Source organism: Daucus carota, chromosome 2 (genome assembly GCF_001625215.2).
Source record: "Daucus carota subsp. sativus chromosome 2, DH1 v3.0, whole genome shotgun sequence".
Lineage (NCBI taxonomy): Eukaryota > Viridiplantae > Streptophyta > Magnoliopsida > Apiales > Apiaceae > Daucus > Daucus carota.
Genome location: NC_030382.2, coordinates 47,145,663 through 47,206,610, shown reverse-complemented (window position 1 = coordinate 47,206,610; position 60,948 = coordinate 47,145,663). Strand labels below are relative to the sequence as shown.

Genomic DNA, 60,948 nt, shown 5'->3' with positions numbered 1-60,948 from the left:
AGTGGGTGTTTGTGTACAGCTTATAAGCCCAGTTTCTGGTTTATAAGTTAGAAGCACTTATTCGTACCGTTTGTGTAAAAGGTCAAGAAACACTTATAAAATGTTAGGAATATTAGTTTTTGTTTTAGGACTTAAACTTATTTCCCAAACACTTTAATCACTTATAAGTCTTAGTTTGCTTCTAACTTCTACTCCATTTTTTTCATTTTAAGCAAGAAGCACTTATTTTAAATTTACCCAAACAGCCTCTTAAAATTTCTGGACAACTTTCAAATGAGAGAGCTGTTATGATTATTTATATCTTATTGATAGTCTTTTTATTGATCTAGGACAACTCTTAAGTCTTAACCGTTCTTCCTAACTGAAATTGTCTAATAAATTGAAAAAATGTTTGACATTCGAACACGGAGTGCGGATAGTGGACCGTTGAGGTTTATTTTAAAGATTATAAATATATTTATATATGTAATGGAAATTTTTTTGATTTAAGCAAAAACTCTTATATCTCAATTTAATAGATTTTTGAGACCGCAAAACCCCATTTCATGATTACTCTATTTATCGACCCTGTCATGAATAATTATGAAAATATTTTTTAACTGACGATTTCCGTGTTTTTATAAAAGAATGAATAATTATAAAAACATCTTTTAACTGAATACGATTTCTGTGTTTTTATAAAAAAATGTAATTGCAATCTATGCAATGAACTAATCAGACAAGACATAATGTGTTTGGAGCTTTCAGTTGTCCAACATTCCGAGTTAAGCAAAAAGGCTAAGTGATCAATTTCCCTCGCACATTCCCATTGAATCTGTTGAAGTTCTCGACAGTAGATCAAGGGAATAGGACCGAAACAAACAGTCACATAATTTGTGTTCGGAGCTATCAATTGTCCATTATTCCGAGTTAAACAACAGATTAGGAGAATAAGATGAAAACGAAGAACGCTGTTCATTTTATCCTCGGAATAAAATCAAACAATCAATCATTTCAATCCTATTTTCGCCTGTCAGCAGCTTTTCAATCAACCCATCTCTTGAATTTTTGCGTTTTTATACTTTCAGGATAGATTTGACGAAGCAGAAATAATGGAGACTCCAATTAGCCGTGTTGGTTGTTTTTAATTGATTTAATGATATTAATAATGAATCGCATGCGTGTTCGTTTTTCAATATCCACATCACTAACAACTTATTATATAAATAAATATAAATTTTTAATATTTTTTCATAATTGTATTTATGATTATACATATGATTGCTAACAGTTGCAGAATGATTAACCTCCATATTTTTGTAATTTTTATCCATTGAAAATGATATTTTTACAATTTTTATTTGAAAGTTTGTATTTTTACAAAACATTTTAAAATTTATAATATTTTGGTAGAAAATTCTATTCCCGTGCATTTATGAAAAACTCCAAAATTTAAATATTCATTCTGGCTCGTGTTATATGATTTATTAACGTAAAACATTTTTCTGATAAAATAAGAATAAGCAAAGAGTGACAGAGAAAATATGTATCTGGTTTGGGAAATAGTAAGTAATTCAAATTCTACATATTTAAAATTACAAATGAAAAAACTTGCGCAACAAAAAACTTACTGAAATAAGAGCAACCAATATAAACAAGCAGTCCTCCCAAATCTTGCCACTTCTTCTGTCAATCTATCTATCCATCTTCCCCAAAACCCTCAAAAACCCTAACTCGAAACCCTAATCAATGGCCGGCTCCGACGTCTCCGACGGCCCCGTCCTCAGCCTAATCAACAAACGCCTCCGCGCCCTGCGCAAGAAACTCAACCGCATCACCCAAATGGAAGACTCCATTTCCAACGGCAAGTCTCTCAACAAAGAACAAGAAGAAGTCTTCCGTTCCAAGCCCTCCGTAATTTCCGCCATCGATGAACTCGAGAAGCTCAAACAGCCTCTTTCGATCGCCGTCGCCGAAGAAATCGATCTGGCGGTTAGAGTCAAGAGTGAGAATGTGGCGGAAAAGGCGGAGGAAGGGGCGAAGAGTGGGGACGAGTTTTCGGTTGTTGAAAAGGTGTTGGAGTTGTTGTATTTCGGGAGTATGTTTGATGTGAGGAGTGAGAGTGATTTTACGAGGACGGTGTTGACCAAGACGCATGAGAGGAATTGTTGTTTGAGTTACGATTATGTTTCGGATGATGAGAGTGAGTTGTTGGCGGAGAGGGATTTGGATTTGATTTCCAAAGTTGGGAGCTTGTTGGTTTCGAGGCCGGTGGATACCAGTTTGTCGCATAAGAATGCGTTGGAGAAGTGTGTGGAGCGGGCTAAGCTTTGGATTGAGAGTTCGGAGCAGACGGTTGAGGGGGAGGAGAATGTGACTTGTATGTGTTAATGTTATGTTTTGTTTAGTTGGTGCTGATTTGGTTTTATAATGTTGTGTCTGTGATGAAATGTGTTGTTTTTGCAGATTCTGTATTGAAGGAAAAGCTTGCGAAGATAATGAGTTCTCCGTACTTTACCACATTGCCAGAAATGAAAGCGCCTGTGGAGGTGGCTGCTGCTGGAAACTATGGGTCTTTTCAGGCTCAAGAGGATGTTCGGTATCAACAAAAGGTGAAAACTTGACTATGTTTCTCCAATTGAACTTATTTTCTTGGTTATTGTTATTATCTATGTTATTACCCTTGCAATGCATGTGCATTGAGATGAAATATTGGCAGAATTTGGTTGTGATTTACGAAATTGCAAATGTATCAGTTTTAGTATTGGAGTTGTTTATAGGTAGTAGCTTAACTGGAATATAGTTGCATTGAGATAAAAAATTGGTAGTTCTTTGCGTCTTGCTGATACAATAATTTGAATAAAAGAGTTTGCTGTTTGTAGTAAGCATAGTGACTAGTAGAGGTTTTTCTTTTGTATTGAGCTAGAGAGGGTTTGGTGTTTATGATATGTGATGTAATTTTAGAGATATACTTAAAAAAGACAAACCACCTTTGCCTTCCCTGGCCAAAAATTTGTGTTGATGGTTTCGGGTCTTTTGCATACAGGAAGTAGACGAGGATCCTATTGTCTGTTTTTTTAGCTTAAGTAGTTCAGGCTTTTTTAAGTAATTTATGAGATAGGCACTTCCTAGCCATGACCAAATATTTCCTACACTACCTTGCCTCGACATCTGGTCTACTGCTCCCGGTGCCACAAGGCCCACAACCAGCTTGTTAATATGTTTTCTTGTTCAAATACACTGGATCCATCAACCACAAGATAATCTTTGAAATATGCAAATGCTGATGTAGTCTTGTCTGGTCATGATCCGGTAATAATCACTAAACCTATTATTTGTGATGAAGGTTTATTCTAAAGCCATTTCAAGCCCTTTTAATGAAAGAGATAAATCATGCTAGCATTATGCAAACCTCAAATTTTTGCCAGAGGATTAGAGAAAACTGGTTTGCTGCTTGGTCACTTGCAAATTATGTGCAGCAATTTTGCAAGCCATATCTATTTTTAATGCTAAGGTTGTCGCTATGTGCATCTTATCTTGTGCAACCATGCATATGGTGCTTATTTCTGGAGCCTTTATTGGTTTACTACCTTCCAGTTACTGCTGATGGAGGCAACAAGAGCAATATCATGATTTTAGATATTCTTTCTAATCTGAGGTCTCAGGCTGAGGCTTTATACTCGTGAATTTGGACGGACCCTATATATTCTCATCTTTGTCTTCCCTTCCTCTCTTTTGTAGAGTTTGTAGTTTGTTCTTCTTTTAATTCTCCTCAGAGTTTTCCAGCACTAATTTGTCTTGTTTGACAGCAATAGATAATAATATTATAACTTGGTGACAATTTTTTTTTCATGTTCATGTCATTTTTTTCAAGTATTCAATCTGGACATGTAGACTGGTTTAACTTACCAAATTCCCATTTCCTCGTCTGTCAATGTTCACAGGATGATGATTTACCAAAAATTGAAGGGAATGAATCTTCTGATAATCAGGCTGGTCCTGTTGACGAATTGCAGAACGTATGATTGTTGTTTGGGCATTAATTTGTATGGAATAGAACTAAAGACGTGCGGTGCTTGATGACATAATATGTTCACGCTTTTGCTTTTGCAGGGTGAATACAAGGTTGAGAACTCTACAGAGCTACCAGCTGATTCAGAGTCGGTCAAACCACAGCCTGATAGGGAACTAACATTTGGAGATGTGGAAGCAAAGGAGCAACAGTATAACCGGAGGCATTTCCAGAACCAAAGGGGTGGACGTGGCCCAGGTGGTCGTAGGGGATATCCCAATGGGCGCGGAGGTCGGAATGGTAACAGCAGGGGAGGTGGGCCATACCAGAATGGTCGCAACCAGTACTATGATCAGCCTGGAAATTACTATCCTAGAAACAACTATTATAGCAATAGAGGCAGGGGAGGTGGTAGGGGTGCTGCCGGGAACAATCATGGCTCTGCAGTTCCAACTGAGTCATGACCTCGTTACTAGCTCTCTGGTGGATGGGGAAGATGATTTGCTTTTGCTTGAGACATGGATTGAATCTGGGTTGTTGTAAGACGAGTGGTACACTCAGGACCCTGTTTTGTTGTTCAATTCAATCAATAGAGGACTTGTTGGTAAAATTCTTTTCTAGCAATGACTTTATTGAACTGCAATGATGGTATCTTAACTTGGTTATAAAATGTGTAGCATGAGGTTTTAATTAAAATGGTGCAAGTATTTTATCTTTGGCATGGGTAAAATATTGTGGAATGAGGTTAAATGTACCCACCCCCATTTAGATTAAAAAAGGGTCTTGTCACCCCCCTCCTCCCCCCTTCTAGAATCTAGATTAAGGGATAAGGGTCCGGAGTGCTCCCCTGCTCCTCCTTTAAACACTTTCGTGGTGGATGTGGTGTGACAGGCATCACCTTTTAGCCATTGGTTCTGCATGCAAGATATTTGATTCCGGCACGTATCAGATTCCTAACTAGCTGAAATAGACAGCAAATTTAGACACTTAAATTGCTAGATTCAGTTTGGATGCGATGCAATTAAACGTTTCCTGGTTGATTTTAAGGTTTATTTGTTGTTACAAGCTTTGAGTGCTTCACTTCAACGACAAAATCACAAAAAATAAAAACATACGAAGCAAGCAGTAACAGTGTTTTTCGGAACCTTAATCAAGTCAATAATTTTCAGGTGCCTTCTTCTGTATATTTGGGCGTCCTCATTTTTGTGTTTGTCTGATAGATTAAAATGATGCGTGTTAATTCCACCCGAAAAAGTGAATATGCTGCATCTAAATTATAAATTGCAAAGCACATGAAAGTACTCACATGTAGAAATTGCAAGTGGAGAACTTTCTGTCCACTTCCTGAAAGTCTGAAACGTCATATTATAGAGAGCCCCCGTATTGTTAAAGAAAAAAAATGTCGAGCTACGTGATTTTATTTCATATATCCTTCTGATAAAATTTATTATTCATATGATAAAATTTGGTTCACAAAGAAACTTGCTACCTTAAACGACATACATGCTTGGTATGCTTGGTATCGTGAATTTACTTTGATATATGAAATGAAATGACTTAAATTACGAGGCAGATGTCAGTATATTTTAGAAAGAAAAAAAATGTTGAGCTATGTGATTTTACTTCCGGAAGCCTGTTGGCTGTGGTAAAAATTTTGAATGATAAAAAAATTGTGATTTTAGTGTAGTATTTTAATCACCGCTCAATCAGACTGATATTTACGAAATTTAGTAATTCCAGCTGTAGCACGGATTCCAGCTTCACAATATGAAACTATTATCCATTTAGTTACTGTACATGCAAAAAGATATGCTGCAAATCTTTGCAAGTTTGACTTCAACTGTCGAAATATTGAAGGAATCGAATCAAATACCCCCCATTACACAGTTTTTAAGTTTACCCACCAGCAGTTTACCTATATATATGGATTTGTGTCTCTGTTATTAATCATCATCAAACTAAAGCGGGAAGAAAAAAACTTGTTTAAAAATTTGAGTTGATTCTTCATTTTCAGAGTAGTAATTTCATCACTACATAGGAGAGAAAGATGGGAGCTAATCAGTCTGCTGTGTATGATGACTCAAATGACTTCAGTGGAGTGGTCATGCCAAGAAGGTTCGGCCGGATTTTATCATTCAGTTCCTCATCTAAATGGAAAAGCCATCTTCAAGTTACCAGAAAAACAAATAAACTGGTTAGTAATAGCTTTCTGAATTTTCATGTTTGTTTTATTGCCTCAACTGTAGTTTTTCCACTTGTAACTAATCGTTTAATTTTTGTTATGGTTTTAAAGATGGTTATTCATTTCACGGCTGCATGGTGTGGACCTTGTCGCACAATGGACCCTGTTATTCGTGAGTTTGCTGGCATCTATGCAGGTGTAGAGTTCATTAAGATCGACGTAGATGAGCTGGAGGTATGCTGGAGCTATCACTCATCTCTTTCCATTGGATAAATAATAAATTGATTGCCATTCATTTCATTTACCTTGACGGATGATTTATGCTTGTATAATGATGATGGAGACTTTATTTGTTTTGTAGGATGTGGCTCGCGAGTATGCTGTGCAGGCATTGCCAGCATTTGTCCTGATCAAGAAAGGGAAAGCAGTTGACAAGGTTGTTGGAGCAGAGAAGATTGCGCTCCAGAAGAAGATCGAGACATACATGAACTAATAATGAATTTCTTGCCATGCATCAAAAAGAAAACACAATAATCAGAGGCATTCAGAGCAGTACAATCTATTTTAGTTGAAATAAAAACCTCTGCTGACCATATAGGCTATAGCTAATATAGATGATATATTGATATTTTATGATCTGGGATAGTGTTATGCATATACAGCAACTACAACAGTTGATAACCTTTTGTACCAGTATTTAAATTTTCTGGATTATGATTGTAATATCGAATTTATATAAATATTAAGTAAGTGTTGGTGATCAAGCCCTATTCATTATAGTAATTAATCTTTTAAAATTGATTAAAATTAAACACTTGTTTTTGTTTATCAGATATCTGCATATAGGAGCTTTCTCGCTAGCACTTGGATTACTGGAGGTTGTAATAATACTGAGGACAAGTATAAGTTTTTGCTATTCAAAACGTAACATGAACATACAGAAAGATTAAATATACAGCTTCCACCATTATTCACTCTTCACTTTTCATCGTTTAAGTAATTGACTCATACACAAATTATATATGTTGCTAGAAGCTTCTGAAACTGATCGTCCATTTCCAGCACAGAGAACAAGCCTGCTGTCACCTGTGCAGAGCAGGAGTTCCCCCATGTCTTGTTGAAATGGCAAAAACTAACTCTAACCCTATAAGGCCTTTCGCGTTTTGCCAAGCTTTAAGCCACTGTTACAGAAGAGATCAAGATGAGACAAGATTAACTAGCAAAAGATTATGAAATTAGATTGACTTGAATAACATAGGATTATTCAATTCGAAAGCTCACCTATTAAAGAAGATTGAACTACAACAACATTCATAGTCACGTTATTGGGAGGAAGCTGTAATCTGAGAGGGTAAAGCTTCCCATTTAATGGACTCCGCGAACACACGGTGATATCAGTGAGTCCAGTCTCATCCTCCAACCTCTTAGTTAACTCATTTACCCCATTCCCCCTAAAGGTAATCACAAGCTCATCCAATTCTTCATCCACTTCCCCGTATTCATTACAAACATGATAATATATGAGCCTCCCATCTCCTTTCTTTCGCGGTAAACTTGCAGGTGAATCAGCCGACTGTATTTCCACGAAAAGTTAAATGTCAGTCCTTGGTACTAATTTAAGCTCATCACTAATAATTTAACATGATTAAAAAAAAAAAATCAAGTTCATGACTTTATGCAAGATAAAGGATCAAACCTCAGGTCCGGATAAACTGGAAGGAGTAGAAGGCACGCTAGATTCAGAAGAACTGAAAGAATCAGAGTGAAGAATCAAATTCTTCTCTGGCTTTAACATATCAGTCTCCACAACTTCGACGTACCAAAAAATCCAATCCTGTGTTGCAGTCCTCCGAGGAATGTCATGAGTGACAGAGTTTCTCCACGGAGGAAGCCCCCTATTAGCCCGAAGAAATTCACCGTATCGAGTTCTCAGCTTCACCTGATTCTTTCCATCTCTAAAAGGCTCCCATTCAACAGACGAGTCCAGCCTGTCCGGTACAGTCTGAGTAACTTTTCGCCCCGTCATTCCAAACAGGAATGGCTGATCATCAGCCGTGAGATACTTGTTATAACAGCTCTTGAGCCGAATTATATTGTGATTGGTGTAATCAGCTGGGAGAACTTCCACTGTCCACCTCGCAGCCTTGGCGTCACCATGACGGCCTTGAGTAACAGACTCTTCGTCGTCATGGGCGGTTAAGTACTTCCCGTGACTGCTCCTGAGCCGAACCGCATTGGCACTCTGAAAGATTTCCATTCCACGAAAAGGCTGGAATCCAAGTGATCACTTCTGTTGAGGAGTTGAATACTTAACTTGAATACTTAACTTGTGGTTATAGTAAAGAGTGAGTTAGTACTATTTATTGGTTGGGAGAAAATGAAACGAACACGCGTACAAAACATAACGGAATCGAAGACATTGGTGAATGGTGGCCAGCAGGACAATCACACGTAAGATAGACAGGTGGCTGTAGCGATAGTAAACACAAAAACAACACGGTTTGGTGATACGGACATGTGGGTATTATGTGTATTGCGTGGGAAGTTAATTAGTCGACAGAGAAATAGACAGGTTGATATTTGTTTAGGCATTAGGTGCAAGCAGCAGCAAAGAAAGTCACGAGTTGTTAGCTTGTGATTTGTAACAGCTTTTATTTGGCTAACTTAGAAATAAGCATTGATTGTGACTCATTCATTGATAATTCTACGTGTTTATTTATTTATTTATGAGTATGAATGTATGATCCTGACTATATAGAAAAATGTATCTTTTCCCGTCAGGTATGAGTATGACTAAGATTGTTTTGTTTAAACGTCCTCTTCTAATTGTATGTGGGTGTTTGACTACCGCTTAAAAGCCAGACGTTTGGGTTTATAAGTCAGAAGCACTTATTCGTATGGTTTGTGTAAAAAATCAAGAAGTATTTATAAAAAGTTAGGAATACTAGCTTTGTTTCAGGGCTTCTACTTCCTTCCCCAACACTTTAATCACTTATAAGTCTTGACATGCTTCTAACTTCTACTTCATTTTTTTTTATTTTAGGCAAGAAACACTTATTTTAAGCTTTTCTTTTTTCCTAAAGTCGATCATCATTCATCACAGTGATGTCTCCGCTGATCCAGAGATTATGCAATTTAGGTTGGTGGGATGAAGCTACAAGAACATTGGAAGATACTGATGCAATGATATACAGTATGATATTAGCTTATGCTCTTGCAAACAACAATTACTTGCATTACCATTATGAAATCTTGGCAATAATTAAGAAAAGTACAACCTTAAAAAACAACAGCTAGGCACAGCAACATGAAACTGGTCCTATATCAATCTCTCCGAAAGCCACCAAAGGAAACAAATTATTAAGTCGTAAAAGCCTGATCAGTTAGGCCTGGTGAAACTTTTGATGAACTCGATCACTTTCTCAGAAGTTGGCAATACACCAGTGACAGCAGAGTGCGAACTGAATCTATCAGCCCAAGCAGAAAGCTCTGGCCCTTTGGTCTTGTCCAGGAATGTGATACCCTGTGTCTCTCCTCTTGCCCTCAGCCAACCCAAAAGACTTCCAAGTACAAGGTCAATGTAACCAATATTCTCCCCACCAAAGTAACCTTTCCCTTGGCTACATGTCACAAAAGCTTCCTCCAAGAGCACTACTCCTTCAAGAATTTTCTCTTTCACCGCGGCCTTTGCCTCAGCTCCTTCCGCTAGTCTGTATTCTGATATTAGCGGATACCACTGCAAAATTTCATGTCAGTTACATTTTGGAGTTAATTAAAAATAAATAAGACATGGTCAAGAATATTGAATCCTACTCAGCCTTTAGACTAGAAACAAAATCTAAAATAAATTGTGATCTAGTTACTAAATATTTATAGTGTTAAGAATACCTTATCAGTAATATAGGCAGCCCAAAAGCGAGCAACGGCACGATCATGAGGATCAGAGGGAAGAATGGATGGACCTTGAGTCCAAACCTCATCAATGTACTCAAGAATCACAAGGGACTCTGAGACGGGGTTGTCACCATGAATGAGCACAGGGACTTTCTTATGAACAGGATTGGATTCCAGGAGGAGTTGGCTCTTGGAACGGAGATTCTGCTCAATGTATTCGTAGCTTATGGATTTCAGATTCAAAGCTATCTGAACCCGGTTCGCGTAAGGACTAGCCCAGAATCCAAGAAGCTTGACACCAGCCATTGATTTGATAGAGTATGTTTTGTGTTGATTGATAGTGATAGAGATGTTTAAGTTGAATGAGAAATGAAAGCATACATGGCTTGCTTTATATGGGGCGACATTGTGCTTGTGACGTAAGCAATGAAGTGTGTAAGAAACGAAGAATAATATTAAGTCCCAATTTGTCGACCCAGAATTAGGATCGTCAACTTTTCTCATACTCCTCTGTTCTACTCATTTCTTAACATTTTTTTTTCACTGCTTGACACGCACTTTAATGCGCCTATAAAACATAGTTCTATAACTTTTTTTTTAAAATTTTCTTTTCCTGGATAAAAATCTAGACACTAAATTTTTATTCAGAAAAATAAAATTTTTAAAAAAAATTATAGAACTACGTTTTTTAAGCGCATTAAAGTCCGTGTCACGCCCCCATCCCCAATGTTAAGAATTGAGAGGGACGGAGGGAATAAATTTTAAGAAGGTCCAATTTGTGACTTTTGGAGAGAGAAGTTTAAAGTTTTGGAGAGAGAAGTTTAAAGTTGAGTAAGCTAATTTTTTTGATAAAAATTCTACCCTTTTTTTTTACGTTTTTTTCTTATAACATTCTATTTTATATATTATCAAATATATTAAATAAATTCATCCAAATACTTAAATAAATTATATATATTAATTCCGGTACGTAAAGAGCCGCCCCTGAGGCTTAGACTTTGTCACTTTGAGGAGACACACGTGCGTTAGCGCGTCCAATTTACCAGGAAGTTATTGATCGTCAAAGTGTGTAGCAGTATTTGTTTGACTATTTAGGTGAAGATTTGTGGGGCAGAGAAATGCAAATGCTTACCACAAATTTAGGAGGTAAATGATTTGCTAGATTCGTTTTATACATTACCACCTCCATAGACCGAGTAAACAACTTACTTGTATCACATCTCTTCATGTCCGGTCATTTTTACCTCCATGGACTACAGATTATAGAAACCAACTAATTCATATCACGTGTCCTATTGTGATTTGTTATGTCCTTAACAAATGTTAACTCAATTTAGGAAGATCCCTATTGTGATGTTTGAGCCTCTTCATGATCATTTTGAACTTCTCCAGAGAGATTATTGTTTTTAATGGTAAAATTCTGTTCGATAATATTGTTTCCTTGGGAAGCACCTTGAAAAGATTCAGGCACGTGTCTCTTTTTCAGAAAATTGTGTTGTAATTGCAGAGATATATAGTAATCAAGACACGAAAATGTTGTTTTCTGAATTCAATTAATCCTCAGAAAACACAGTTTGAAATCTGTATAGCTTGCTTGATAGTGAAACTGATTACCGCCTATATGACGAATAGCTCTTACCATTCCCATTGAAACTGGTGTAAGAACACCTAGAGGGGAGAAGCCATTAATCCGCATTCTGCAACTAGGAATAGTAGCAATTCAAAGTTTCTGTTAATGTAGATATATGATTTCAGCTTAAATACTTGCTACTTTATTCATAATTAAACAACAAAATTTGCATCAACTTGATAAAATCTGTCAAATTTGAAAGATACAACCTTAAAAAGACACATAAAACTGGTGCTACATAAACCTCTCCAAAATCTGAAGGGTACAAATCCTGTTGTCGCATAAGCTTAATCACTTAGATTTGGTGAAACCGTTGATGAGCTCAATCAGTTTCTCCGTAGTTGGCAATACATCAGCGACAGCAGGGTGCAAAGTGAACCTATCAGCCCAGGCAGCAAGCTCTGGCGCTATGGTCTTGTCCAGGAATGTAACACCCTGTGTCACTTCTCTTACCCTCAGCCACCCCAGAAGACTTCCAAGTACAATGTCAATGTAACCAATATTGTCCCCGCCAAAGTAACCTCTCCCTTCGCTGAATTTCACAAAAGCCTCCTCCAAAATTACCAGTCCTTCAAGAATTTTCTCCCTCACTGCTGCCTTTGCCTCGGCTCCTTCTGTTGTTCTGTACTCTGATACTAGCGGAAACCACTGCAAAATTTCATATGTCAATTACATTAGAACGTTTTTAGAAAAAAAAAAAAACTATGCTCATGTACATTGAACCCTACTCAGCCTTTGATCAGAAACAAAACAATAAAAAATTGAGATCTAAACTAAATATACGATGGCCTATATGTTAAACGACCAACTCTACCAAAATCTTAATAAAATGAAAGAAGCCACTAAACGGATCTTATACATCTAACATGTTGGATGACCAACTCTATCAAAGCCTTGACCTACCGGAACATTTAAACGTTGTAATTACCTTATCAGTAACATAGGCAGCCCAAAATCGAGCATTGGCGCGATCATAAGGATGAGAAGGAAGAATGGAAGGGCCATCATTCCACGCCTCATCAATGTACTGAACAATCACAACAGACTCGGAGATGTTTTTGTCACCATGAATAAGTACAGGGACTTTCTTGTGAACAGGATTGGATTCCAAAAGGAGTTGGCTCTTGGAACGTAGATTCTGTTCAATGTATTCATAGCTTATGGATTTCAGATTCAGAGCTATCTGAACCCGGTTCACAAAAGGACTAGCCCAGAATCCAAGAAGCTTCACAGCAGCCATCGATTTGTTAAATTTTTTCTATAGATTGGTAATAATAGAGAATTGCAAGTGAATGAATAATCAAAGCCAGCATATATATACTACTAGCAGATAGTAGTGTGGCTTGTGACGTGAGCAATGATGTGTGTAAGAATATTACGAGTACCAAACAGCCAAAGACTTGTAAGAAGTGGACTTCTGTTAGTATTGCAATGAAAATGAACTCATAAATTTCTAGATGCTTAAAATTTAAAAACAAAAATCCAAACGGAAAGACTGGACTTTTACAGACAATTTTGCTTATACGGTGTAAATTCTGTATTTGAAGCAGTTAAGAGTTGTACACTCAACCCGTACAGAAAATAAAGAAACGTATTCTGACAAAAAAGAATGCACCAGCCGGGAATCGAACCCGGGTCTGTACCGTGGCAGGGTACTATTCTACCACTAGACCACTGGTGCAGGTGATGAAAGTTCCGTAATATTGTATAATTGTGGAATTGCTAGTTTCTACAGAATATGGTTATGCATGATCATTTGTAATGGGAATGAAATGAAGTGCAATTATTTGATGGTGAGAATGGAGCTAATCATCATCAATATCTGCACTAGTGCATATGTAAAATGCGACATATATCGGCTCACCTTCATGATGAAAACTGTTTGCTATGCTCCCATGACCTCCTTCAAAGCAAACAACTTGTTCATATCATGTCCTACAACAATGGCGAATTTCATCATTGGAATGAAACTATATGTACTGGTATTCCATCATTTCAGCACTCCTACAAAAGGAGGATCGGTATTCTCTTTGAAATCTGTTATGTTCCTAATAAATAAATGGATACCTAGTAAATAACTAAGACATCATATAAAGAAGTAAAAAGAAAATGGATAACTAGTAAATAAATGAAGTAAAAGAGGTGAAGGCATCGATGCAGTGTTCCAATCTACTTGTGTAAACTGTATATATGCACTTACTAGCTCTGATATTTTAACTTGCTTTTACTTCCTTTGATAGTTTATATATCCACTGCCAAGTTGAAGGACTTTCAGACAGGAAAAAGTTCTTTTAAGATATTATTGTCATCGCATTTGCTAGATTTTAACACTCATGAATAAAAGACTTAAGCACACTTGGCCATTCTCTTCAATTTTAACACTACTAAATCCACAGATGACAACGACCAGCATAATGAAACCCTTGTCCTAACATAGTAATCTCCACAGTAAAAATATGTATACCTGGGATCAGTTTCACATGTTGAAATTAGCTCGTAGTATATTCACTTTCAATATCAATTTCACTTTCAGCTTCATTGGAAGTATCAATTCGGACTTGCTATGACACAGACAATTTCCAACTCCTATGGGATATGGAATTAGCTAATACAGAGATACTTTGTTTATATGCTTCAACACATGACCCAGTATTCTTCTTCTACCCTTTTCTTCTAAATTAAGTTGTACCTGGTGCACTAGTCCTCCGCATCAGCATAGTTCGAGGAAGGTCCAAATCTCCAGTTTACATAAATTCGGTGATAATACCTATAAATTGAAATCAACACTTTGTTCTATGACAGAAACAATTTCAGCTTGCCTATCAAAAATCAGCTCTACAGTTCGTAATCAATTGTCATTCAACCAACTACTTGCTTCATACTATAAATTTGTATCTTTGTATGCATCTGTTTAACTTTTTTTAAGAATTAAAAAAAAGGCAATATGAATTCAAATTCTATATATAATGTGGAGTATTAGTAATGCCTAGACATCGACAGGCGGTCTATACTAAAAGGCATATCAACGTACATTCTTGTCCTTGGTGAATCCTCCAGATTCAGGGATTTTTAATCAATTCTGGCTCCTCAACTTCTTCGCCAACATTGTTTTGTCATTTTTTTCCATATTCGCCACCCTACATGCTTTGCAACTAACATCTATATATAAACTTGAATATGAAGCAAAATAAGATTCAAATAAATCTCTCATTTTCAACTGTTTACGAGTATTGGGTACTTCTAACTGACAATGGCTATCACAAACTTTTCAACAGTTGAGAATTGTTCATCACTTGGCAGAGAAAAAGACACTGTGGTTGCAGACTTAGATGGAACTTTGCTCAGAGGTCGTAGCTCGTTTCCTTATTTTGCCTTAATTGCATTTGAGGCTGGAGGGGTTCTAAGGCTTCTCTTTCTGCTCTTATGTTCACCACTTGCTGGAATTTTATACTACTTTGTCTCTGAGTCTGCTGGCATCCAAGTACTTATCTTCGCAACATTTGCTGGGATGAAAATTTCTGATATAGAATCTGTGGCACGGGCTGTGCTGCCTAAATTCTACTCAACTGACCTCCATCCTACATCATATCGCGTATTCTCAGCATGTGGAAAGCGTTGTGTTCTCACAGCGAATCCAAGAATAATGGTGGAATCATTTCTGAAAGGTTTCTTGGAAACTGATTTAGTTTTGGGAACAGAAATAGGAACCTACAAGGGCAGAGCAACAGGATTTGTTCTCAAACCAGGGGTACTTGTCGGGGAGAATAAAGCCAATGCTCTTAGAGAAGCTTTCGGGGAGGTTCAACCAGAGATAGGCCTAGGGGACAGGCATACTGATTTTCCTTTCATGGCATTGTGCAAGGTTTGCAATATAATTCCTAAATCAAAAATAACTGAAAAGTATCTTATCTATCTAATTAACTAAAAAAAGGACCATCAATCTTATGAAGTAAATATCAAGCATAATTTTTTTAATAGCAAATCCACATTTAATTTTAAAAGAATACCTGCAGGAGGGTTACATCGTGCCACCTAAACCAGAGGTTGAGGCCGTAACAAAGGACAAGCTCCCCAAGCCCGTCATCTTCCACGATGGTCGTCTGGTGCAAAAACCAACACCTCTCGTAGCACTAATCACCATCCTTTGGATCCCTATAGGCATCATCCTTTCCATTCTGCGCGTTGCTGCAGGAGCATTACTTCCCATGCCAGTCGTATACTATGCTTTCTTAGCACTTGGTGTCCGTGTCACCATCAAGGGCACCCCACCTCCTCCAGTCAAAAAATCCAATGACCAATCAGGAGTCCTTTTTATCTGCTCCCACAGAACCCTCCTAGACCCAATCTTCCTCTCAACTGCCCTTGGCCGACCAATTGCTGCAGTAACATACTCTGTCTCCAGACTATCCGAAATCATCTCACCAATCAAAACAGTTAGACTTAGCAGGGACCGCGTCACTGATGCCTCAATGATCAAGAAAATGTTACAAGAAGGAGACCTGGCTATATGCCCCGAGGGAACTACTTGTCGCGAGCCCTTCCTCCTTAGATTTTCCGCCATGTTTGCTGAATTAACAGATGAACTAGTCCCAGTAGCTATGGAAAACCGGATGAGTATGTTCCATGGGACAACAGCAAGAGGGTGGAAAGGGATGGACACGTTTTACTTCTTCATGAATCCTAGCCCGGAGTACGTCGTAAATTTTCTGCATAAGTTGCCAAAAGAGTTAACATGCAGCTCAGGAAAGCCAAGCCATGAAGTAGCAAACTACATTCAAAGGGTGATTGCAGCTACTCTATCCTATGAGTGCACCACATTTACAAGAAAAGATAAATATACAGCACTTGCTGGGAATGATGGCACTGTGGTAGATAAATCAGTCAAGGCCAACAAAGCAATGGGATGCTAATCAAGCATCTGCTCAGTTTTGTTCCAAGTTTTTGTTCTAGTAAATTATAAGGCCAAAAGATTGGTATTTAAGCAACTAATAAACTTTTACCATGTAATATAGGACATAATTAGATAAAACAGAAAGAAAAAAAAAAACCTGCACTAAGTATACAAATTAGGCCAACAAATTACAGAAGTTATTGTATACCATAAGTTTACTAAGAGCATGTTTGAGACTCAAACCAACACCAAAACTCCGTAATTTTTCGTGTAAAAACTGTTCCATCACAACTCTAATATAGTAAGATTTTGTGCCATATGAATAATGTCATACCAAATTTATATCAAATGTCCGTTTGGTATAATTTTTGTACTAATTTAGATTTTTCAAAATACCAAATATATCCTCATATACCTAACAAAACAAATTTATTTCATCTATATCTCATTTATATTTTATTATATATATCACAACAAAACAATTTTTGAAAAATTCAAAAAGAATATAAAAGTTATACCAAAATGTGTCATGACCAAGATGCTCTAACACTAGGTTGTTAAATTAATAATTCGGATACAAATCTGTCTATATTTCAATACAAAAAATTTGAATATATGTGTGTGTGTGAGATTTTTTGAATTTATTTTTTAAAAGAACATAGCTAACTAGCTAAGACTTCGTTGAAGGATAATGGCGGAAAATAAACTGCAGGCAATTAATTGCTTCATCATATGCATCTTCCCAGCTTCAGGTGCAAGTCGTAGGCTGCTCATAAGGTATGATCATAGATTGGAAAACAAAGTAGCTGTCATTGTAATAGTAGGAAAAATATTAACATCAATTTACATGATGATCTGAACCGCAAAATGAAAATTGGTGTATTATACTCTCCTCTTTTCTCCACAAGAAAGTTTTGAGCACAAGAATTGATAAAAATCAATGAAATGGTTCGTATAATAAAAAAAGCTGAAAGTACAAATAAAACACTGCTGGCTGTGGGGTTCGAACCCACGCGCACTTATGTGCAGAAGATCTTAAGTCTTCCCCCTTAACCACTCGGGCAAACCAGCTCAGATGTAAAGAGAGGTTTTTATTTGGATCAGTTCTATTGAATTCTGGTCACCTTAGTGTACTCTGAGCTGATATATTTTCCTCTTTTTTTTCCCCACAAACTGAGCTGATATTTAAATGACATGCATTATTGTCTTGGCAGTAAACTTGTGTCTCATTGAACTAAACTCTATTTGCAAGATATACATAAAAGGTTTTATGTATAAGAACTTTTTCAATAATCGAAGAGTAAACTTCAACGATGGTCGATGGGAAATATATGGGTGATATATTATGTAATGAATTTAACTTGCGAATGAAGCTGAGTATCTAAAGAAGAAGCACTAAAATGACTCCATGTATGGCCAAAGGACAAACTTTCTCCAGCTGTCGTTCAGCATTTTGAGCAAGTATATAAAATGTCGGAGCCGACTTTAGTTATATGCGAATCTGAAAGAGATGAAAGTAAGAATAAAAAGCAAGCTAGTTCTGGCAAAAAAAAAGAAAAAAGCAAGCTAGTTGCTCTAATTTATGCCTAATAAAAGTATGTTGTATATTTAATTATGTAGACAATATCTGAGATTGCTGAAGGGAAAATGATCTCCAAAAGCCACTCCAAATCTCGTATAGAGAAATAAACACATCGGTGTCCGTTAATGACGTCTTCATTCGACCTAAAATCTTTACATGCACTGCCGGAAAAGAATAGCTAGGCTACTAGAACGAACTGCAAAATTTGGCCACTATATATTCCTTTGATAACTGTAATGGTACTTCGTGGAAATATTGATGAGAGTAATCTACCTAGCTTCGACTACGACTCGTATTTGTTACTCTAAAAGGTTACTTAGATGGGTTTGTCTCATGGGCACATGCTAAGCGCGGAAATTTTAGATTTGGACATTTTGATTGGTGTGGTTGGTCTAAATACAAAAATTTTCGCGCTTAGCATGTGGTCATGGACACATCACAGAAAAACCGTACTCATGTGTCCATGGTCACACCACAGAAAAACCGTACTTAGATATTAGATCTGCTGCTTTCAATGACTCATGCATGTTGTTATTGTAGAGAATGGGATTGGGAGCATACACAAACGCCAAGAGGGCTCAGATTTTAATGTTGACTGCTTTGAGGGGGGTTTGTCGAAGAATCTACTCATCTATCATATCATTATTTCTACCTTAGGAATGATTGATCATTACGGACTCCCTTTTTTCCTTTTCATGTGTTGTTGCCAGTGGTATAAATAGACCCTAGCTGAAGGGAAATATAAGTTGTTTTGCTTAATTTAAAAAAATATAATTCTTTACGAATTAGGGAGTAGCTCAGAAGTTTTTTTATCTAATAATTTTGAATTAATTTATTGATAGTTTGTAGTGACATATTTTTTTATAAAATAATAGTATAATAATAAAATATTGTTAATTATTTTCTGAGGTGAATATTTTACATTTTTATCAAGTCAAAATTTTAAAAATAAAATAAAGGTAACAGAAAATTAAAAAAATTACTTTAAAAATCTAATCTATGAACCAGAAAATAGTTTATACATTTTTATATAAATAGTATCAATAAATTATTCCGGTTTGTAAGTTGGGGTCAATAATGTTTTATACATGGATTTCAGGCAAGTTATTGTCAATTTGTCTGGTAAAAAATTTGAAACGAACACCTATATATCCACCATGGTACACATTTCATCTTCACTAAAACCATATAAAATCTGTGACTATGCTTTAGGTTCGAACATCTGTTCTCATAGATGGTCTTTGACAGTTATATCCAATCACAAGCTAGCGACTCTAAAAGGGCAAAGCGAATAGAATATAATACACACTCCTACTCCTACCTATAAAGAAAAGCTAGCTAGCTCCCCTAGATATGTACAAATCTACCTAAAAACATTCATTAATTGCCTGAGTAGCTTTCATCATTTGCTTCTCCCTTTCTTTTACTCCAACCATTACATGCACCAAATTATTTTACCTTCAATCTCAGCTCTCGAATGTATATTGAGTATGATATCATAGATACTATACATACATGCATGTATAACAAAGCCTCTGTTCTGTTCTGTGTTAGGAGCTACAAAGAGATGGGAAATGGTGGTGGATTAGGGTTTTTTAGGGCTTTGTTTGCCATACTAATTTTGCTAGGCTTTGTTTTGTCTTTGGCGGGTGGGATGATAGAAAGTAGTGTTAAATCAGAAACAAACTGGATCAACTTGTCCGAATCAGAAGCAGGAGGCTTGAAACAGATGAAGGTGATAGATCATACCTTAGCTAAGAAGCTGCAAGTCCCAGGTCCAAACTCAGATTTTAACTTCAACATGAACAAAAGAAGAGTGCCTAATGGTCCTGACCCCATCCATAATCGGTATGTCCATCTCTTTATAAAATATATAATTTCATGATTGCTTATAACAAAATAATTTCAATATTATGCACCTACTTCTTTTTCTTACAAGATAATTATATATATTATGCATCTAGCTAAGAAGTAGTACTGGTGTGATATGATTAAAGCTTATAATTCTTTTTCTTTGACAAGCATGGCTTATAACTAAGGGATAGGATGAGGGTTGTGTTACAGTCCAGTGGCCTTTGAAAATCGGCATATTTTCTTTAAAATTAATTTTTGGTTTCATCTATTCTTCAAAATTTTATTATTGTAATCCCCATTTTTTTAATTGCGGATTTCGCCAAGCTTGTTCAATACAAATTAATGTTTTGTCTCTTGCGGAGTAATATGCATGGCATGATTAATAAAGTTGCAGAATTTTAAGATATTTACAGAAGTAATAAAGTAAAAAAGAAAGTAAATTCCTTCGCTTTATTCTGTCACTTCACTTGGATCAATCTTTGAGCGATATCGTATATGAATAGTACCAGTGTACCACTTTAATTTGTTCTCTAAGTTTACCCGATAATTATCACTATCAGGAATTCTTCCAAACTTTTGCGCTAGCTTTTGTCGATCATTCTCCCAAATTTTAACTAGAACTACACAATTTCGTAAACATGTGTTAATATATCACTTATATATAGCATCTATATACACAGCAGTATATATGTTCAATCACCTAATGGATCATAGTATAAAATACTCACAGTTTTACAGTTTTCCAACACTTTTATATAATATATATTTTTTACAATTAAACAGGAAAGCTGGAAATTCAGGAAGACCCCCTGGCCAAGCCTAGTCGTAGTGACAATACGGTTCACATACTTGAAACACAAATATGTAGAAGACAGTGCAATATATATAACGCAACGGCTTAGAGTATGTTTTACGCCTTGTCTTACCTTTTTAAGTGTAAGATTTATATATAATTAATTAGAGTGTAAAAGTATTGAGTTCCATGATTTTGGTTAAGCTTTTCTCCATTAGTAACTAAACGTACGTACAATCACTGAAGATCAAAATATGATTGCAATGTACAAGCAAACACTTCATCTGAACATTGTGTAATTTATAAAATCTGGAACGTGACTGCATGTGCTCAAACTAAAGTGAAATGCATGAATTAACTAAAGCTCTGTATTTTTACCTGAAAAAGAAAAGGGTTGTGCTGGCCTTTTTCACGGCTTTTTCTTTTACAGTTTTGGTTGTTTTTGGTCATTCAAGTAGCTTAGATTAGATTTTGACACCATAATTTATACGGTAATCACAATATCTAAATAATATGTAGATTTTATATGAAAAAACATATGTCAATTATAACATTTAAAGGTATTATGATTTAGAGGACGGTGCAATTTGGATTATATCTGCGGTTGTATTATTAATTTAATGAAATTTTAAATTTTATATATTGAACGATCATGAAACAAATAAGCTAATCATTTTTAGTATATTATTTGTTTTCCAACTTAGTTGTATCGACCTGCTGGATTCGTTTCAACTATATTATGTTCCGCTTAATAAAAATGTTTTCTTTTTAGACAAAAAAAGATGGAGTTGTCTAGTTAAGTTTTAAAATTAGAAATTCAATACAAATAATTGTTAAAAAATAAAACTCAAAAGGCCTAATACATAAATTAAAATCGAAATATTTAATTGTGTTTAGTACGAATAGAATAAACCATCAAATATATCTTTCATCAAAGAGACCAATAAGTTGGTCAATATTATGGTGACAGAGATTTTGATTTATTAATAGAAATTTTTGGTGAAGCTATGCAGGATCAATAAAATTATTTGTTAATTTTAATTAATATTTTAACTAGAATAAATTAAGAAAACGATCAAAGATCATAAAATTATTCTCTTTTGATTGAATTCATTCATATTAATGATAAGAGAATCATGTCTGTACATAAATTATCTATTTAAAATTAATCAATATAATATTCATATATATATTCTTTTAAAATTGACATACATAGCATCACTCTAAATTATAATATCCTTTACATTAAAGAGACCAAATAAGTTGGCCCAAATACCAAAAGAATTAGTATTTTTTTTATCTCTAGTAGTAGTTATGGATAACTTTTATAACTAAAAATAGATAAAGATATCGTGAATAAAAACTTATAGAATTTTTGTAAACAAATTGAACTCTAACAAGATGGTTGTTGGGTGTGATTTTAACCCGCCTCGATTATATTTGTCAGATTTATAACTTGTAAAAAAATTTCATTGTTATCATGTTAAATATATATTTTACTTATCATAAATTGAAACAATGATAAAAATATTACTTATAAAATATAGTTAATTTCTATGACATGACAAGACCTGCGAGTTTAACAAATTTTACATAAATCATATTACTTTATATCAATTTGACCATGTCATCGCTGTAGAGATGTTCTTAGAAAAAAATTATTCTCAAAATGAACTGCTATTTTATAGAGGACCGTGATTTAAACTGAATGGAAGTCCCAAAGAATTGAAACATATTACTTGCTGTTTTTTATTTTTTTTTGCTACTTCCTCTAAATTATAAAAAATAAATAAATAACCGGTACAATTAACCAATTATCAATACACAAGATGAGTGTGCTACTACTTTTTAAAGCTGCGAAAACATATACTCATGTCGTTCATTTATTAGACAAAGGTCAGAAAACTGGTCTTCAGTCTTCACACGCTTTATCTAAATTTAGACTCGTTCAATTCCAGCCATCTATTTTACTGCACATTACATGCAAATCGTGACTCACCATAATTGTTAATTTTAATGCTTTTGACTCAATTATAAATTTTTCAAATACACAAAAAAGTGTCCACCATGCTTTCATTTTGCAATTACATTCATCTTAAACTTTTTTTTTTTTGAAAATACATTCATCTTAAACTTTGTTTCCTCCAACTCCAAATATAAAATATAAAAATATTTGCTTTAGTCTTTACAGCGTTTTCTTCTCCAAGATACCACACATATTCAATAAAAAACAAATGTAAAAAAGTATAAATACCATAAATAAAAAATAATCATTTCTACTTTCTAGAGAGAGAAAGTAAGCGAGATGAATGTTGGAAACATCTGAGACGATAACAACTCGCCGACCGATTCATCTCTGATGCTGTGGAGACTCGGTAAGTATACAATCTATGCATACACATATACATACATATTCGTGTGTATAGTTTTATGAATATTTGAATCTGTATGAGTTTGATTGATGATGTGATTGTGGATCTGTGATTGATCAGATCGGAGAGAGTAGAGATACAAGAGCGAGATATACATAGCGAGAGAGAGGGGGAGAGAGAGAAGAGAGAGAAAAATGCCTTCGCACGCGGATCTAGATCATCAGATCGAGCAATTGATGGAATGTAAGGCGTTGAGTGAAGGAGAGGTGAAGACGCTGTGCGATCAAGCTAGGGCTATTCTGGTGGAGGAATGGAATGTTCAACCTGTTAAGTGTCCTGTTACGGTCTGCGGTGATATTCACGGACAGTTTTATGACCTCATTGAGCTCTTTCGGATTGGTGGAAACCCTCCTGATACTAATTACCTCTTCATGGGAGATTATGTTGGTGAGATATCGTGTTTTTCATGTTCAATTGTGGTTTTGTATTATGATTTATTCAGTTCTAGTAGTGTGAATTGGTTTTGCTTGGTGAAATTTGCGGAATTGAGTAAGGTATTCTTTGTGTTGTGTTAGTGTTTGTTTACAGAATAGAAATATAATGTTTCTGAGAATTTTCTGAATTGAGTATTTATTTTTTGGAGGATTCTTGAATTGTATTTATTAATTTTTAGATATCAGTATTTTGTTTTTGGAAATTTCTGCTGAACTTTGTAGCTTTCTATACCATTGGCTCACGTATATGTTGACTGGATTCGCTATGGTTGCAAGTAGATGGTTCTAGTATAGGAATGATGTTGGGTATGAATTATGATGGTGAAATTTTTAGGTTTCTATTACATATCTCTCGTCTGAATTTACTGTGTTTGTAACCTGATAGTTCACTATATGAATTATGTTTTAAGATTTATTTTGCAAGTTTCGGAATGAGGAATTGAAGGTAGATCTCATCTTTAAGCTCACTATTTGGAGTTTGTGGCAAAAGTGGATCTTTTTTTACAGATCAGTGGTATTAATCATGTTATAATCCAACTACTGGTGAACTCTTTGTTTGCCCAATGAGAATGGAGTGATGTGTGCTAAAGAGAGTGGTGTTAAGTTAGACAGCGCACTGCAAGTTATTCCCTAATTTGTGGAATAAGGAAAATAACTTCTCTAGCAACTTGAAAATGTCCACTAAGCCACCGTTGCTAATATCATCTGATATGCAATGATGCTACTTTGTGATAAAGTTTTTGATGGGAGATAGTTGAAATTACGTATGAGTCAAAAGCATCTTTAATTGCACACTTAGACATATTTGTGCACACTCTCTAATTATCTTTAATTAATGTATGCTTTTTCTATCAGCCTTTCCTTCATTTATTGTTTGCCGCCGCCTCTTAGGTTGATGTTTTGTGGTGATGTACCTTTTTACTTGTTCTACTTGAGAGTTGCAGCTTTTTTTTAATTCATTTATCACCTAACAATGAATAATCTAGTATTAATAATCATTGTTTTGTGTATTAATGCAGATCGTGGATACTATTCGGTGGAGACTGTCTCTCTGTTGGTGGCTCTAAAGGTCCGTTACAGAGATAGACTCACAATACTTAGAGGGAATCACGAAAGCCGGCAAATAACTCAAGTGTAAGACTTAGGCCTTCAAGTATGATGCTTATGTGGAATTTTGATATTCTGTTGCAATATTTGGTTTTCCAACTTATGCTTAAGAACACCTGCATTGTGGAGTTGATTGATGAAATTATGTTATCCATGTACAAGTTATGTTTGTTTTTCAGTATTAATAGATTAAAAAAAATTATCATTTTAAATCTGATAAAAGCCCATTTTTCTGCAATAGTATCTAGTTAAACACTTTACTGCTTATAATTTTCAAAGACTATAATCAATTAGCAAAGAAATTAATTATGAATCTCATACTAGCTACAAAATAGTATGGATCAGATATAAATGTATTCTTTGCTATTGAAAAAAAATACCCTGACATTTCTTTTCTTGCTTGGTAAATGATATTCCTAAATCCTCATCTTAATGAAACATTGTAGTTACGTAGTACAAAACATTGTAGTTACGTAGTACATATATTTCTCAACTCCTTGGTGTTCTCAGATCTCTATACAGATAGATCAGTTAATATGAGCCAACTTGCGACCTACTCTTGGGTTCTTCAATAATATACATACTACTTGAAGATTTTTTTTGCTTATTCACTCACGTGTATATGATCATCTTTTTGCAAGAAACCTTTTGTGTTATACTGTTATAGCGCTCAAGTGTTTTTTCTACTTTCAGAAGTCAGAAGCTGGTAGATGTTATTGTTAAGCTCCATGAAATTGAGAAGGATGACTTGTTGAATAATATTAAAAAACTTATCACAACAGAAATTTCATAGTAGGTTGTTAGTTTGGCTATGCAGTTTGAGTAAAGAATTGCGATGACAATGCAGGGCATTTCGTGGCCGATATCTGTATATCTTTTGATAGTGCATGTGTTGAGAAGATAAATCTAAATAGAATGAACTTGGGTAAATTGTAAATGATATATGCAAATGGTCCTGGATGATTGGTATGATGTCGAAAAGTATCAAGCAAGGAACAGATTTGTACAGTGTCTATTGTTTGTTTATTTTTACCGTAGTTGCATGTGTGAGCGTCCTCGCGTGTATCTATAAAGAATGGGGGGAGGGGATTAGGATTTGAATTTGTGATTGAGTTATGGTAAGGGATACACCTTTACCACTAGGCTCTACGTAGATCCTCAGGGTTATGCCTTGATTTTCCATTTTCATATATTTGGCCACCTCGATTCACTGTACTTTAATTTTCCATTTTTTAAATATTCGGCCACACTCGTAGTGAAACTTCATCAACTTAAAACACAAATAATTTTATTACAATCTCTTTACTCCACAGTTATGGGTTCTATGATGAATGCTTGAGGAAGTACGGAAATGCAAATGTGTGGAAGTATTTCACTGACCTTTTTGATTATCTTCCCCTTACAGCACTGATCGAGAGTCAGGTTTGTTTTGAATTAAATATTGTTTGATTGTATCGTCTTTACAAACATCCAAACATCATTACCTTTTTGCATTGTAGATCTTTTGTTTGCATGGAGGACTTTCACCATCTCTTGATACACTAGACAATATCCGATCCTTGGACCGTATACAAGAGGTAGACTACATTTTGTAAGCTGATCATGAAGTTTGGATGATGTCTTTATTTTTATGAAATTTGCAGTCTTTTGGTTCAGAGTTTCTTTCCATTGCCGTTCTTTCCTTTCTCAGTTTTTTAGCTAAAGAAAATTTCATTTCTTAGGTAGTTCCCATAAGTTTAACATGAACCTACTATAATACCTTTGGGAGTATACTTGTATTTGCCATAATTAGAGAGACATGCATGCAGTCTCCCATGAAGTGTGTAATCTACTGATCTAATTGTGTTTTCCCGCTTTGCCATTTCCATATGAAAAGAAAGTTGCAAATCATCATCTATAGATATAAATGATGCTGATTTTATATTGTCTTGCTAGTTAACTGTTTTGATGTTTTGTTTGTAGGTTCCTCATGAAGGGCCAATGTGTGACCTTCTGTGGTCAGATCCAGATGATCGTTGTGGATGGGGAATATCACCGCGTGGAGCTGGTTATACCTTTGGACAGGATATAGCATCTCAGTTCAATCATACTAATGGACTTTCTCTGATTTCAAGAGCTCACCAGCTTGTAATGGAAGGTTTTAACTGGTGTCAGGTTTGTCAACCTGAATGAATATCTCTGGGTTCTTCATTCTTATTATAAATGTGCTAGGTTCTCATATCATTTTACATTTACTTCAGGACAAGAATGTCGTCACAGTATTTAGTGCTCCAAATTATTGTTACCGGTGCGGAAATATGGCAGCAATTCTAGAAATTGGGGAGAACATGGACCAAAATTTCCTTCAGTTTGATCCAGCACCTCGACAGATTGAGCCTGACACCACTCGCAAAACACCTGATTACTTTTTATGATCTCAAGCCACCCATCAGCTGTTGTAATCCTCACTTGCCATCAGGTCAATGTAGATGTGTCGTAAAAGGAGTTTTGACTTTATATTCTGAGGGATCCTGCCATATCATTCTGCTTCTCTTTTCTTTCTTTCTTTCTTTTTAGCTCAGCTGCAGATGATGCGATCAAGTAGAAATTTCACCAAGATTTGACTAAAGCAGCAGGCCTTTTTGTTTTGTATATTTTCACCTAAAAAAGGGATGAAAAGAAGAAGAAAAGATATAAGTTTGGTAGGTGGGTGGGTGATGCAGCAATAACATGTTATTGTGTTATGTAATCTTACAGCTTTAAAGTAGAAAGCACATTTCCTGTTCTTGATATGTTATAAATTTTGTTTAAGAATCTGGCAAAAAGTATTAATGCAAGCACTTGTCTTGAATGTGAGTCTTGGCTAATAGGAGTTATACAAATCATAGTTTTGTGGACTGGTGCGGTTCAGTTATTTAGCCTTGCTCTTTATATTCTGTTTTCATGGTTCAATTATATTTGATGTATATTATTTTGAATTGTTTAAATGTTTGTTTGTGTGTTAATATTGTCTATCCGGTTTTACTTGTAATCTCCTTTTCTTTTTCTTTTTTTTTTTTCTGTGTGTCCAATATACCTCCACTGTTTCTGGTTTTTAAAATTCCCAGTTTTGTTATTGCCACAATGATTTAAGAATAATTCTGTCTTCCCGGTGCTTTATCTTTCTAACATGGAGAGCCTGGCATATAAAATAGAGGCTTTGCAATCTATGTTTTCGCCAAGGGTGGGATCAGAAGCATGTGGGGTTGTGGGAATGTGGCCATGAATTTCTGAGAATACCATTATTATGTGTTCAATTGTTAGGAATGCAACATACAGACACAGAGATGCCTAGACATTACAACTGACCCCCTTCACATGCAGGGTTTGCAGTTGAAAGGGAAATGATGGTGAGAGACCATGCCTCCTTCCCATCACATGAATCATCGTGTTCAATCATCTGCATTATGGCAATGTTTAATCAAGACAGCGAAATGTTTGAATCTCTTTTTGGAAGTTTGCTTCATCTTCAAAATTTATTAGCTCTTGCACACTAAAAGAAATGCTCAACAACAACTGAAGGAAAGAGCTGTTGGAGTGCAAGGAGAATGCATAACAGAGCAGAAACTCTGCATACTTAACTTTATGCATAAAGGTTAGTATACATAAAGCCAATATATTAAGGTCCACAGCCAATTATGCCAGGGTGAAACAAGGATCCGCATAAGATTTTCATATTCTCATAGACAAACAGGATAACCTATGCGGAATCATTCCGAAAACGAATGAATACGACTATATGAGTACAGTCTGGCCAAATAAGAAGCTAGATTATTGGAGGACAGGCTTTAATTACTACGTAGTTATACACCTCTAAAAATTTAACATCATCTATTACTATATTACAAAACTATATTCTGTTTACTGTAATTTAAAATAATAATTATATACTATTCATGGTTATATTGTCATCTCTTACCCTTTTAGAAATTGATCATGGATCAGTTTCTAGTCTATCTAAATTAGATAATAATGTGTTGTGTTGGACTAAGATGTTCACTCTTGAGGGTGATTTGAAAACGGATTTTCGTAATCGTTACTGGGTTATTTAATTTAACACATTGGTTACTGGGATATTGAACACATAGTTACCGGATATCATCACCGTAGATGCCTGATGCGTCTTCAAGAACCACTGTAGAAAGATACAGAAAAGAAGTTTGTTGATCGCCTAGGAGCAATAGGACCAATTATTGAGCAACACTACTAGTTCTGAAATGCATCTCAATAAAGTTTTCAAACAAGTTCTCAAATATCTTCATATGCAAATGGAAGGTAGATTCTGGGACTAGAATTTGGTACCCCTGATATTTCTCTTTATTCCGTATACTGAACCATCGGTGACCCTTAAGATCCACTCTGTATAAAACAGAAAAGGGACTCTAGAATAGTTGTTTATATAGGAAAGGGTTCAAAACTTTCATAACTACAATCATAGAGGTTATTTTAAGGACGAATTATTTGCAAATACTCATCAGGCAAAAAATTGAAAGCATGCTAAACAAAGAATTCCAGGGTAGGCACATAATTGGTTATGCTGCAATTATCTAGAACATACATCAGTAGCTTCTGCAAGAATGGAAACAGGTACAATTTGAGATGCAAGTCCAGGCATTTGGCAACTATATTTTACAACCTTATCTAATAATTGAGCATACAAAGAAAAACCTACTTGCTGAATCTGTCATCACAGAAATGTTGAAAGCTGGCAACAGTGTATGCTTGTACACATTCATGACCACAAGGATTACATTTATGACGACAAGCTAATCCTTGTGGTCATGTTCTTGCTTGCCAAAGTTCAATGGAAATTCGTCGAATTGTTCCAAGCATCCGTGATCCGCACCCATGCTCCTTAATGACTGGTAAACTTGATACATAGAAGGTCTTTCTTTTGGCCTTGACATCACACAAGTACAAGCGATTTTTAGAAATTGCAAGATTTGGTCGTCATTACCTTTTCCACGAAGTGAATTATCGATAACATCCTTAGTTCGACCAACACTAGCTAGCTGATTAACCCAATCCACCAGATGTCCTTTGAATCCTTCCCCTGCATTACTCACCTCGAGAGGCTTTTGTCCTGTTACCAACTCCAAAAGTACTACTCCAAAACTATAAACATCCCCTTTCATCGAGGCAACCATAGTACTTGAATATTCAGGAGCCACATATCCAAACTCCCCTAAGTCACCATTTACAAATGAACTATCGTTAGAGTCAACTGAACCCACAAGCCTCGCCAATCCAAAATCTGTTATGCGAGCATCATAATCATCATCAAGAAGAATCACATTCGAGCTTATATTCTGATGGAGGTAGGGGGGCTGACATCCGTGGTGAAGCCAAGCGAGTCCCCTAGCTGCACCAAAACCAATTCTAAACCTAGCAGGCCAATCTAGCAAGAAACTATTACTAGTCGGAGCAACACCCAAGTACAATAGTGAATACAAACTACTATTAGGCATATGCTTATACACCAAAAGCCTTTCATCTTCCACAACACAAAAACCCAACAAAGGCACCAGATTAGGATGTCTTAGCTGCCCTAATCGATTCATTTCCGACCTAAATTGCTTCTCGTTAAGCTTGCAAGCACTCAATCTCTTAATCGCCAATGCAGATCCATCCGACAAAATAGCCTTATACGAGACCCCGGTCCTTGTTGTAATGACAATATTATCATCACTAAAATCATCAGTCGCCACAATCAAATCATTCACCTTAACTTTGACAATAGGTTTCTGAAACAACGAAACCTGAACAAGCCTATGAGCTCTCAATCTCTCAACCCAACTTCTACCATCCTTCCCACCACCAACACCTCTCTCCTCCCTCTTCTTCCGGTTCCCCCTAACAAAAAACCACCACCAACACCCAAATCCTATAACCAACGATCCCAATGCCCCGAAAACCCCAGCAGCAATAATAACAGCTAAATTCTTACTCCCCATACCACCACATTTCCCCCCAACTGGCTTCCCACAAAGCCCATTATTCCCCTCAAAATCCTCCTCCTGAAATCTCGACAAATCCTCCGGAATATCCCCTGAAAGATCATTACCCGAAACCACAAACCTCTTGAGCCTATCCAACCTCCCAATCTCATAAGGAATAGAACCAGACAACTTATTATTACTCAAAATCAAATTATTCAAGAACTTACAATTCACCAACGCACTCGGAATAGAACCCGAAAAATCATTACTTGAAACATCTAGAGTAACCAAATAAGGCAACCAAGTACAAATCTGTTGGGGAATCATACCAGATATCTGATTCCCAGAAAGATCCAAAGTCTGTAAGCTCCGGCAAAACTTCAAAGATTCCGGTAGGGTTCCGGCGAGGCCCATAGCCGGAAGTTGAAGACTAATAAGCCTAATCTCCTTCTCATTCCAGCAAGAAACTCCGGTGAGTTGACAAATGGAGGTGACAGAGGTGTTGTCAAAGCTCCATCTGAGCTTGTCTTGTGGATCTGTGAATGCAGATTGGATACCTTGAAGACATTTGACATCATCTTCAATGGCTGAAGTGAAGAAAAAAAGGATAGTTGTGGTGAAAAAAATGAAGAAGAGTGGGTGTATTTTCATAGTGGTGATTTGAAGGGCCTAAAGTTATGATTTTGATTAGTGGGTGCGAAGTGTTGAGTGGAAATGAAGGAGAAAATGGATAGGGGTCATTGACTCATATTGAAAACATCAAAATAGAGAGAGAGAGAGAAGAGAGGAAGAGAGAGATTGAGAGTACATTAATTGAGTTGTCACGGATAGTTTTTGTTAGGGCTGTACATTCAATCCGCTCAACCGCATCAACCGCAACAACCATCCGCAACCGATCCGTGTATTATGGATAACCGCACAATGTGGGTGGTCGCAGATGGATTTTTTAATAACCATTAATTTGCGGTTTGGTTGCGGATTCATTTTTTTTAAAACCGCAAAAAACCAACCGCAACCGCCAACCGCACATTATATAAATTTAAATATTTTTATTATATATGTTTATATATTTACATATAGATATTCACATAAATAAAAAAAAGTTACTAAATTAATGAAATTTGGGCTCTTTGAGCAAGACTCAATATAAATTAGTCAATGTGTCCATGACTGTAATTTATTTCATGCTCCAAATGGAAACTTATATCAGAGTGTATAATAGAACTTCTTTGTCTAACTATTTTAGCGGTTGAACCGCAACTCAAACCGCAACCAACCGCAATTACGTGGGTGGATTTGATTGGGTTTTTTTAACCAACGGTTTGATCGCGGTTTGAGATTTTAGAAAACCGCAAGTTGCGGTTTGGTTCGGTTATTACCCTCCAACCGAATCAATCCGAACCGCGTACATGCCTAGTTTTTGTTACCAGAGTTAGTATTTTAACTTTTTGGTTTCTGGCCACTTTATGATCTGTAATTTGTGAATATCGAGCAGGCAATCACACCGATTTTAGGGATACTTCATTTTGCGAGTTCAAATTTGATTTTAGCTAATCCCGTCTCGATTAACCTGGTTATCATACTAAGGTCAAACCCAACCGTGGCTTAAAGGTCCAAATTTGGACCGGTTTCCGTCTAAATCTTTGGCCTAAATCTTGGTCCAAATTTAGGTCGGTGAACAGTACTGGCTTAAATTTAAGCCGACACTGTTCACCCGCCTAAATCTTAGTAATATAATACTCCCTCCCTTCCTATTTATCTGTCCACTTTTGAAAGTAAAAATTTGTTCCTATTTATCTGTCCATTTATACTTTCAAAACTAATTTAATGATAGTTTTTCAAATATATCTCCATGATTTCAATTTTCAAGGCTTGACTTATTTAAAACTTAGTTGAATTTATGTTTTCAAGACATAAAGTAGGGGTATTCCAACATTTTCAAGATATTAATTAGAGGTATTTAATGAAAAAGTTCATACAATCAATTATTCCTTGGTATGTGTTTTTTTTTCCAAAATGGACAGATAAAAAGGGACGGAGGGAGTAATAACTTTTTATCTTTTGTATATTTAGTTAATTAAATTATTTTATGTTAATATAATTATTAAATATTTATAAATTATATTTAACATATTTTACTTAAATAATTTTATATATATTAATTATGAAATATAATAAAATTAAATACTCTTGAAATAATTCAAATTAACAACACATTAAAATGCTCGATTTCAACAATTTCTTGGACGACATCGAAAATTTAAAAATAAAAAAACTCAAATTGCATTTCGAGATGCATTAATTGAGCATTTGTGGGAACAATATATTAATTCGGAGTAGTATTGAATTTTTGTAAATTTTATTTTAGTTAATTAAATAAAACGTTAAATTTTCTTTTATTTTCTTTATTTAAATGTAATGTTTTTCTAATTTGATGAATTTATTGAGTTTAATATTAATATGTAATCTTATATTATTGTTAAAAGATTAGAATAATAATATAAAAATTGTTTGAATAATAAAATATTGATATATGAATTTGGACCAAAATTTATGCCAAACTATTGAAATGGAAAGATGATTCGGTCTAAATTTGGATCAAGATTTATGCCAAAAAATGATTCCACTGTTGAAGATGGCCTAATAGTGATGTACAGGCAATAATTTTGGATTTATTATGAAAGAGCTAAAGGAGAAAATATTCCGGAACTCAAATTAGGTGTCAAAATATTTTTCACATTGTTTTTTAAATAACGCGACGATGATGAGTTACTTTAAAATATTTTAATAAACACAATTATTATATATGAAATGTCTATTATATTTAATGAAATTATAACAAATAAACGACGACATTTTTTATGAGAATGAATTTGGTCCAATCTTTTGTCAGAGTAAACCCTGTCTATTTGCTACCCAAACGTTTTACCATGAATGGTTCGAAGTTATTTAAGTTTGGTATGATCATATTAATTGTAATTATGTTTATCACAAATTCATACGTTTTTCGGTATTACTCCCTCCGTCCCCTTTTACTTGTCCCTTTTGAAAAAATAACGCATCTTAAGAAAATGTTAGTTGAATATCTTGTTTTCATACATATCCCTAATAAATGTAATGAATTAGATAGAGTTGTGTATATATATATGCTAGTCAAACATTGGAAGTTGTTATTTTTTGAAAAAACATACAAAAAGTTGCTTTGAAAAAAGAAGTGGACAAGTAATTTGGGACAATTTTCTTTTTCAAAGTGGACATGTAAAAAGGGACGGAGGGAGTATTAATTACAATACAATCTTATTCGGTAAGTGCAAAATGACTAACTTAACATTTGTTGTTGATAAATATGAGGCGAGGAGACTACAACTAAATCTTCTAAGCAGATTGTTAGGTGCTTAATAAGGGTACGACTGATCTAAATAACCCAACTTCTATACACATGTATGTTTCAACTTGCTAGCATCAAGCAATACACAACTACTCTGTTTCGTATTGGTATTGTGACCCATGTTCGGAGAGGGAGACGAGGAACCATGAGCACTGAGAAGAGATGTTTCTTATTGAAATATGGGAATGGCCGTTCATTCGAAACTACACAGAAGTAAAGGTTAGAAGATAATTATATAACTGTAGTTTAAAGAAACTTATGTAAGAAGAGCAGCAGCTTGTACCTGGCAGGGTTATGGCACGCATGCAATTAAATTTGGAAATTTAAGAGTGGAAGTGAGCAAAGCAAGAAAAATGAAACTAGCACAGTATTGCACTTGAAAACAGACGAAGCAGAGCTGCAGAGGTGATTCCTGACCCGCATAACTTGATAACTACAGAAGATATTTCTTGAATCTACTCACAAGCTTTATGCATAGATAGCAACATGTAGCAGGAGTTAGGTCATTGATAATGAGAGTATGAGACTCGTTCGCCAATCTTTTTCATCAACCTTTGTACACACTATAGCCACGAGCCATCCAGACCATCACACAAATTTTAAACCTACGGACTACAATTCACGAATTAACCCCCAAAAAATTTTAAAAGAAATAAACAGAATACGAATTTCTTGAAGAAACAATGCGTATTCATTAGAAATGAAATCCTCTGTTCCATTTTTTGCAGTTATAACTTATAAGTTGCATAGTTGCATGTATTCATTTGCTAATTCTTGTTCTGCGTCAAATACGTGTAAGAACCTAAAGATCATTTGAAAGGGAACGGAGGTGTTGTTTTCCTCCCAGGGCCTATTTGACAGAAGGGTTAATCATATAATAATGAGTGTGCCCAAAGATTCCATTGACAAAAGCAAGGGGCTTTCCGCGGTGGATATGTAATTCATTTGACCGGACCACTGCCATGTTCGAAAATGGACCCATTGGTATTAAATTGAGTACGAGGGACCAAGGAATCATCTATGTATGTCGCCACATCTTTATTCTTTTTCCACGGCAATTACAATTTGAAAAATATTTCATATAACAAAATTGGATCCAGAATCTTTGTAATCCTACTTATTCACATAGATAGCATAACTAAAAAATATTTTATAAAATTTTATATTCAATTTTATGCATATATCACTATTTTTCGTTACTACTCTCATAATTTCGATAGATATTAGATATAATGACTACATCCTACTAGTTCAAGACCAGGACTATCAACCTACCACTCTAGACTCTGCCATCTAGTAGTAGTAATTAAGTTTGTTTTGATACTACCAGACTAGTTGATACAGTTCTTTTGCTCGGGACGCCACTACATGGATTTCCAATGCCACCCTGTCTCAACTATAGAGGGAAAACTTGAAACATGTACAGAGTAACAGAGAAATGACTAAGAAAACTATACAAGACCGTTCCATACAAATCACAAACCACCTATGTCCTCAGGAAAAAAAAGCCTGCGACTCTGTGAGTGCCAGAATGCATAATAAGTGGCTTAGTTCTTGCATCAAGATCTTAATCAAACACCATAAGCATCGAGCTCCTCCTTGTAGTTTTACATGTGACATAACATCATTTTACTACTCTCCCTGCCGAGGCTGATACACAACTTAGGGGTGGCAATCTCAGACACGACCCGAAACCCGACACGAACCCGACCCAACCCGAAACCCGATTTACTGAGACAGAAACCCGAAAGTGACCCGAAAATCACCCGATCGACCCGAAATGGACCCGAAATGACCCGAAATCAGAATTTCATTTCTAGTAACTTCAATTTTCAGTTTTATTCAATTTTAAGTGATTTTAGCTTGACCCGAAATCGACCCGATTGCTAACACGAACACGACCCGTTACCCGAAATTGCCACCCCTAACACAACTTCAACCCAGATCTGATGTATATAATAATCTGTGAGTTGGCCAAAAGTTCAAGTCATATATTATTATTTAATGCAAGAACTGGCAGCTAGAACTCATTCCAAAGAGGATTAGTGAAAGGCCGAAACTCTAGTTAGTTCAAGAGACTGAGAAAATAGTATAATACCAGAACTGAGTAAAAGAAAGAACTGATATTTACTTACTCTAGTTTTAATACCGTGCAAAATTTTCAACTGAGCCCCCATCAAGCTCACCACAACCAGAAACTATTATATTTCTTGGAATTCTACTAGGCCTGGGATAATTATTTCTGTTCTGCTGCTGATTCCTGGAATTATCTTGTTTAACTTTTTCGGCATCAGCATCTTTATTTGGCAAGTCGGATACAACATATGGTAATTGCTTTCTTCCGGAGAAAGATACTCTGGAAGACGAATATTGCCCTTCCGTTTTCCTCCAAAACTTTGGACTCAAAAATTCTGCACGGGGCAGCATGCAACAAGTGTTTCCTGCAGAGTCCGTGTCTGATACATTTCCACTTGATACTGCTATATTTTGAGATATTTCATCCAGTGCCATCTCCAGGCCACTTACACGTGTCTCTAAAGAGTTCATTCCGCTTTGAGAACTGCCAATGTACCTCTGAAATCATTTACAAAAAAGAACAAGCAACTGTCAGATTCGTCATTCCTTTATCAGGCAACAAATAGTAATGCACATTATGGCCAACTAAATCAGTTGCATCAAACCATTATCTAGCATTATCAAAGGTTTAAATTAGGTCTGGGAAGTATAAAATAAGACACAAAGTTCTTTTTATCTACAATTTAACTAGACATAAAATAATAACCAAAATACTCCAAGGGAAATAATGCTGGCCAGATATATTAAGGGAGAGATTATATACCAAATAACCCTTATCCTCTAGGAACTATGGAACAGTAATTAGAACAGATAGCAACCTAAAACTCTAATTTGTGGGCAGAGTGTTCAGTAGACCAATATTTTATAGTCATATTTGTATGCTCTGCATAGCAACGCAATTAGTTTCACATAAAAATGTCGCAGCAAACAGATGAGAACTGTAGGTCTGTAGGATATGCAAACAGCATAGTATCTGAAGAAGAAAGATCACACATGCATCATAATAGACCATTTGTTGCAGGCTTGCAGCTAAAAAATAGTTAGCACCTTACACAGTGATACTATTCAGTAACATACCTGGAGAAGGGCAAAAAGACTGGATTGTTGATTTTCAATATGCAAAAGCTGTTCTTGGATCAGGGATAGATTCTCCGCCTCTTTGTGGTTTTTATAACTATCTTCGTAAGCAAATTCATCAAATCCATTAGGCTCAAAAGTTTCATTCTCAATGCACGGAACTACACGAGACATGGATCTCAAACTACCAACTTTATGAGATTTCTCAACATGGCTTTTTCTAAAGAGGACTCGTTTTGCGTCCTGCTTTACAATCCTGCAGCATCCATCATCTACCGAACCCGGAGATGTAGTGTCAATTATCCTTGATTCATCTCCAGAAACCACTTTCAAATTGGTTTGCTGGGGTTCAGCAATTTCAGTTTTATGATCCGAGGTTTTCTTGAATTGCAGTTTTGGTTTGCTCTGGCTAGTCTTTGAAGCAATAGGCTTCAGGGTAACATCAGATGGTGGCAACTGGTTTCTGGGGATGATTTTCTTTGCTTTGTGAGTTTCAATTTCGATCTGGCGAGGGCCTTCGCTAACAGGAGATGAGTTTAATTCACTGCAGTTCCCTGGATGAAACGAGCAGCAAATTATAAGGTAGAAATGACAATTTACTTGTTCATAACAAATTTGGAAACAAATAGAGAACGAACTCTTTTCTCAAGAAGCAACTACAAGGGGAAAAAATCAAATTTGAAAATGGCAATGTAATGCCTCTGATTGTCTCTTCAGATCCTTAATTTTAAATAATTAGTTTCCATTAATATGGTTAACTTTATTATCTGCAGAAAAGGTATAAGTATAAAGAGGGCTTAGATACTCGATTTCCCAAAACGCGGAAGCTTTCATACTGTATGTTTTACAATATTTAGTAGTTGAATATATGATGAATACATTATTAGTTTTAGCAGGACATGGAAAAGTGAATAAGATATCACTTGCTTCATTAATAGAAGAAAACTCGCAGCCTTTTACCCAAGTTAATAGAAGTCTAAAATGATTAATTATAACAAACCACATAAACATTGAAATATCTAATGCGTCTTTGTCCTACTCATACCTTTTTCCTTATAAAAATAACTCAATTATTATTAGATTCAAATTACACCACCAAAAACTTGATGCCTATTCCCACTCCAACTTCATAAAATTTAGGAACCTCTGGCCAATGGCAAATTCCCAGCAAAACCAAAAATACAGCTAAATGTTTTGTAAATACTGAAATCACCCTCAAAAACAAACAAGACATGCCTTAAAGGACTGAGTAAAAGCACTCAAAATATAATATCTTAAACTACTGAAATCACAAATAATATTATCTTCAGTTAAACAGACTTGTACATATACAGTGAAAAAATTCATTACCTCTAGACAGTTGTGGCGACAATAAATCCTCTTCACTGCTGATCGTCTTCCACGACTCCCATGCCTGATTCATTGTGTCACGAACCACCTTCACCTACAACAAAACATCAAAAAAATCAGAATATAAGAACACAAAATTTCATAAAAACATTAATACAATACGCGAAACGCTACTAATCAATAATATACCTTATCGAATCTTCGACTCTCCAAAGAAGTTAAACAAGAAGACTTATACTCAAGCAAACAACACTTCTCAGTCATAGCCAATTTCAACAAGGCCTCCGCAGCTGCCTTCCTCACCGCCCAATCCTCACTACTCAAAAATTCAACCAAACACTGAATCAAGCACTTCAACACGCCCGAACTTTGCGCACCGCCAGCACTCACAACACTCCCAATCACCGACAGAAGCGCAGCTTTGGCTCTAAAACCATCACTCTTACTCAATTTCAACAGCTTCGGCAGCAACTTCTGCAACTGAAGCGGCTCAGGATCCGGCGCCGCCTCAATCGCCGCCGCTAAACACAACGCCGAACCAGTTTGCAAATTAGAGTCCTGCTCGTGCAAAATCGCGTCAATTAGCGGTTTCGAGAGCGACGAAAACGGCGGTTTAGTGATCTCCGAAGCCATAGCAGAAACAGCGGCGACGCAGGCGACGCGCACGGCGGAGTCAGAGTCGCGGAGACGGCGTACAACGGCAGCCAGCATCTTGGAGAGATGCGGAGAGAGATTGTCGCCGTGCGAAGTCGACAGAAGACCTAAAAGGCGTACACATTGTTTACGAACCGGAGATTTCTCGGAAGAGTCGGTGGTGGAGAGGCAGTTGAGAAACGGAGAGAACGAGTCATGACTCAGTGATTTAGCGATGGACTCCAACTCGGTAGTTGCCACGGCGAGCGTGTCTCGATCGGAGAGCTTGTTGATGCAAGTAATGACTCGGTTCTTGAGATCGGACTGTGAGCTCGTGGGATGTCGTTTCGTCACAGACATTGTGTGTATAGTGTGTGTGTGTGTGTTTTGGTGGTGGTGGCTTGTAGAGAAAGAAAAAGAGCGGTAGATTGTGTTAATAAATACTCATACCACGAACAATAAAACTTGCGTACGAATAGAATTAAATTGAGAAATAGAAACAGCTTGCGTGAAGCAAATTAGAGGGATTGTCAGAAGAACGTGGGGGTTTATTGCAGAATGAAGTGTGTAATTTGGGAGAGTGTGCATGTGGAGGGAAGTGATGGAGTTTACTATAAATTGGAGGGAAAGGGGATGGTAAATTTAGTAGAAAGAGCTGGATGCAGAGCATGCATGTGATGGCCTCTATTATTGTTTTTTTAAATGTCGAAATTGAAATATTGTGATGCTATTTAATCTGATTAAATTTGGTCACGTGCTACCTGGATTGTATTGTATGAGCTATTCAATGAACTTGACACTCTTTTTTCATTTGGGATGCCCTAGAAGTTTATAGATTCAACTTCACACTTCACGGTAACAAGGTCATGTGAAATGTGGAGACCAGGCTTGGCGGAAAAGATGGGAAAAGTATGTCTCCGCCATGATGATAATAATATATTGTTTTTAATTTGAAAAAAATTATTTTTTCATTATTTATAATATAATTAATTAATTATTATTATGGGGTATTTGGCCCAGGCTTAAAAGTCCGATTTTTGTTAGAATCACTTATTCGTACCGTTAGTGTAAAAATTCCATAGATACTTATAAGAAGTTGAGAACACTAACTTTTGTTTCATAAATTTTACTCTCTTCATCTCATATTATGTGTCTTGTTTTGACTATTGAAAAGTTAAGTTGACTAAATTTTGACCACAATTACACATACTATCCAATTTAAAAAGATTAAAAAAAAATTTATTAAAATGTATATCTAATCCCCTTCAATATCCATTTTTCAGATTTTTGAAATAATTAATAAATTTTCTTAAATTAATGGTCAAACTTTGGTCAAATTGTCCTCTTAATAATCAAAACAGGACACATTATATATTTATATGAGATGGAGGTAGTACTTATTTTCCAAACACTTTAATCAGTTATAAGTCTCAATTTCTTCCAACTTCTAGAAGCACTCATTTTAAACTCATCCAAACAACTCTATATAATATTTTAATTAACCAAGGAAAATGTTTGAGGCATATAAAAAAATTTATATATAATGACATATGATGGGTTTTAATTGGAATAGATCCATGTATTTACATAATAATCCCAATTAAAACCTACCACATCGATTGTCAAATTTTGTACAGAAAAATTTGTGCACCTAACACTCGTTAACTAATTCAGATAACAGCATTGGGGATGATATGATGCATGTAACGCGTGAAGCTTCACAGGGAAAAGGCCAGAAATGGAGATACATTTCTCGATTCTTCCTACGGTTATCACTAACCCGCTGCATATTTATCAACGGGATAAATATGAAGTTGGTGACTCGTTTCGTCCAAATGTATCAATTGAGCGACTGATTTCCAAATTGACTCAAATTAGACACTCATTAGAAAAATTTGTATCAAAAATATTACTCTATCGTTAGTCGAAATTTTGAAAATATTATATATTGAGTTTCACACATTTTTTATGAATGGCATTACATCCAAATGAAAGATTCCGAGTCCTACTATTTTTGCTAATATTTTTAGATTTTTAAAATTTTATCAACTATTTATTTTTAATTTTTTGATTGTTTTATTTGATTTAAATAAAAATATATAGGAGATAAATTTTTAAAAATCTAGAAATATTATCTAAAATACTAGAACTCCGAATCTTCCATTTAGATGTAATACCATTCATAAAAAATGTGCGAAACTCAATATATAGTACTTTTAAAATTTCGACTAACGAAAGAGTGATATTTTTGATACAAATTTTTCTAATGAGTGGCTCATTTGAGTCAATTTAGGAATCAGTCACTCAATTGATACATTTGGACGAAACGAGTCACCAACTTGATATTTATCCCATTTATCAACTTGCAAGCCTTTTGAATGTTACCATCGTTTTTAGTGCAAAAGATATCACTTGTATACTTGCATAGTTGCATGCAGAGGTGAGCAAACGGTTTGCTCAGCCCGTGGTTCCATCTAGGGGTGATCGCGGTGCGGGCGGTGCGGTTTTTTGTTAAAACCGCAAACCAAACCGCGCATGCGGTTTGGTTAAAAACTCAAACCGCAACCGCACCACGCTAGCATAAAAACTGCGTAAACCGCACCACGAAAATGCGGTGCGGTGCGGTGCGGTTTGTGCGGTTTGTACGCTTAAGAATAAATATTTTAAGTTGAAGTTCGAAATAAAATTTAAATATATAATAATTAAAATTTTTTCTTGTAATGAATTTATATGATAATTATCATTTCAAAACTACAACTACTAAAAAACACAAACAAAAATGTAAATATGAGTACTAACTACAAAGAGACATATTATAATAATATAATCATTTCATACAAATTTGTTATAATAGTAATGCGAGATTGATAAAATAATAATTAACTATTATTTGAAAAGATTTAACAAATATATGTAACATAATTATAAATAATATATATGTATATAATATAATTTTATTTGACACACATTAATATATATACACACACACTAATATATATATATACTAGTATTGTTGCCCGCTCCGCTGGGCTATATTAAAGATAATATATTTGTTAAGAGAAAAAACATACATAAACTGACTGATAATAAAATAGCTAATAAGTTTATCCAACGACAGAGTTGCAACTTGCAAAAGTATTACACACGATTTTTGACACCATTGTTTCAAATAAAACTATATCCATTGAGCGATGGACTGATCAAAAGTGTTAGTAAACCAATTACACTCTTTGACTAATGGCTGAGGAGTCTAAATTGTTATCCGCTAGACTTGATGATGATAGTCTGATGTGATTGCTTCAGTTGGGCAAGTATTGGTAGATTCCATGAGTTCTTCTGGTTGGTTCGTGTTGTCCAACTTCATCCCCAGCAAATGTTTGTTGGTGAGTACAGTTTGATATTTTTCTTAACGTTCTCATCACAAATTTCCCGCAGTTTGTTCGCAAACTGCCTCAAATGATCTTGAAAGAATCGAGGAGGAGCTCCCCCAACATCTTTTCCAAGAAATGAATGCTTTAAATGATCAAATTATTTCAAAATAAAAAATGAAAGTTGTTCTCCAAAAAAATTATCATTTCTTAGTATTTATGTCCGTGGTGTAGATCTTTTTAAAATTTAAATTATTTATTAAAAAAATAAATACATAATACACTGAAAAATGTGATATAATGATTACAAAAAATGAAATATCAATTCATAAATATGAATGTTTATAAACTTAGCTGTGAAGAAAAATGATTCTAAGAATCAAATTAATAAGATACTATTAATTAATGTGATATATGTAAATCACATTATAACAAAAATATAATTATAGTTTCAACAGCTTCTCGGCATCGCCTACGGTAATACCTCGAATTCTATTTATTAACACCTATAAATTTATATTTAAATAAATTATTTTTAATATATTCCACCAAACTAACTGAAATTATCGAATTATACAACTAACATATTTCTGATCAATCTTTTCTAAATCAATATTTTGCTGATAACACTCTATGCTATAGTATGATTTCTCGTCGCCATAACTTTAATTCTTAGGTTGTGTTCACTTCATGGAATGTAATGAGGGGAAAATGGATTGAAATTTGTATTATAAATTGCGAGTGATTAGTGAAATTGTTTATAATTTTCATTTCTTCAGTTATTCCATTCTAATTCTAACTATTTTAACTAAAAATCTAACCCACATGTTTTGAAAAGAATGTTGATTTCATTTGTTGATCATCTTTTCCTATTATCTTCTTCATGAAAAATTTTAACTCACTCATATTTAATCATTATTACCTAATACTTTCTTCAATCTCCATAAAAGCAAATGTTTTTGCATTCATCGGAGGACTCTGTTGTTCATGCGCGCTGTGGATATATGTTAGATAGTACTATTCGTATTTAGATATCAAGGCAGATGGGACAAAAAAGAAATCCCTTAGAGCATCTCTAACCATACAAACCCCTTGGTTAAAAAAAAGTTGGCATTCCAAATATAAAAAATTTAGTCAACATGTTGAAAAAATTGTACTCACGCTGTTGTCTATAATTTTAGCCAACCTCCTATGGATGGCTCATGGCTATATTTGTCGAACCTCTACCCGTCTGTAAGAAATCTGTAGGATGATTGCACATCATTTATTACCATATTAAACTGATATATTCTATTTTAACAAATTAAAATAATAACATTCTATTTTTAAATTATAGCCAACCAATATAGCCAATATCATTGAAGTACAATGTCTTACAGGTTCAGCAAATTTTACATAATGTCTTACACGTTCAATTTAGCCAACGATTATAGCCAACGCCGTTGGAGATGCTCTTAACCTGTTTAATTTAATCGGGATCGGTTATTGAGGTGTGCACCGCAGGGCTCCAAATTTTCGAGCACCCCAAATTTAAAAGTTTTACAGCTTCACATAAGAGCATCTCCAATGGCGTTGGCTATAATCGTTGGCTATATTGGATCTGTAAGACATTATATAAAATTTGCTGAACTTGTGAGACATTTTGCTTCAATGGTATTGGCTATATTGGTTGGATATAATTTAAAAATAGTATGTTATTAATATTTAGATTGTTATAAATAGAATATATCAGTTTAATATGTAATCAGCGGGAAAGAGGAAAATAAATTGCGGGGGATGACGTGGAATTCACTACAAATATGTAGTGGTTCGACAAATATAACCATCCAGAGGGGAATGGCTATAATTATAGACAATGGCTTGCTATGGTTGGAGTGGTGTTTTTTGTGGGTATTAGGTAAATTTTTTAATTTCAAAAAGCCACCTAGACTTTTAGCTAAGGGTTTTTCATGGTTGGAGATGCTGAAAGTTCATCTCATTGATATTGAATCCCCATCTATTTTAGTCACATTACAATTGTTTTCTCTCTTACTAATAAAAATTATTTAATATTTTTATTAAGTTAATACACTTACTATTTAATTTCTAAATAATTTTTCTACCTTTTTTGCAGTTAAGAATGTTTTTTTTTTCAATTTTAAGGTTTATATTGAAAATAGTTAAAGAAAAATAATTGATTTTAGATTAGAAAATTATTAAAATTTAAATTTGTAAATTTTATGACAAATAATTGAATTGAAAAATAATTTTTAAACGTATGAGTCATAATATTTATTCGAGTATTAGTATCATCTACGTCGACTATATCTGATTATTAATATTATATTTTCTATAATTTTTATTTTTCTTCAATTATTTTGGTTAATAAAATAATGAGAGATCTTCTGGACACACATAAATTATTATTTTAAGATATGAAATCCAATATATATTTTTCGGTAAAAATAAAAAAAAATGAAAAAAATCCAATATATTTTCTGCACTGTTTAATCATTTTGTATGATGAATGACACCACTTCTGATGTTTTAAGTAATGGAATATTCACTTATTTTTATGTTATATGCCAGAATTATGTGAATTGTAATAATTCCACTCAAATTTTGTAAAAATCACTATCAAAAGACATTACCGAGCATATGATTTTTATTTTCGAAACGGTGCAAATGATTTAATAGAAAAATCTTTAGCCACAAAATATAAGAGAAGCCCTTGTATAGAGGATTAAATTTTATAATTAAGGCCTGGCCTTAATTATAAAATTATAATTAAGGCCTTCGGTGAAATATCGAATTCTATATCTTAGTATTTTCAACAATTAAAATAAATTATATTATTATTTTTATCTTCAACAACTATTATTTGATATTTACCTAAAATGGATTTGTACACGGTTGAGTAAGTTTATATCCATTGTATGTAAACAAAATTTTATTTATAGTTTTCTTTACAGTTAAAATTACAATTTTAAAAAAACTTCCCGTATGCAAGACCTTGAACCCGACATATTCAAACAATAAAAATATAATTGGATAAACTTTTTGTTCTTTTCTTAAATTCTCTATATTGATAAAATGAAAGTGAATTAAAAATAAGATTTTATTTTTAATTCAATATTGATCTTGTTATTTAATTTAGAAAAGAAGAATTGTGGAGGTTATAATTTTTGTTTCCAATAAAGGAGTGGTCACATTTTTTTGGTTAATTTAAAAGGAGTACTGTGAGGCTTATAATTTAATTAGAAAAAATAAATGGCTTTAACAACAAATATAAGAGAAGCCTCGAAATAAATTTGGATAACTTTTCGCTCTAAATAGATCGATTTAACTATGTAATTTGACACCTAGTAAAATAAACCATGAAAATCAAATTTAAACAAAAATAGGACTCATTCTTGTCCGGATACAGTTTAATAGTACATATATGATAAACATATTTCACTAACTTTAAATACATAGCGACTCACATAAATCAGTTACAATGACTTGTTAGATTTTCTAAACATATTTGAACACAAAATTGCAGTAGCACTAATATCCAAGTTCATAGGCTTCACAGCAAGATATGCACCTCCAGGAGCTAGCTGATGTAGCCAAAGAGAGCTCTTAAGCCTATGAAAGCCTAGCAACAATGTGGAATGATATTGCTCAGAGAAAGAACTGAAAGGAATTGAATCATAAAACCAACCATCTGAGACAAAAAGATCTAGTGCAGCATAATACATTGTCACAAATAAAGCAACCATATCAGCATCACATTTTCATAAATTGCCTGTTATAACTAATACATTACAGAGTAAATCAGAGCAAATTTAGTGTTAGAGCCCCATGATGTAATAAGACAAATCAATTCCCTTACTAACTACGGAAGCAACAACAGGTGGATTATTTCGTAGAGTCTTCTGCAAAAGTGTTGATAGTATGTAAAATATAGCAAACATCATACAACAATCTAGATAGAACGCCAACTCCCACTCCCAGCTCAAAAGAAGCAGAATTTCTAACTCCAACAACTTGCTCAATTAAGTAAGTGAAAAAAATGATACTTAGGGAACATATAATATTAAAGAATGGATCGTTTATAGACTAAAATGAAGGCCAGACTTTTTTTGTTACTAATGGATGTATGTGTAGAGCAAACATAAGTAAAAATGTATAGTCTCAAATAAACCAACAGAACACCAAGATTTTGATTTGATCCGCATTCCTCTCGGCACATGCATAGTATATCTAAATAACAGGCCAAGGACTTACAAAAAAGGTGATCATGTTGCTTCCTGGAAGTGACTAAAATCTCCGAAAGCACCCTCTATATCCAAAGCAAAAAATTATGCTCTTTATAATAAGCACATCATTGTTGGCATTTATCCCTCCTTTCAATTTCTATCTAAAACCACTCCTAAATTTATCCCTCAATTTATCTCCTGCTCTTTTTTTTGCATTTTTGAAGATGATTAGCTTCATGTAGTAATTAGGCACACATGCAATTATCAACAATAACAAAAATTGTGTAAGACATCCAACACAGAGAGAGCATAAAATCATATATACATGGTTGACTTGACTTACTGGACAGAAGTCCATTTGTCCTATCATAAAGCTCCGACCAAACAAACCAAACATTAAAAAATAATATGCACTTATTATTATTTTTATACCTATATGTAATAAGAAATTAAGTACTACTATTTAATTTAACTCCTTGCTCTAATCAAGACAATCGCAAAACACACACTTTAATTATTGTTCACTTGAGAGAATCTATAATATAAAATCATACTAACAAAATTCAAGGACAACTGTACATATAAGATGACTGAAAGACTGACCTTGCAGATGGACACGAAATCCTGGTCAGATTCTTGATCTCTGAGGCCTAAATCGGGTAAATTGTTGTCATATTCTTTAAGAACAGCCGCTTTTTCACGTTCACCCACAACAACAGTTGGCTCTTTCACAAATCCAGGGGCGCTCATCCTGATTTAGAAGCTTGTATTTCTGTGCCAATAAAAGTGGCAGAAGTAAGACTAAGAGAACATACCATTTTGCCAACCTCAGTGTGCGCATACAACATCCAGTCATCTCCACAATCAACAATAATTTAACTATCAAGCTGATAAATATAAGACATCGGTTTACAGAACCAAAAAAGCTTCCTTTATAGATGTTAACAATTCATGTTTACTATTCGTTTATCAATGGACCAACCAAGACATTGTTCAACGGACAAATCCAATGGTGGATTTATAATATAAAGAGATATCGATTGTTTCGACAAATCTTAAGATTAATAGACGGGTATAAGGCCTGCTTTGTATCCTCCATTAAAATGATTTTTAGTTGAGGACATACAGGACACTTAAACGCAGAAAGTACAGAAAGTGATGTTTTTCCAATTATATGTGTAACAGCGGATGAGGTGGTGAATCATCGTATTTTTCCACAAAATTTGGTCCTTATTAAGTCCATCGGTGCACTGAAAAGATCATTCGATAGTGCATTAAATGAAGTAATAAACAGCAACCATAAAAGGTTTTAACAAACCTGAGCATCAGTGGCAAACCTGCTCAAAAGTTTCAAAACTGTGTAAACGTTCTTCACCGTCAGGATTTGCTTTCTGTTCATCGAACCCACAACTTCTCCTCAATGACTGGTATCTACTCAGTAAACTTATTATTAAGCTACTGACATTATTTATATTCATCTGATATTTAAAATTTGATGAATATGCCAACCGCCTAACCTCATATAGTTCATCTGATATAATTCAGGCTAATAGTCGGTTTAATGTCTCCTAGGTTTCCTGCATTAAAATGACAATAGGTAATCTGATAAATGAGTTCTATACTCATATGAGTTCTAGATTATAAATAAACTATAAAGATTATGAAGTTATAAAACATCTTTAATTATTTGCTCTATACTCACATGAGTTCAAGATTATTGAAAAGGGAGATGGCAAAATGACCACTCATTCACGTGCCCTGCAAGTCCCTACGACAAACTTTCAGAATTAAACGAATGGTATATGGAAGTATGGTTCTTATAATTTCAATAGAATAATATCCAAATTGAAACAAAGTGAAGCATAAACAACAGATAGTACAATCTCTTGATATTTGTCCAGTTTCCAACAAATTCAGGTATCTTCCAAGATAATCCATTCCCCTCTTTCTACTCTAAGGACCAAGGAGTATATAATTTTCAGCTTCTCACAGTCTGCTAATATAACACCATGTCAACATAAAAAAAATAATTAAAATCAGCCGTCATAACCAACAATTACAATAAACGACATAACAGTAGTAGTCGAAGAAAGAAACAACATAGATCAGAAAACAAAATAAATCGGCAAAAACACGAAATGTGAAACACAGAAAACACAGACAGGAAATTAAACTATCGAACAAAATGGGATAAAAATATATAAAACCGGATAGAAAGCGAGGATTGTACCTCAAGTTGGAGCAGCTCAGAAACTAAAATAAATTGAAAACAAATACAAAAGATTCAAATGTGTCGGGACTTCTATCAAACACTTTGAAAGCATGCAATTAACATTCACCTAACGATTCCACAAACTTAGAAAGGGGAGATATTGGGAAAAAGAAAATACCTTCTCTTGCAAAAAGAGCTGAGGAGCACTGAATTAATTCATTGAAGGAGCAGTAATCTCTTCTTTTTCGAAGCCTATATTGCAACAAAGCCCAGGGAAGTGTGTTCAAGACGCCTAATTTACAAATCAAAGTGATTGCAGAGATGCCTGTAGCCGGCAGAGAAAGAAAGTGTTGGTAAGTGATTTCAAATTTGAATTGTTAATATATTGAAAAGTATTTGTGATTGCAGGTGGTTTTTGTCCTGGCAGCTGGGAGAAAGCTTCGCGGAGAAGCTGTATATGTAATAACCGTACAGTAAACATTAACTACCTCACGTGCCATTCTTTTTAAACATTAGATGCCGCCACGCGTCGTCTGTTGTTGCTGCATGAAATGAATGGCAGTTTTGTAAATAAGCAGACTTAGGAGGGTAGTTATTTAGGCACTTGTTAGTACTATTGGAAAGAGGCTTCAGGAATTATAATGTAGATTGATATATATATATATATATATAATATATATATTTTATAATATCGCGGTGCGGTGCGGTTTGAACCGCACTACTAATATGTCAAACCGCAACCCGCACCGCACCGCGCGGTTTGTGAAAAGTTCAAACCGCAACCGCACCACAAAAATTATAAACCGCGTTTTGTGGTGCGGTTTGGTGCGGTGCGGGCGGTTTATGCGGTTTGGGCGGTTTTCTGATCACCCCTAGTTCCATCTTTTGTTCAACACTTATTGCTCGCTCAATCTCATCCTTTGTTTTATTCAACAATTATTCAGACCGCTTGAATAATATTCATTCTGAATCATAAAAGGGGCGGTATCGGTTATGCTTACATATTTTACGATCTGTAAATCAATTGGCCCGAGCTGTTTTCGATTCACATTTTCCGAATGATAATATTATTGTTATTACATCATTTTGCAGTCCTTTTCCTCGGTTATTTTCGCAAGGTGTTAATAAAATTATGTTTTATAAAAACGATCTGAACTATTATAACTTGACTCAATTGTTAGTATAATTGAAAAAGACACAATGTATCCAAACCATCTCACCATTTAATCCAACCCGCTATCTCAGTGCAAAGGATATCGCTTCAAAAGGTGTTAAATTTCAGTGCTCATATATTTCAAAATGACTTGGCATATGCAGTGACCAACAAGGCATATGACGTCATAACTGTATTCTGTATTATTTTTATTATAAACACTTTGTTTTTTTGCTACAGTCTATTTATAAATAAATACTTTGAGTCTTTGATGAGTGAAAATAACTTCCAAGAATTCAAGCGCCTTGTGTGACTGGGTCGAACTGCAGCCTGCAAAGCGAGCTGCTGTAAGTTTTGTACTTTAGTCATACCTGAAGTGCTTACACTAATTACTGCATGGGCTCAGCTTGCTGCAGTGAAATTGAGCATGAATATCTCGTGAAACTACAGTAGTCACCACTTGCCACAACTATTATAAGCAAATTGTCGCTGAGTATCCCAGTCAAAAATTTTAGAGGCCATCTTGGCGGTTAGCTTCTTCTTTTTTTCCTTTTTTTTTTGCTAAATAGCTTTTCTCTCTTATACTAGTATTAACTCTTATTATGCTCCATATTGATGTGAGAATAGGATTCAAATTTAAAATTTCAAACAAAAATCAATATTATTATTTCTATTTAACTATCAAGTTAATATTTTGGATTAAATAAACCCCACAGATTACACATCCATATATCAAACACATCATTAGCTAGATATTGGATGTGGATTTGGAAATATTATGTTTACCAATTCTTACATAGCAGCCGGGGGTTCAAAATAAAATCCACTCAATTAGTCAATTGTTTGAATTCACTTTAAAACTCCATCTTTTTAACCCTTGATTGATTCTAGTCCTGCAGAATTTGGGTTCATACTTGATTCACCCCGATATAGATATTGTCACATTACATATTCACATGCATCACCAATTGGAAGTCAATACAATATCATGATTAGTAACATCTCATTTGAGAAGCTACAATAAATTCCAAGAAATGGAGATAACCATTTGTCCATCTATCTGTTGTTACATATAGTCCTTCACATGGGGTGCTCAAAATGCAAACTACAAGCCAATTCCAGTGTAATCTATGCCATCCATGAGCTAGGGCCATTATATACGAGCTCATGCATATAGCCATGAATATAATGATGAAGCTTCGTTATCCTATTGGAACAATATCACATGGAATGATGCAACTCTAGCCTCTGGTGCAATTCAACAGTTATTGCGAAATCGATCATTGCATATCATCGTATATTCATTTCTGTAGATTTTAGATAAGATAAGATAATTTTCATTGTGCAAGTCACATTTGGTCAGAACTCTGTACCGATAAGAAAATTGCAAGTACTTTAATACTATTGTTTTCCAATACTAATATTTAACAAATATATTGTAACAACCGAGAAATTTCAAGTACGTAAATAAATTAGTTATTTAATTTTATGCTGTTGAAATTATTATTTAAATAATTGCGAAATTATTATTTAATAAAATATGGGTACGAAAAACATTTCTGGCTAGTACGAGGTTTGTTTATACCGACTAGCAAGCTAAATCTGTTTTCGTACCATTAAGATTTTAATATTGGTTACGTAAATAAATTGATAGAAGTATAATTTTTGTTACAACCCGGGTATATTTTTATAAATATTACAGGTAGCCAGAATAAATATTTCGTACCAATTATTTTGTGAGATTACGAAATATTTAGAAAATAATAGAATAGTTAGTCATTTAATTATTTTTTTATTATTTATATATATATATATATTCAATTTATTCGGTATAATATTTTAATATTTTAAATATGAAGCGGAGATCGAAATATTCAGGAATAAAAGGAGCTGAATAAATTAAAACCGAAATATTGATTTGCGTGCAAAATAAATAATAATTTAATAAAAACAAAACCATCGTAATGAAAACAGGCAGTAATTTGGCACCTAGTATTCTAAGCACCCTGAATTTCTTGTGTGGCCTCCAAGTAAGGTTTATGTGAGGTTAGGTTAAATTAATCATAGTTAGTACTAGTATAAATACCCAAGAGAAGTTAATTGGGTAATTTCTTTTGGCAAAGCTTTAGTTAAGGGAGTAATTTAGGGAAGAAGCAGCTTGTTCAGTACCTTTTAAAAACATCAAGGTAATTCCCTTCCTTCTCTAATTGAATAAGGAAAATATTATTATAATCATATGTTTAATTATATGTATACTCTTGGGGATTTGTATCCATTAACAGTACATATTATACAGACCTAAACTAAAACTTTATAATAAGTTTGTAACTAATTGATTTGGATGTGTGAAGGAGAGGAGCTTCGACTTTTTAAAAAGGGGTGGATTGATTGGGTTGTAAGGAGAGATTCGCCGGTGACCGGAGGGAGGAAGTAGTGAGATGGGTTCGATTGACAGGTGTGGGTCGAGGAAGGAGATGGCGGCGGGAATTTGGGAGAGAGAGAGAGAGAGAGAGATTTTGTGGCGGTAGACCACCGCCGGAGCCGACTTCCGGCGAACGGTGGTGACAGTGGTGACCAGGGGGAAAAGAGTAGATGAGGGGAGAGGTACTGCAGGGTAAAACCATAACCTCCATAGTGAAAAAAAAATCTAAATAATAAAAATTAAAATAATATTGATAAAATAAGAGTATGTTGGGATGATAAAATAAAAACTAAAATGTGTATAATACTAATGTTTAGTAATGAGGATTGGTGCTAATATATAATATAATAAGGGAAATGAGAATTATTAAATAAATATAAAGGGGAATATTAATAAATGGAGTAGCATGAATAAAATGATGCATAAAGGTAATTGATGGGGACATTGATAGATAGTTAGAATAAAATGAAAAAGGATCAGAAGTTGAGAATATAATAATGGTAAGGTTAATTTTAGTATTAAATAATCATTTTTGAAATTAGTTGAATAGATGATAAGTGAGCCTGCAGCAGTTGGACAAAACATGCACGACAGGATCTCTCATTTCTTAACTAAACCTTTATAAAAGTGATGTATAAAGAGTTTATTACGGGAAGGTCATTAAGTATTAATTTAGCAATGAATGAATAATTAAGGTTGAGTTGGAAATTTTGATGAGTAGATTGGGGAAGGAAGAATAACAAATGAGGATTGATTACTATCCATTTTAAAAATATTCTATGGAATTAAAGATATAAAGTTTGGTCAAGGAAAGTGATTGATTAATTGATTAAAGAGACTAAACTAATTAGACGTGAATTAATAGATAGTATATAATTAACTCTTTTAAGTTGTTAAAAGTTGACGTTATTAAATTATTATTTTATGTGTCATAGAATATATATTGTCTGGAAAGGACGAAGCAAAATTATATAATTTCGGAATTCCCAAAGCTAAGGACTCGAGGCAAGTTCACTATCCTTATCTCTATTTAAGTTGTTTAGTTACCTTAATTGTTTGATCAAATAATATTTTAAATACCTCGACTATGTCCTTCGCTCCAATATAAGTTATAAATCATTAAAGTGAACTCCTAAAATTGATTACGTAATTCAACCTTCCTTTTGTCCAGGAATGGTTAAAGATTTATTTCTAATAGAAGATGTATTGTTCATATCTTCTAATTGACAATGATTAATTGATTGGTTAAGGATTTGTTTCTGATAGAAGATGTATTGTTCACATCTTCTGGTTAATAGTGATTGATTGATAAATCAGAAGAGTTTGTTCGGAGAATGTTCTTTCTACTCGGAGAATTCTTGTTCGGCTGGTCAACACGAATTTATTAAATTCGTGGTGAAGAGGAAAGTTACTATCTGGTAAGGCAGATAGTAGGGTTCCAGTGTTAAACCCTGATGCTAGCAAAGAGAGTGTTGGTGTGTCTCTAGTGGTGACGATCAGACCACTGGGACTACACAGGAGAATGATATTCACGAAATGGTATTTGATCGGACCATGTAGTGATATCGAGAGGTTGGAAGACCAGCAAATTCTTTGATTTAAAACTTGTTCTGGTATTTGATGCTTTGTTGATTTAAACTGTATTCAGTGCCCTAAATGCATAAATTGTTAAATGCTATCTACAATTATGTGAGCTTGCTGAGCATGTAAGTGCTCATTCTTGCATCTATGTTTTATCAACTAGCAGTAAAAAGCGAGTATGGCGCGAATCAAGTTAACCGCTCGGAAGCGGGTGCGAGCTCGGATAAGGGAAAGGCGCATCACTCCAGCTGAAGCTGCCAGACAACGAAGAATAGTAGGGACTCGAGCTGTAGTTGTTTCTTTTTGGTTTCAACCCTGTTTATATGTAATCATATTAGTAGTTTGGATGTAAGTTAGACGATCGACCCTGGACTTGTGGGGCGAGAGTCAGATATTGTATAATATTAATATCTATGCAAGTGTTGTTTTGATGTCAAATGCTAGTGATGAGCCAGATCTGCGGGAAGCGGATTTGGGGTCGTCACAGGTTTGGTATCAGAGCTATAGTTATATCCTTAGGATTTGGAGAAACCCTAGGAATATAACTAGCGAGTACGACACAAAGTTTAAGATAGGTACCCTTGTTGAACCTATCCCGTATGGTAGAGTACATACGCAAGGGGGTTAGTAAACCCTATAAGAATATATTTATAATTACGAGCAATCGTATAACAACCCTTAGTAATGATATTTATGTGATTTGTAGATGTCTGGATACGAGGCAGATTCAGATAGTGATCCATCATCCCAGATACCACTTAGCGGTGACTCATCCTTGGATACCACACTGATGGGGTTAGATTCCAGCATAGAGAGTGATCCTTCTATGGATATGATGATCAGTGATAGTGATTTAGAGGATTCTGTGGACATGATGATTAGTGATAGTGAGGACTCTTCAGTTCAGATTATCGAGCCACCGGCTCCAGAGATCATTGATCTCGTGTCTGATGATACTGGTGACATTATGGGGATGATAGATTTTGAGACAGATATGCATCCAGAGGTGACCACTACGCCACTTCCTACCACTCCAGTTGCTCCGATTACTACTTCTACACCAGTACCAGCCACAGATGAGGGAGAGCCCACAGTTTTGGAGTTACTTAGGCAGTTTGAGTCGACTCCTTATCCTCCGACCCATGAGACACATACAGTCATGGATCATTATCACTTTGATACTATGGTTTCAGCCCCCGTGGAGGATCCAGTTATACCACCACCTATATCTACAGTGCCACCGCCAGTGATTTCTATTCCTATGCCACCCATCTCTGTTCCTGTTCATGCTCCGATGACTACATCTTTTCAGATTGATGGTTCTATCCCATTACCAGTCCCCACAGCTGTTGGTGATGATGTTGCTCCTTATGGTGACTATCAGACTATGTATCAGCCGTATGTGCAGACAGGGGGGGCAGTTATGGGACCAGATATGGGTATTCAGGGACCTCAGGATCCTCCGCAGGTGGTTACAGGACTTGTGGCTCGAGCGGTTGAGTCGGAGATTATGCAGGATATTGCAGTGTCTGTATTTCAGAGCCTTCGCACTAGTATTCGAGGACTACCTTCTACTAGCCAGGGGTTTGTTGATGGAGTCACAGTTGCTAGGATGGTGGATGGAGCTTACCTGGAGTTTCTACGACGAGTCTCAGGGATCTTCTACTGATAGATAGTTGTATATGTACAGACTTACTTTTGGGAGATAACACACGTAGCTGTGTGTATCTCAGATAGACTTTTGATGCATATAGTAGATATAGTTTTGTATAGTATCGAACTATAGGATCGTGCGGATGCCCTTTTATTTTGATGCAGATCCTATAGTCTCGATCCTTTGATACTTCTGGCAGTAGTACTGTAGTTAGGACTCTTTTGTATACTTTTGGCCAGACTAGATCCGATGTAGTAGGGATTACATGTTTTTGTTGTATTTTGCTCTATCATGACCTGTACTCCTTAAAACTTCGGATATTATGACCACTTTCATGATATTTTGTCTTGTTCAGTTACTTTCATTCTGTTTATTTGCACTCTCTACTTGTCATTTATCTTTGACCTGCTTCATGGTTGTCAAATATATTACATGACAATGATCAACTGGAAAGTTTTACTAAAAAAAAAAAATATAAATAAATAAATAAAATAAATAATAATAGAAAAAAAAAAGTGTTTTCAAAATACTTGATTTTTGAAAAGAGTTTAAAAAAAAAAAAAAAAAAAAAAAAAAAAAAAGGTTTTCAGAAATATCCAATTTTTACAGTTTCTTAAAGAATTTTCAAGATATACAACCTTGGCATAAGTTTTCAATAAAAGACTACAACTTTGTTTTCTAATTATATGTTGAAATTGACAACTGTACCCTGTCTACTTGCAACTAAACCATGCTTTTATATTCTGAGAAAAATCTATTAACCTATTTTGTCTCTTCTTATTAGAAACAAGATGAATCCAAGCCAAAATGATGAACCAGTTGATGAACAAATTCCCGATGTTCCACCTGGATTTCAACCCCAAACAAATCCTGTTCAAATGCTTGTTAATCTTCTTCAACAAGGTTTTCAAGCCAACCCTGGGTCAAGTTCTTCAAGTCAAAATTTCAAACCTTCTATTGCATTCAAATCTTTCAAAGCCCTACAACCCCCAGAATTCAAAGGAACAGTAAATCCGGTCGAGGCCAAGATATGGCTGACGGAGATTGAGAAAACTTTTGAGATAGTTGGAGTAGAGGAAAATAAGAAAACTATATTTGCTGCTTTCATGCTTAAAGGTGAAGCCAATTATTGGTGGGAAGCTAAGAAGAAGTTAGAAGGATCTAACGTGATACCATGGGCTAGGTTTACAGAGCTATTCCTAGAAAAATACTTCCCTAAGCACTTAGAAAATCAGATGGAGATTAAGTTTCTCGAGCTTAAGCAAGGTAATATGTCTGTGGCTGAATACGAAGCCAAATTCACTGAACTTTCAAGGTTTGCGCCGTATCAAGTTGATACAGATGAGAAGAAAGCAAGACGTTTCCAGCAAGGTTTGAAGCCTTGGATTCAAAGCAGAGTTGCTGTTTTCGAAATTACAAGTTATGCAACCTTAGTACACAAAGCGTGTATTGTTGAAACAAGTGGAGAATTGGCTGCCAAGGAAAGGAATGAAAAGAAGAGAAAAGCCCCACACACTTACCCAAAGTTTGAGAAGAAACCTTGGAACTTCAATAATAAAAAACCTTTTGTGAAAAAGGAGACACCACCAGTGGAAAATAATCAGAAGCCTAGATCTTCGCAAACTGCAAATGTGCTACAAGGAAGAACCCCATTTCCTGAGTGTAAAACTTGTGGAAAGAAACACCCACCCCCATGCCATCAGGAATCTAAAACCTGCTATAGTTGTGGGAAGAAAGGTCACTACGCGTCAAGCTGCAAGGAGAAGGCGATCATATGTTTCAGTTGTGGAAAGAAAGGGCATATGGCAAGGGATTGTCCACAATCCCAGAAGGAAGGTTCTACACCAAATATTAATACACCACTTGAGGGCAAGATCACTAAGCCTACTGCTCGGACTTTCAATATGACTCTGAATGAAGCCATGGTTGATAACAACGTCATATCGGGTACACTTTCTGTAAACTCTTTGAATGCCTGTGTGTTAATTGATTCTGGAGCAAGTAAATCTTTTATGTCTATTCAGTTCATGCATAAGTTGGGATTGGAACCAATACCTTTAGAAGAAACGATGAGCATAGAAATAGCTAATCAAGAAGTAATCACCGTAGATAAAATCTGCCCAAATTGTGAGATAGCTATTGAGAAACAAAACTTTGCTATAGATCTTATCCCTATAAAACTTGGAGAGTTTGAAGTAATTCTTGGGATGGATTGGTTGACTAAGTATGATGCGCAGATAAATTGTAGAAAGAAAAGAGTAAGTTTGAAAGGAAATGATGGAAAAAGGATAATAATGAGAGGGCAAAAGCAAGTTAAGAAGTTTTTGACAGTAATGCAAGCGAAAAGATTACTACGACAAGGATGTCAGGCATATCTAGCTCATGTAGTAAATGTAGAAAAGCCAAGTCCTAAAATAGAAGAAATTCCCGTCGTTAAGGAATATAAAGATGTCTTCCCTGAGGAATTATCTGGATTACCACCTGATAGGCAAATAGAATTCACAATTGATCTTGTACCTGGTATAGCACCTATATCTAAAGCACCTTATAGAATGGCACCTGCAGAAATGAAAGAATTAGCCACGCAGATACAGGATCTACTAGATAAAGGAGTAATTCGACCAAGTGTGTCTCCATGGGGAGCTCCGGTACTATTTGTTAAAAAGAAAGATGGAACTATGAGATTATGTATAGATTATCGAGAGATAAACAAGATGACCATTAAGAATAAATATCCTTTACCTAGAATTGATGATCTGTTTGATCAATTGAAGGGAGCGTCCTACTTTTCAAAGATAGATTTGAGATCTGGATATCATCAATTAAAAGTTAAACCTGAAGATGTACCTAAGACAGCTTTTAGGACCAGATACGGACATTATGAGTTTTTAGTGATGCCATTTGGATTAACCAATGCACCTGCAGCCTTTATGGATCTTATGAATAGAGTGTTCAAGAAATATCTGGATAAGTTTGTTATCGTTTTCATTGATGATATTTTAATATATTCTAAGACTAGAAAAGAGCATGAGGAACATCTTAGGATAACTTTAGAGACCCTAAGGAAAGAAAAGTTGTATGCAAAGTTTTCAAAATGTGAGTTTTGGATGGAACAAGTACAGTTTTTAGGTCACATAGTTTCTAGAGAAGGAATCTCCGTAGACCCAGCAAAAGTGGAGGCAGTATCGAATTGGGAAAGGCCTAGAACCCCTACAGAAGTAAGAAGTTTTCTTGGGTTAGCTGGATATTATAGGAGATTTGTAAAGGATTTCTCTAAGATTGCAACCCCTTTGACTAAGTTAACCAGAAAAGAAGAAAAGTTTGAATGGACTCCTAAGTGTGAAGAAAGTTTTCAGGAATTGAAGAAAAGACTCACGATGGCTCCAGTACTAACTTTACCAGATGAAACTGGAAATTTTGTGATTTTCAGCGATGCGTCTCATAAAGGTTTAGGATGCGTTTTGATGCAGCATGGAAAAGTGATAGCATACGCGTCTAGGCAACTTAAAGAATATGAATTGAGATATCCTACCCATGATTTAGAACTAGCTGCTATAGTTTTTGCCTTAAAGATCTGGCGACATTATCTTTATGGTGAGAAGTGTGAGATATACACTGATCATAAGAGTTTGAAGTATTTGTTTACTCAGAAGGAACTGAATATGAGACAAAGAAGATGGCTAGAGTTGATCAAAGATTATGATTGTACAATTAACTATCATTCAGGAAAAGCCAACGTAGTTGCTGATGCTTTAAGTAGAAAAGAAAGAATCAATGCGATGTCTTTACCAAAAGAGTTGATTAGAGAGCTGGAAAAGTTAAATTTAGAGGTTAAGGGTTCAGACCCTAGAGATGGGAAGATATTTGAGATGATAATACAACCAGGTTTGTTAGAAAGAATCAAAAAGAGTCAAGAATTTATGATTGAGGAAAAGCGTCCTGAGTTGTCAGGAGATGAGTATTTAAGTGTAAAAGATGATAAAGGAATTAGGAGATTTGCAAACAGGATTTGGATTCCTAACATGACAGATCTTAAAAGAGATATTCTAAGCGAAGCACACGAATCAAGGTATTCCATACACCCAGGAAGCACCAAGATGTATCAGGATTTAAAGAAGAATTACTGGTGGCCTAACATGAAAAGAGAAATCGCTGATTGGGTAAGTAAATGTCTGACTTGTCAAAAAGTGAAAGCAGAGCACCAGAGACCTAGTGGATTATTGCAGCCATTAGAAATCCCAGAATGGAAATGGGAACACATCACCATGGATTTTATAGTCGGATTACCAAAGACTCGAGCTAAGCATGATGCTATTTGGGTAATTGTAGATAGGCTAACAAAATCTGCACATTTCCTTCCTATTAGTGAAAAATACACAATGGAAAGATTAGTGAAGTTATATATGAATGAGGTAGTGACTAGACATGGAGTGCCAGTGTCAATTGTTTCAGACAGAGATGCAAGATTTACTTCAAGATTCTGGCAAGCTTTTCAAGAGTGTTTTGGGACTAAGCTTAATTTGAGTACAGCATATCATCCACAAACGGATGGGCAAAGTGAAAGAACAATACAAACTATAGAAGATATGTTAAGAGCTTGTTCTTTGGATTTTAAAGGAAGCTGGGATGATCACTTACCTTTAGTAGAGTTTGCTTACAACAATAGCTATCATTCTAGCATAGGAATGGCCCCTTACGAAGCGTTATATGGTAGAAAATGTAGATCACCTCTTGTTTGGGATGAAGTGGGAGAGAAAAAGCTATTAGGACCAGAACTCGTTCAGCAAACTACACAATCAGTTGAAAAGATACACAAAAGATTAGTTGCAGCTCAAAATCGACAAAAGAAATATGCAGACTTAGGAAGAAAAGAAAAGACATTTGAGGTTGGAGAAAAAGTACTCTTGAAAGTATCACCCTGGAAAGGAATAGTCAGATTTGGAAAGAGAAGCAAATTGAATCCAAGATATATCGGACCATTCGAGATTCTAAGAAAGGTTGGAGTTGTGTCTTATCAGCTAGCTTTACCTCCAGAACTACAACATATTCATGATATATTTCATG

At 35.0% G+C, this 60,948-nt stretch overlaps 9 protein-coding genes, 1 long non-coding RNA gene and 2 other non-coding genes across 16 annotated transcripts; 4 read left to right on the top strand and 8 right to left on the bottom strand.

Moving 5' to 3' along the window:
• The first annotated feature begins 1,598 nt into the window (after positions 1–1,598).
• Positions 1,599–4,687, top strand: LOC108209518 (uncharacterized). Its single transcript, XM_017380461.2, has 4 exons — positions 1,599–2,359; positions 2,446–2,591; positions 3,924–3,998; positions 4,093–4,687. The coding sequence occupies exons 1-4, from the start codon at positions 1,729–1,731 to the stop codon at positions 4,453–4,455; spliced, it is 1,215 nt and encodes a 404-aa protein (XP_017235950.1). The 5' UTR covers positions 1,599–1,728; the 3' UTR covers positions 4,456–4,687.
• Positions 4,688–5,776: 1,089 nt separating this feature from the next.
• On the top strand, positions 5,777–6,937 carry LOC108209520 (thioredoxin H2). The gene is made up of 3 exons (XM_017380464.2): positions 5,777–6,185; positions 6,285–6,407; positions 6,535–6,937. The coding sequence occupies exons 1-3, from the start codon at positions 6,039–6,041 to the stop codon at positions 6,664–6,666; spliced, it is 402 nt and encodes a 133-aa protein (XP_017235953.1). The 5' UTR covers positions 5,777–6,038; the 3' UTR covers positions 6,667–6,937.
• Positions 6,938–7,064: 127 nt separating this feature from the next.
• LOC108209519 (uncharacterized) lies at positions 7,065–8,537 on the bottom strand. The gene is made up of 3 exons (XM_017380462.2): positions 7,870–8,537; positions 7,455–7,746; positions 7,065–7,354 (listed from the first exon to the last, which is right to left on the bottom strand). The coding sequence occupies exons 1-3, from the start codon at positions 8,428–8,430 to the stop codon at positions 7,347–7,349; spliced, it is 861 nt and encodes a 286-aa protein (XP_017235951.1). The 5' UTR covers positions 8,431–8,537; the 3' UTR covers positions 7,065–7,346.
• Positions 8,538–9,387: 850 nt separating this feature from the next.
• LOC108207984 (glutathione S-transferase U17) lies at positions 9,388–10,438 on the bottom strand. Its single transcript, XM_017378452.2, has 2 exons — positions 10,062–10,438; positions 9,388–9,909 (listed from the first exon to the last, which is right to left on the bottom strand). Exons 1-2 carry the CDS (start codon positions 10,371–10,373, stop codon positions 9,553–9,555), a joined length of 669 nt encoding a protein of 222 aa, XP_017233941.1. The 5' UTR covers positions 10,374–10,438; the 3' UTR covers positions 9,388–9,552.
• A 1,378-nt stretch (positions 10,439–11,816) lies between these two features.
• On the bottom strand, positions 11,817–12,999 carry LOC108206906 (glutathione S-transferase U17). Its single transcript, XM_017377336.2, has 2 exons — positions 12,626–12,999; positions 11,817–12,345 (listed from the first exon to the last, which is right to left on the bottom strand). The coding sequence occupies exons 1-2, from the start codon at positions 12,935–12,937 to the stop codon at positions 11,989–11,991; spliced, it is 669 nt and encodes a 222-aa protein (XP_017232825.1). The 5' UTR covers positions 12,938–12,999; the 3' UTR covers positions 11,817–11,988.
• Positions 13,000–13,307: 308 nt separating this feature from the next.
• TRNAG-GCC (transfer RNA glycine (anticodon GCC)) lies at positions 13,308–13,378 on the bottom strand. Its single transcript has one exon. It is a non-coding gene; the product is annotated as a tRNA-Gly (tRNA).
• Positions 13,379–14,885: 1,507 nt separating this feature from the next.
• LOC108208614 (glycerol-3-phosphate acyltransferase RAM2) lies at positions 14,886–16,914 on the top strand. The gene is made up of 2 exons (XM_017379145.2): positions 14,886–15,559; positions 15,711–16,914. The coding sequence occupies exons 1-2, from the start codon at positions 14,948–14,950 to the stop codon at positions 16,605–16,607; spliced, it is 1,509 nt and encodes a 502-aa protein (XP_017234634.1). The 5' UTR covers positions 14,886–14,947; the 3' UTR covers positions 16,608–16,914.
• A 662-nt stretch (positions 16,915–17,576) lies between these two features.
• Positions 17,577–17,659, bottom strand: TRNAL-UAA (transfer RNA leucine (anticodon UAA)). The gene has a single exon. It is a non-coding gene; the product is annotated as a tRNA-Leu (tRNA).
• A 5,372-nt stretch (positions 17,660–23,031) lies between these two features.
• LOC108209009 (serine/threonine-protein phosphatase PP2A-2 catalytic subunit) lies at positions 23,032–27,625 on the top strand. Its single transcript, XM_017379686.2, has 7 exons — positions 23,032–23,192; positions 23,310–23,636; positions 24,703–24,817; positions 26,104–26,212; positions 26,290–26,367; positions 26,753–26,944; positions 27,031–27,625. The coding sequence occupies exons 2-7, from the start codon at positions 23,384–23,386 to the stop codon at positions 27,202–27,204; spliced, it is 921 nt and encodes a 306-aa protein (XP_017235175.1). The 5' UTR covers positions 23,032–23,192; positions 23,310–23,383; the 3' UTR covers positions 27,205–27,625.
• A 1,700-nt stretch (positions 27,626–29,325) lies between these two features.
• On the bottom strand, positions 29,326–31,568 carry LOC108209008 (probable inactive receptor kinase At1g27190). The gene has a single exon (XM_017379685.2). It carries the CDS (start codon positions 31,396–31,398, stop codon positions 29,575–29,577), a length of 1,824 nt encoding a protein of 607 aa, XP_017235174.1. The 5' UTR covers positions 31,399–31,568; the 3' UTR covers positions 29,326–29,574.
• A 2,438-nt stretch (positions 31,569–34,006) lies between these two features.
• On the bottom strand, positions 34,007–39,932 carry LOC108192505 (TORTIFOLIA1-like protein 4). 2 transcript variants are annotated; one of them, XM_017372741.2, is made up of 5 exons: positions 38,828–39,932; positions 38,639–38,732; positions 37,289–37,842; positions 36,271–36,709; positions 34,007–36,098 (listed from the first exon to the last, which is right to left on the bottom strand). In XM_017372741.2, the coding sequence occupies exons 1-4, from the start codon at positions 39,629–39,631 to the stop codon at positions 36,278–36,280; spliced, it is 1,884 nt and encodes a 627-aa protein (XP_017228230.1). In that variant the 5' UTR covers positions 39,632–39,932; the 3' UTR covers positions 34,007–36,098; positions 36,271–36,277. The 2 variants fall into 2 exon arrangements, with proteins under 2 accessions (XP_017228230.1, XP_063943926.1); XM_064087856.1 differs by having other exon boundaries at positions 36,063–36,081.
• A 6,052-nt stretch (positions 39,933–45,984) lies between these two features.
• On the bottom strand, positions 45,985–49,560 carry LOC108209826 (uncharacterized). 4 transcript variants are annotated; one of them, XR_001804715.2, is made up of 7 exons: positions 49,253–49,560; positions 48,743–48,855; positions 48,565–48,630; positions 48,380–48,439; positions 48,181–48,293; positions 47,466–47,634; positions 45,985–46,258 (listed from the first exon to the last, which is right to left on the bottom strand). It is a non-coding gene; the product is annotated as an uncharacterized LOC108209826 (long non-coding RNA). The 4 variants fall into 4 exon arrangements; XR_001804713.2 differs by having other exon boundaries at positions 48,565–48,858; XR_001804712.2 differs by having other exon boundaries at positions 45,985–46,296; positions 48,565–48,855.
• Between the last annotated feature and the right edge of the window lie 11,388 nt (positions 49,561–60,948).

Excerpts from the sequence above, each read along its gene's own strand:
- LOC108209008 (XM_017379685.2), bottom strand. The coding sequence starts at position 31,398 with ATGAAAATACACCCACTCTTCTTCATTTTTTTCACCACAACTATCCTT.
- LOC108209520 (XM_017380464.2), top strand. The coding sequence starts at position 6,039 with ATGGGAGCTAATCAGTCTGCTGTGTATGATGACTCAAATGACTTCAGT. Across the intron at positions 6,186-6,284 it reads CCAGAAAAACAAATAAACTG|ATGGTTATTCATTTCACGGC; the intron begins GTTAGTAATAGC and ends ATGGTTTTAAAG. Across the intron at positions 6,408-6,534 it reads TCGACGTAGATGAGCTGGAG|GATGTGGCTCGCGAGTATGC; the intron begins GTATGCTGGAGC and ends TTTGTTTTGTAG.
- LOC108209518 (XM_017380461.2), top strand. The coding sequence starts at position 1,729 with ATGGCCGGCTCCGACGTCTCCGACGGCCCCGTCCTCAGCCTAATCAAC. Across the intron at positions 2,360-2,445 it reads GGGGGAGGAGAATGTGACTT|ATTCTGTATTGAAGGAAAAG; the intron begins GTATGTGTTAAT and ends TTGTTTTTGCAG. Across the intron at positions 3,999-4,092 it reads CTGTTGACGAATTGCAGAAC|GGTGAATACAAGGTTGAGAA; the intron begins GTATGATTGTTG and ends TTGCTTTTGCAG.
- LOC108208614 (XM_017379145.2), top strand. The coding sequence starts at position 14,948 with ATGGCTATCACAAACTTTTCAACAGTTGAGAATTGTTCATCACTTGGC. Across the intron at positions 15,560-15,710 it reads CTTTCATGGCATTGTGCAAG|GAGGGTTACATCGTGCCACC; the intron begins GTTTGCAATATA and ends GAATACCTGCAG.
- LOC108207984 (XM_017378452.2), bottom strand. The coding sequence starts at position 10,373 with ATGGCTGGTGTCAAGCTTCTTGGATTCTGGGCTAGTCCTTACGCGAAC. Across the intron at positions 9,910-10,061 it reads CTGCCTATATTACTGATAAG|TGGTATCCGCTAATATCAGA; the intron begins GTATTCTTAACA and ends GAAATTTTGCAG.
- LOC108209519 (XM_017380462.2), bottom strand. The coding sequence starts at position 8,430 with ATGGAAATCTTTCAGAGTGCCAATGCGGTTCGGCTCAGGAGCAGTCAC. Across the intron at positions 7,747-7,869 it reads CCAGTTTATCCGGACCTGAG|TCGGCTGATTCACCTGCAAG; the intron begins GTTTGATCCTTT and ends GTGGAAATACAG.
- LOC108209009 (XM_017379686.2), top strand. The coding sequence starts at position 23,384 with ATGCCTTCGCACGCGGATCTAGATCATCAGATCGAGCAATTGATGGAA. Across the intron at positions 23,637-24,702 it reads CTTCATGGGAGATTATGTTG|ATCGTGGATACTATTCGGTG; the intron begins GTGAGATATCGT and ends GTATTAATGCAG. Across the intron at positions 26,213-26,289 it reads CAGCACTGATCGAGAGTCAG|ATCTTTTGTTTGCATGGAGG; the intron begins GTTTGTTTTGAA and ends TTTGCATTGTAG.
- LOC108206906 (XM_017377336.2), bottom strand. The coding sequence starts at position 12,937 with ATGGCTGCTGTGAAGCTTCTTGGATTCTGGGCTAGTCCTTTTGTGAAC. Across the intron at positions 12,346-12,625 it reads CTGCCTATGTTACTGATAAG|TGGTTTCCGCTAGTATCAGA; the intron begins GTAATTACAACG and ends GAAATTTTGCAG.
- LOC108192505 (XM_017372741.2), bottom strand. The coding sequence starts at position 39,631 with ATGTCTGTGACGAAACGACATCCCACGAGCTCACAGTCCGATCTCAAG. Across the intron at positions 38,733-38,827 it reads AGAGTCGAAGATTCGATAAG|GTGAAGGTGGTTCGTGACAC; the intron begins GTATATTATTGA and ends GTTTTGTTGTAG. Across the intron at positions 36,710-37,288 it reads GTCTTTTTGCCCTTCTCCAG|AGGTACATTGGCAGTTCTCA; the intron begins GTATGTTACTGA and ends AAATGATTTCAG.